The sequence below is a fragment of the Lolium perenne genome, chromosome 6, assembly GCF_019359855.2.
Source record: "Lolium perenne isolate Kyuss_39 chromosome 6, Kyuss_2.0, whole genome shotgun sequence".
Taxonomy (NCBI): Eukaryota; Viridiplantae; Streptophyta; class Magnoliopsida; order Poales; family Poaceae; genus Lolium; species Lolium perenne.
In genome coordinates, this window is record NC_067249.2 from 49,093,932 (window position 1) to 49,166,020 (window position 72,089).

The 72,089-nt window shown below is 43.8% G+C and overlaps 2 long non-coding RNA genes across 2 annotated transcripts; both read left to right on the forward strand.

The window, feature by feature from the left end:
• The first annotated feature begins 30,143 nt into the window (after window positions 1–30,143).
• LOC139831914 (uncharacterized) lies at window positions 30,144–33,976 on the forward strand. Its single transcript, XR_011746310.1, has 3 exons — window positions 30,144–30,716; window positions 32,419–32,480; window positions 33,574–33,976. It is a non-coding gene; the product is annotated as an uncharacterized lncRNA (long non-coding RNA).
• A 2,377-nt stretch (window positions 33,977–36,353) lies between these two features.
• Window positions 36,354–39,847, forward strand: LOC139832136 (uncharacterized). Its single transcript, XR_011746764.1, has 3 exons — window positions 36,354–36,694; window positions 38,397–38,458; window positions 39,549–39,847. It is a non-coding gene; the product is annotated as an uncharacterized lncRNA (long non-coding RNA).
• Window positions 39,848–72,089: the final 32,242 nt, after the last annotated feature.

The window sequence follows — 72,089 nt, forward strand, 5'->3', positions numbered from 1 at the left end:
TCTGTAGATCTAGCCATCATAACTTTATCTTGCTCAGTCGTTGTTACAAAAATTATGGCCTGCTACTATGTTGTTTGTGCCAATTTTTTACTCCATGAACATGTTGGCTTGCATTCCCTGTACTACAGGTGATGCCATTGTTTTGTATCTAGTTCATTGTAAGCTAACAAAGTAAGGACTTAGTTTGGCATGCTATCACTCTGCTATCTAGCTTGTAGTACAAATAAACTTGTCATACTACTAGATAATAATTTTGCGTGCCATCTTGTTCTTCAAAAGCTGCATTATTGACTTGTTTCTCTGACTTGGCATGACGCTCAAATATGGAAAGCTGAACATATTGGTTTGCATTCCCTCTTATACAAGTTCACGAGGTGATCCCACTATATTACGTATCTGGTCCATCCTAAGCTCCAGCATTAACTATCCTCTATGTGTTGCTCATTACAAGTTTATATCCCGAAACATCTTGATTTGCATCCCCTTCACTATAAGTTCAGGAGTATTATTTAGTTCACGGCCAAAATGAAGTAATTGCACTTGGCACATGTTGGTTCACATTCCCTCCTCTTTAGCTTTTGCCATCATAACTTCTATTTTTGGTTTACATTCCCTGCTCTGTAGATGTAGCCATCATAACTTCATCTTGCTCAGTCGTTGTTACAAAATTTATAGCCTGCTACTATGTTGTTCATGCCAATTTTGTACTCCCTGAACATGTTGGTTTGCATGGGACTCGACAGTAGTAAGTCTATTTGTTTCATTCTAACATGCTCTGTTATATTGGCTGTTGGTATGCGGCATGCACTCTTTGTTTGCTTATTGTGCGCATTACAATGATCTTGTTATAACGATGAAATGATGAGTTCCAAATTCTTTGGCAAACAATATTGCAGTGTCTTTGCGTTTCCATTGTTGCTGTCTTAACTTGTAATGTCTTTGTTTCAGATATAGGTGCTGCATGGACAACTTAAAAGATTGCCGGATCGCTTCATTGTATTGCTAGGTTTAATTACCATTCAATTTCTCTGGGTTCTGTAATATTTTTTCAAAGCCTTGCAGCTGATGTAATATTTAGTTAGTTTTTATAGTTCTTTCGCGCATTTTTTCTTTGGTGCTTGTGGTAAGTGAGGCTATCCGACAGAAATCAATGCTGCGTAAATATTCTCAGTATCTAAATCACGAATTCCTATCCCTTAGACGGCCCAATTAAGCGAAATCACATACGTGCCGGCCCGCAAAATCCTAAAGCGCCTTTTACGCCGGCATATAAACAGCAACTAAACGGGCTGGCCCACTTACTTATTGGGCCAGCCCACTTGATTCTTGTGGACCCCACACTTTTATTGGGCCGGCCCACTTGCTTTAAGGTGGACCCCACCCACTACTGGGCCGGCCCACTAACTAGTTGGGCCAGCCCAATTGCTTTTGTGGTGGTCCCCACATACTAAACGGGCCGGCCCTTTAAGACGAAAGTGGGACCCACCTGTGTTTTTGGCCCGGCCCACTAGCATGGTGGGCCGGCCCACTTGCTATATGGTGGACCCCACATACTAAATGGGCCGGAACCTTAACAGGAAAGTGGGACCCACCTGTGTTTTGGCCCGGCCCACTAGCATGTTGGGCCGGCCCACTTGCTATACGGTGGACCCCACATACTAAATGGGCCGGCCCTTTAACAGGAAAGTGGGACCCACCAGTGTTTTGGCCCGGCCCACTATCTTCTTGGGCCGGCCCACTTGCTATATGGTGGACCCCACATACTAAATGGGCCAGCCCTTTAACAGGAAAGTGGGACCCACCTGTGTTTTTGGCCCGGCCCACTATCTTGTTGGGCCGGCCCACTTGCTATATGGTGGACCCCACATACTAAATGGGCTGGCCCTTTAACAGGAAAGTGGGACCCACCGGTGCTTTTGGCCCAGCCCACTGGCTTGTTGGGCCAGCCCATTTGATCAAATGTGGACCCCACGTACTAAATGGGCCGGCCCGATAGCAGGAAAGTGGGACCCACATGCTAATTGGGCCGGCCCAATAACTTCTTGGGCCGGCCCAGTTGCCTTAATGTGGACCCCACTTTGTAAATGGGCCGGCCCGATACCAGGAAAGTGGGTCCCACATGTCTTGTGGGCCGGCCCTTTTGCCTGTTGACCGGTCAAACGAGTGCATTCGGCCCGGCCCACATGCTTAGTGGGCCGGCCCATTAAAGTTTTGACCAGTCAACTTTAGAGGTTAGGCCCGGCCCACGTAACTAATGGACCAGCCCAGCTATATAGTTGACCGGTCAAACTAAGTCAGCTGGCCCGGCCCGTAAACTTAATGGGCCGGCCCGCTTAAGACGTGGCAGGCCTCGTGTGGGCCTACCATCTACCACGGGGTTTCAGCCGGTTAGCCGTTAACTGCCAGTTAACGGCGTCTGCCACGTGTCAGTTTGCATGACGTCAGCAGTCAACGGGCTCCCGGAAACACTTGGGCAATGGTCTGATTTTCCGTGGCGGAAGGGCGCCCAAGCGCGACGGACCGAAAAAATCGTCGTAGGACTTTGCCTGACGCAGTTTCCACAACAGAACCCATATCGTCGGGTTAGGCCCATCGGCGACGAAAAATACCCCTTAGCGGACGATTTTGAGACGTTGTCTATCAGAACTTTTCTTGTAGTGGATGATTCGGGGTAATCCCGACAGATGAAATCAAATGTTGTGGCACAAGTGTGCAACCTCTGCAGAGTGTAAACCTATTCGAATAGCCGCGTCCACGGTTACGGACGGTTGGAAAGGCCATACAATTTCCGATGTCATATCTTTGAAAATGATGTTGAAAAGGATGATGGTGAATTGACTTGTGGTGAATTGAATTGAAATCACCACTTGAATGGTGGGAATGACACTAATGTTCCCACTTGAGTTAGTTAGCTCTTGAATAAGCTTTTTTCAAACTTTGTGAACTAAAACTAGCTTTATGCAAATAAACTAGAGCTTAGCAAACCATACTAGAATGTCTAGCACTTACATTAATATTAGTTTGCGAGTACTCAACGTACTCACGGCTTTGTCCCTGGCTATTCAAATGGCCAGAGTATGAAGATGACCAAGGAGATGACCAGCAGGGCGCCTACGACAACTAAGCGCCTTCCGACGTCAAGCGTTGGCCTGTGGACTAGAGAGTCCTTGTATCTTACGCTTCCGCTATGTTGAACTATGAACTTGTGTTTGTTCGTTGATCAATAGATCAACTATTCGTGTAATATGGATCATGTGATTCCAAATTTGTAAGACTTATGGTTTGTAATGAATGATGACTGTGATACTTAACTATTATGCCTCGCAACAACAATATTCCTGGGATTGCGATGTATGACATAATAGGCACTCGGACTTAAAAAGCCGGGTGTTGACAAGTTGGTATCAGAGCCATTGTTTGACCTTAGAAGACCTTAGTTAGAATGGGCGTTCTGAAAAACTTAACTTTGAAATCAAATGAAAGAAACTATTTGTGAAAATTTGCTACACTCTTGTCTTTGAGACTTTGCCAAAATTTGATGAATCATATTCTATCTTATTTGAATCAACTTAAAATTTTGCCACACTTTGCACTCTCTAACTTACTCATCCAATTCTCTTTCAGATGGAGCCGAATGAACCCATCAACACCAAGTTTTACCAGCTTGGGAACAGAGGAAGCTTGATCTTCGAGCACGACCTCAACGCCGTCTCTGACTTCCTTGGGCGCCCACACCCCGAGTTCCACGGGGTTCAGCTGGACGACACGCCCGGAGGAGAGTTGCAGTGGGTGATCACTGCCGACTTGAGGGGCAAGATGGAGCCTCCCACTTCGGAGAGGATTCTCTTCTCCTTCCGCGAGAGCAACTGGCTCGACGGACTCGCACGTGGCCTTCAGGAGGCACTTGCGTGCCTCTGTGGACAGAATGTGGTGCGCATCCTCGCCTCTCGCTACGCCCACCTTGTGAGGCGTGATGCCGCGGGAGTACCCATGGAGCTGCAGCCGCACCCGGAGTTGAGGCACCATGCTGAGCACCTGGACTTCATGCTCTACCAGACTCAGAGGGACCTCGACGCCACTCGCGCTTACGCGAACCAGACCCACGCTCACATCACCGAGCAGGGTGAGGCGATCAAGCTACTCAACAACGACCGCAAGAGCCTTCGCCAGCAGCGTGCCAAGAAGGACGCTACGATTCGTCGCCTTCGCGCCCGAATCGCGTCACTTGAGGCCACTGTCAAGGCCCAGGAGGATCAGATCCGCCAGCTGGAGGATGACGATGGAGGCATCGACATTCAAGGAGGAGACGCCTTCCTGAGCGACGACAACGACTTTGAGGAGGACGAGAACACCGAGGAGGAGGACTACGAGTTCCTGGAGGCAGGACCCGACGACTACGTCCCGATCGATGTCGATGATGAGGAGTAGTTGCACTAGTTCACTTATAGTAGGTGTGAGTTGTATCCCGTCCTTTGTATCGTAGCATGAGAATGGTTCCTAAAACCATTGAAGTATGTGTGTAGTTTGTACTATGTGTTGCATGAATGAATGAATGTTATGTTTGTCATGAAAGGATTACAAGTTTTCAAATTGTTTTCAAACTTAACCAAAATGAACCATAGAATGTTCCCTCTTATCTCATAATCTTCTACATCTTCAGATGGCCCCTCCAAATCGCACCAACGACGCGATGCTGCAACTGCTGCAAACCATGCTTGCAGACCGGGAAACCGAAAGAGCCAAACGCCAAGCCAACCTCATCGCCTTGCAGAACATCGCCAACCAAGGCCATGGAAATCATGACCACCCCGGATCCAAGCTCAAGAACTTCCAAAACACCAACCCTCCGGTGTTTAGCAAGACCGAGGAGCCCCTCGACGCCGACGATTGGCTCCAGACTATGGAGAACAATCTTGAGGTAGCCGGAGTGGAAGCCAACGAGAAAGTCCTGTTCGCCACTCACTATCTCGCTCGACCAGCCTGCGCTTGGTGGACAAGCACCCGTGCCATGAACGGAGGTCAATTCATGACTTGGGAGGATTTTAAACTCAAGTTCAGCAAGTACCATGTACCCCCGGGTCTTATCAAGAAGATGAGGGATGAATTCCGTGAGCTGAAACAAGGTCGCATGACGGTGGTTGAATACCGCGACAAGTTTCTCACTTTGTCGAGGTATGCCCCTGATGAGACCGACACCGTTGAGAAGAGGAAGGAGAGATTCCTGAACGGACTGCATGATGAGATGCAGACTGTCCTCGTCAACATCCCCTTCGCCGACCTCGAAGCCCTTGTTGACTCCGCCATCCAGATGGAGGGCAAGCTAAACCAAGCCAATGAGAACCGCAAGCGCCGCATGGCGAATCAGAGTGGATCAAGCCACCCCCAAAAGTTTCGCCCCAGCTCAAGCGGAGGTTTTACCCCGAGAAACAACAAGCCACAGATGCAGAACTCTCGCCCTGGTTATTAGAACCGGAGTGGAGGAAACTCCAAGCCAGGAGGCTACAACAACAACTACAACAACAACTACTACAACCGCGCTCCACCCCGAGCCCCTAACAACACCAACACCAACACCGCTCCCCGAACCGGAAGCAATGCCGTTCCCGTTGCGAACAAGCAGGACAAGACCACTATCACTTGTTATGAGTGTGGTGTAGTGGGGCACTACTCCAACGAGTGTCCCAAGCGTCTTGCCAAGCTCGCCGGCAACACCGCTGCACCTGCTCAGCAGCAACGCCGTGTCTCCACCGGCAAGAAGTTCGCCCCCAACAACCCCAACAACCGCAACGGCCGCCTCTACCACATGAACGCCGAAGAAGCCCAGGAAGCACCAGATGTCGTACTGGGTATGTTTTCTGTCAACCACATCCCTGCCAGAGTGTTGTTTGATTCCGGAGCATCTCATTCCTTTGTCACCGAAGACTTTGCATCAACAAGTAAAATTCAACCTCTCAGTTTGAAGCATGTTATGATAGTCCAAATCCCCGGATCAACCACCAAAGCTAGAAAATTTTGCAAAAATGTACCAATCAAAATCCATGATGTAGACTTCTATGCCAATCTCATCATACTTGGAACCAAAGGTTTGGAAGTTGTCCTAGGAATGGACTGGATGTCCAAGCACAACGGATTGATAGACTGTGCCAAGAAAGCCATAACCATGACTAGCAGCACCGGTATCGTAGTTGAACACGTCTCTGAAAAACTACCCAGAAAATTTACCTGCAACCAAAGTGTATCCAAGCCAACTCTGGATCAAATCAGGGTCATTTGTCGCTACCCTGATGTGTTTCCGGATGATCTACCCGGTATGCCCCCGGATCGGGATATCGAGTTTATCATCGAGTTAATCCCCGGAACTGGACCCATCGCCCAGAGAGCTTACAGCATGAACGCAACCGAGCTTGTGGAGCTGAAGAAGCAAATAGATGACATGTTAGCCAAAGGTTTGATTAGACCGAGTGCATCCCCCTGGAGATCCCCCATCTTGTTTGTCGACAAGAAAGATGGTGCAAATCGTTTATGCACGGACTATCGTAAGCTTAACGATGTCACCATCAAAAACAAATACCCCTTACCCAAGATCGAAGACTTGTTTGACCAACTCACCGGATCCAGAGTTTTCTCCAAGATAGATCTTAGAACTGGATACCACCAACTGAAGATTCGAGCCACCGACATTCCAAAAACTGCCTTTACCACCAGATATGGGTTGTATGAGTACAACGTCATGTCATTTGGACTGACCAATGCCCCCGCTTATTTCATGAATCTCATGAATAAGATCTTCATGAACTTTTTGGATAAGTTTGTCGTTGTTTTCATCGACGACATCCTCGTCTACTCCAAGTCCGAAGAGGAACATGAACAGCATTTGGAGATTGTCCTAGAAACCCTTAGACAGCACAAGTTATATGCCAAGTTTAGCAAGTGTGAGTTTTGGATGGAAGAAGTTGGATTCCTGGGACACATCTTGTCTGCAGGAGGAATTGCCGTAGATCCCGCAAAAATCAAAACTGTTATGGAATGGCAAGCCCCAACCACACAAACCGAGGTCCGCGCTTTTCTTGGATTAGCCGGATACTACCGCAGATTTGTAGAAGGTTTTTCGAGCATCGCTCGACCAATGACCCAACTGCTGAAAAAGGACAGAAAGTTTGAGTGGACCGACAAATGCGAAGAGAGCTTTCAACAGCTCAAGACTAGGTTGACAACAGCCCCAATCCTGATCATGCCGGATATCGCAAAGCCCTTTGACGTATATTGCGACGCCTCCAAGACTGGACTTGGAGGCGTGCTTATGCAAGAAGGCAAGGTTGTGTCCTACCTTTCAAGACAACTCAAGCAACATGAACAGAACTACCCAACCCATGACCTCGAGCTTGCCGCTGTGGTCTTAGCCTTGAAAGTCTGGCGTCATTACCTCATGGGTAATCGATGCGAGATCTACTCCGACCACAAAAGCCTCAAATACATATTCACCCAGAAGGAACTAAACATGAGACAACGCCGATGGATCGAATTGATCAAGGATTACGACATGGAGATCCACTACCACCCCGGCAAGGCCAATGTGGTAGCAGATACCTTGAGTCGACTGCCGTGTCAGTTGAACTCCATGCTCGCAACCGAACAGCCCAGCTTGCACCAAGAGTTTGAACAGTTCAGACTTGAACTTGTTAGTGAAGGATTCCTAGCCAGCATAGAATTGCAACCCACCTTGGTTAGTCAAATCAAGGAAGCCCAGAAGGACAACGCTAGCATTGACGGAATCAAGAAACAGATAGCCGCAGGAAAAGCCCCTGGATTCACCATAGACGAAGCCGGAGTGCTTTGGTACAAAGAACGTCTCTGCGTACCATCGGACTCTGACTTGAAACAAGTCATCCTGCAAGAAGCCCATGACACTCTTTACTCAATCCACGCCGGAGGTACCAAGATGTACCAGGACCTGAAGGAACAATTTTGGTGGCATGGCATGAAGAGAGAGATCGGTAGCTATATCGCTAAGTGTGACATCTGTCAGAGAGTCAAGGCAGAACACCAATGACCCGCCGGACTGTTACAACCCCTCCAGATTCCAGAATGGAAATGGGACTCCGTAGGAATGGCCTTTATCACCGGACTGCCCAAATCCAGCAAAGGCAATGATTCAATATGGGTAGTTGTCGATAGATTGACCAAAGTCGCCCATTTCATCGCCGTAAAAACCACCTATCAAGGTCCAAAGTTAGCTGAACTTTACATCTCCAGAATCGTCGCCCTGCACGGAACCCCCAAATCGATAGTATCAGATAGAGGATCATAGTTCACCTCAAGGTTCTGGCAGAAAGTGCATGAAGGACTAGGCACCCGCCTAAATTTCAGCACCGCCTATCACCCTCAGACCGATGGACAGACTGAGAGAGTAAACCAGATACTGGAAGACATGCTTAGAGCATGCGTACTGGAATACGGATCCAAGTGGGAAGACTGCCTACCTTACGCAGAATTCTCTTACAACAATAGTTACCAAGCCAGCCTACAGATGGCCCCCTTTGAAGCCTTGTACGGAAGGAAGTGCCGTACCCCCCTGAACTGGTCAGAAGTCGGAGAGAGCCAAGTTTTTGGCCCAGATGTTCTTCGTGAAGCCGAAGAGAAAGTCCACAAGATCCACGAGTATCTCAAAACGGCGCAATCCAGACAGAAGAGCTACGCCGACAAGAGACGTCGGGAGATGACCTTTGAGATCGGAGACTTCGTCTATCTCAAGGTATCCCCCTTGAAAGGAATGCAAAGGTTCCAACTGAAAGGAAAGCTTGCACCCCGCTATGATGGACCTTTCAAAGTCCTCAGCCGCCGAGGTGAAGTATCTTATCAACTGGAGTTGCCTGAAGAGATGTCGGCGGTGCACGACGTGTTTCACATCTCACTTCTCCGGAAGTGCCTTGAAGTCCCGGAGAAGACCGAAGTGTTCAAGAACATCGATCACCGATCGGTGGATATCAATAAGGATTTGACTTACCGCGAAGTGCCGATTCGCATCCTGGAAGAAGCTTACCGAACCACCCGCACCCGAAGCATCAAGTTTCTGAAGATACAATGGAGCAATCATACCGAGGATGAAGCCACATGGGAACGCGAAGACTTCATGAAGAAGGAGTACCCAGATCTCTTTAGTACCTAACTTTCTTTTCGATCTCGGGACGAGATCTTTTGTAAGGGGGAAGGGTTTGTAACACCCCAAATTTCAATAAAAAGAAAGTTAGAGAATTCCAGAAAAGCAAAATTTCAAACCAACAAAAACTTTTCTTTTTGCATATAGTACCATGCATAGGACTTGTGCATTTGAGTGATATGCCATGATGATTGTTATTACTTGTATTTGATATGCTCTAAAACCCTAGTGTGATCATATGAAGATCACCAACCAAATAAATCGAAGAGGAAGAAATTCCATAAAATGCAAAACCCTAAAAACCCTCACATATGCCCTATGGCATTTTTATAAATTTTGACCCTAGACCTATTTGGCCTTCACCATTAGTTGAATAATGTTATTAAACACTTATTACAGCTTTTGGAATCAAAGTTTCACAATTCAAATGGAATTCAAACACAATTCCCACTCACATATGATAATGGTCAATTTTGACAATTCTAGTCTGATCACCACTTTGAGCCCTTGCCATTCAATTTTCCCAAACCAACTCTTGCTAACTCTTTGCACCATTTCAAAGTCAACATCAAGGTGAACAACTTTGGTGAAGATCACCATGCCAAAATCATCTTTGATCATGAGCAAGGCTCATCCAAAGTCCCAACTTTTTAACATATGCAACATTCCCCACTTAGCCATTTTGGCAAATTTTTGAATTCTAAAAATTCCACCACCACCTCAAATCACCTCTGGTAATTTACAACTTATATCAACACTCACATTTCAAAAAGGTTCACCATTTGAATTAATTCAAATTTGGACAATTTTGTAAATTCCAAAATCGGGCACTATTTGCACACTATAGCAAATAGTGATCTAACCCAACAAATCTACTCTAACCTACACCATTTGGTCCCCTGGCCCCCTCTAACCCTAAGTGCTGCATAGAAACCCTAGGGAGAGAGAGAGAACAAGCAAAGACATGGCCATGCCGGCCCATGCCGGCCATGTTCTTCTCCCTCTTCTCTCCTTCATCTCCCCTGCTGGCCCTGGTGCCCAAGCTCACCACCGTGCCTCCCTACACCACCTAGCAACCGCCGTTGTCGAGGTAGACGCCGTAGCTCGCCGGAGATCGCGCGCCCAAAATCGCCCAGCATGCCGCTCGCGTCGCGACCATGCGCGCCATGGACGCGCACTGGCCACGCGCCACCCCGCCAGTACACGCAGCCCCTGGACCCGCTCGCAACACCTTGAGCCTCACCGTGACACCGCGACGCCGTTGGACACGCCCTCGACCACGACCCGCACCCGCCGTCGCCGGAGAGGCCAACCCTGCTCCGTCGCGGGCGCGACAGACACGGAAGCAAGACGACCAAACCAGGCCCTCCCCGACCACGTTGTCGCCACCATTAGCTTCGCCTGGACGAGGAGAACCCGACAGCATCGCCGCCTAGCTCGATGGACCGCCGGAGACGCCGCGCCCTTGTCGAGTTTGCCGCAGAGCCTCGGGCACTCGCTCGCCTATAAAAGGAGGCCTCGCCTCGTCGATTCCTTCACACCACCACTCCTCCCTCTCCTTCCTTGATCTCCCAGCCACCTCGCCGCTCCACATTGACCACCAGAGCCACCCAATTTCTACCTCACTGCCGCACGCCGCCGCGGAAGCTCGCCGACGATTGGAGCCACCTCAGGCGACGCCGCCAGTACCAGGAGAACCGCCGTCGTCCACATCTACCTCGCGCATATTGCCATCCCTTGCTGGAGCCGCCGTAAGCTCTCCCACCCCCTACTGCCGCCGCCGCATCGTCGGGTTCTCGTCGGTGACGACGATGAACCACGGCCGTTCGATTGGATTCTGATCCGACGCTCCCCTTTAAAACATACCGATTCGGGTTATAATAGTCGCTGACAGGCGGACCCCATCCTGTCAGGCAGCCCGCGCGTCTGTGGACCGTGGCTGGGCTGGACTGGGTTGGTTTGGGCCATTTTTAAATCTGGCAGCCCGTTTAGTTTTCCCGCCGGCCTGTTAATTCAAATCCCGTTTAAATAATAACAAATGAATTTCAATACTGCCCTCACTTTGAAATTCAATAGATTTAAATTGGCTAAACCAAATTTGATGAACTTTATATGGTTGGAAAGCTAGAGAAATTATCTAGCAAATGCCACTGGCCTCATGGCCAGATTCTTTGTAGAATAAATGTGATAAAAATAACAAGACAGGGACTTTTCCCTATTCAAATAATTATTAAAAATCAACCAAAATAGATATTAAGTTAATTCCAACTCTAATAGCTCACATTTGACTTACACTAATTGTTTATGCAATAAAATGGTGTGGTCACTTTGTATGATCATGCCATGGTTTAATGAATGGATATTACGGCTAGTTTAACTAGTGGATATTGTCCAAAACTATTAAAACAAATTATGTGAAGTCTTATACTTCATTTAAACTTGTCTCACATGAATTCATGGGATGTTTGGACCCCTGGTCCCAAACTCTCTTATATGAATTACTTGAGATTTAAATCATATGTAGTGATACTAAATGATATGAGGTGATCCACCTCATTTAAATCATTTTCCCAAATGATGATGATGAACATTTGACTTAGGTCAATATGAGTTCATCCATGATTGTTTGAGAAATTAAATCTTAAGAAGATTTCAATGAGAGGAAATTATTTCTCAAGAACCCTATGGAAACTATCATTTACATATAAAATACAAAGAAGTGAATTCTATTTAAACCGCACAACCCATGTACTCTAGTTAATTTATTTGTGTGCATAGAGTAGTTTGTGTGATATATGTGATGTATGGAATAACCATTGAATTAGTGAGTAATTATACTCGTATTCAAATTTAGACGGTAGCACCGGAGAGTACGCCGAAGAAGAAGGTTGCTACCAAGAGGAGGAGGAGGAACAGTTTGAGAACTACCAAGGCAAGCTAATATTCTTGCAAAGTGCAAAGCCCCTTGGGGCAAGGCACCATGTTTCTTATCTTTTCTTATATGACCCATCCCAAGTTTTTACTTTACAAGTTTTTACTTGTTTTCTAAATGAGTTACTTTTATAGTTAACTTTGGTCCAAGTACAAGTTGATGACTAGAGTAGTGAATTAGTCTTCCCCAAGCAAAGCAAGTTAGCACCCCTCATGAATTAGAGCTAGTGCTAATGAGTTAAAACTTGACTACTCTAGATGGGAACAATGTGAATTTGAAGTGATTTTGAAACCTTGGAACGAAGATGCATTCCATTGAATGATTTTTGAAGGTGAATGGGAACAAGAGAAGATGGTGATTTTTGATAAAACAATGATGTTGGTTTGAATGCGATACCTTTCCAATTATTAAGTACCCCCACAATACCTGATTATGGGTAGGGCTTAACTGGAAGTTTATGCGTCTTAGTATGGGTTCCCTCTAAACAAGCATCATCGGGGTTATGCCGAAAGCTGCCTCTACCACAAAAGAAATGATATGATATGATGCGAAATGAGGTGAATGTCCGGCCCAAACCCTGTGCAGTTCCCAGGTTGACAGTCGGTCTTCACTGGGAGGCCAAGCTCATGGGGAGAGGTGCTCATACTAGGATTTGTAAGTGAAAGGTTATGGTTGATGATCCGCGTACTGTGTTACGATGATTCGGGGTAATCCCGACGGATGAAATCAAATGTTGTGGCACAAGTGTGCAACCTCTGCAGAGTGTAAACCTATTCGAATAGCCGCGTCCACGGTTACGGACGGTTGGAAAGGCCATACAGTTTCCGATGTCATATCTTTGAAAATGATGTTGAAAAGGATGATGGTGAATTGACTTGTGGTGAATTGAATTGAAATCACCACTTGAATGGTGGGAATGACACTAATGTTCCCACTTGAGTTAGTTAGCTCTTGAATAAGCTTTTCTCAAACTTTGTGAACTAAAACTAGCTTTATGCAAATAAACTAGAGCTTAGCAAACCATACTAGAATGTCTAGCACTTACATTAATATTAGTTTGCGAGTACTCAACGTACTCACGGCTTTGTCCCTGGCTATTCAAATGGCCAGAGTATGAAGATGACCAAGGAGATGACCAGCAGGGCGCCTACGACAACTAAGCGCCTTCCGACGTCAAGCATTGGCCTGTGGACTAGAGAGTCCTTGTATCTTACGCTTCCGCTATGTTGAACTATGAACTTGTGTTTGTTCGTTGATCAATAGATCAACTATTCGTGTAATATGGATCATGTGATTCCAAATTTGTAAGACTTATGGTTTGTAATGAATGATGACTGTGATACTTAGCTATTATGCCTCGCAACAACAATATTCCTGGGATTGCGATGTATGACATAATAGGCACTCGGACTTAAAAAGCCGGGTGTTGACAGGGTTTCACGAGGAAGAGGAGAGGAAGTGAGGGCGACCGAGTGGGACGGACCAGGCCGAAGGGGTTGAGCCCAACCCACTCGGGTTCACCCTGACAGGTGGGCCCGAAGGCATTTTGGACATTTCCAAAATACCCATTTAAGTGAATCTTTCTAAGAATTTATAAAATGAATAAAAGCTCTAAAAAATAATTAAAAATATGAAATCTGCTCAGCATAAAATTCTCTATTAGAATAAAATACAAAAAGGAATTTTTGAATACAAATAAGAATAAGTCATATTTTGATGAATACTTAATTCATTAAAATAACCCACTCTATTTTTAATGATAAAATAAGTCCATAAATACTTTTGGACTTTAAAAAAACCCTTGACAACATTTCAAGGTAGTATTTTACCCTAAATAGAGTATCCCTAAATCATTCTTAGTATTCACCTCTTACATGAAATAATAAGCATCGGAAAAGGGGGGAACAAACCCTAAAAGTTGAATCATGTGTTGGGGGGATGAGCCCCGGTATGCCAAAGGCATGCCAAACCGGATGGTTTGGGCCATCAAGATACCGGTTTAATGTTTATGCCGGAGGACAAAGTTAAGTGTTTGGCTAAGTAGAGCTAAGCCGGTATCCCCAAGAGGGGTATGCCGGAACCGGATAAAGAAGACACCGGGCCACCGGTAAGAAGAGCTTGTCGGCAAGGCTGGTCAAAGATTCTCTCCAGAGCTAGAAGACAAGGATGAGCTAAGCAAAGTAGCTTTAAACGAAGCCCTGACACCAAAAGTGGAGGATGACGCCAAAAGCAGCCGGAGGATGTCAGCCTCCCTGATTAAAGATACCGGCGCCGCCGTTTATGATTAAAGTAGCGTTGTAAAAGTAGTTTGTCTAGTCAAAGATGCCATTAGGGTTCCTTGCTCTGTAAGCCACCTCTCCCCTATATAAGGAGAGTGGGTAGCCCATTACACGGGCATGTTATGTTACGCACGATGTGATGTTACGTGAGACCTTGTATCCAAAAACCTGTATCATGTTGAGATCAATAAAGAGAAAGATCTAGAGCAGAGTTCTTCCTTGTGTTCTTCTTCTTGTATCGCTACCTTTGGTTGTGTTCTTGAGGAAAGCATCCGGAAGTTCATCCAATCTAATCGAAAATCCTCCCCCGAATCCTCTAGCGCACATTCGGCCCCAACTTAAGCCATCCTATGGCATCTGTTCGTTCACCACGACGACAGTTGGCGCCCACCGTGGGGCCAGCATCTGCGCTTGCTGGAGTTCATATTCGGGCGGGCCTCCTCACCATCGACGGCGAGCGTGTCATCACAGCGCTCGTCGACCGCGTCCTCAACATGGACTTCATCAACGACAACACAGGCTACTTCGCCAGCGGCGGTAAGTACCCCAAGAAGAAGCACACCGTCGAGTTCGGGAGCTTCCGAGTCTACTACGGCACCGTCCCTGAGCGCCAGTACCTCTCGCCGGTGTTGGTGGCTCCGGATCCGCCAAGATCTGCGCTTCCCAGCGGCCGCGCCGCCGGCAGCGTCGAGGTGCTGGTCGTTGGAGCAGGCGATGCCGGCAAAGGAGCTGCGGCAGAGGGCGCTGGACCGACGAAGTCCACACGCACGGACAAGCCGCCGACCGAGCGTGACCAGGTGGTTGCGGGTGCCTCCGCAGCGCTACCGGAAACTCCACTTCAAGCGGCGATGAATGCCCTCGCCACACCCATCGCGCAGAACATCGACCTGGCAGCGGCTCAGGCGGAGCTGGAGGCAGAACGCCAGAGGCTGCTCGAGAACGGCAACGACATCATCCGGGCGCAGCGCGAGCTGAACCTAACCCTACGTGAGTATAACGCTGCCCATGACTTTGCTTCTGTTAGCGCTCATCCGGCTAGGCAACCGGAAAACCGGCTTAGAGCTCGCAATCTAGATCAGGATCTGCGGAAGGAAGTTCTTGCCGGTAAAAGTATCTCTGCATCTGTGAGCATCATAGAGAAACCTAAGTACAGTAGCCCGGATAAAACCATAAAAGCTGCTAAGGCTGCGGTAGAGCTGTGTGAATCACTTTCCGGGGACGCTCTGGCAAAACAGCAAGAGCGTGTCCGAGAACTGCTTGAAACTATAGAGCAGCAAAACGCTGAGCAGCTGGCTAAGCTGAACAAGGCTGTGGCCTCAAAATCCGCGCGTTCAACAAAGAATGCCGGAAGCAAGTCCCATGGGCAGGCATCGTCCCCCCATCCAGACAAAAGAAAATAAAAAGTGAATGCGCAGCAAATGACTGTGTACGATCCGGTACTTGCCGGAAAACAACAAGCCGGGCGGTACGAGGCCGGTAGAAAAAATCAAGGAGCAGCAGGTGCTCATGCCGGAAACGGTTACGCCGCGAAAGAAGAGCAAAGTGGGCAAAATTTTCGCGCTGCAAGAGCAGCGTACGTGGAAGAGGAAATGCCTCCGCCAAGGTACCGGCAGGCAAGAGCCGCGGTACCGGAAAGATATGAAGAGGTTGATTCAGGAGCTGAAAGAATTGCACCTTACCGGAATCCATTGGGAGACCGGTTAGGCGAAAGATGCCTACCAGACCGGGATGCGAGGCACAGGCTGGATAGGGTGTACTTGTCTAAAATAGTGGAGGTAGAAGGTCCTCCAGGCCCCAAATGTTTTGGCCCAAGAATCATGAGAGAGGAGCCACCGGTTCGCAATTTCACATTGTCCCGTGACACTAAAACTTATGACGGCACCACCAAGCCGGAAGACTGGCTCGCGGATTACGTGACCGCGGTATATGTTGTCGGTGGCGGAGGAACCGTCACTGGTGGAGGAAACCGGCGCTGGGCCGTGAGAATTGTACCATCTTTCCTGGTAGGACCAGCGCGCATCTGGCTAAACAATTTGCCGGCAGGAAGTATAAATGGCTGGCTGGACTTTGAGGAGGCTTTTGTAAGCAACTTCAGTAGCACCTACCGGAGGCCAAACAGGCCGCAGCAGCTCGCCTTGTGCGTGCAACGCTCCAATGAGACAGATCGGGATTACCTAACCCGGTGGAACTCCACAAGAAACTCCTGTGAAGGGGTAATCTAGGCACAAGTCATTGCTTGGTTTTGCAATGGGTGCAGAAGAGGTTCACCTTTGTGGCAAAAGCTACAGAGAAACATGCCGACAACGTTGGCAGAAATGATACGTGTGGCAGATAGCTACGCGTTGGGAGACCCAATGCAACCGGCAGTACAAGCTGAGCCGGAACAAACAAACCAGCCTCAGCAGCGCCAAGAACAATACCGGCAAAACAAACGAAGGGAAGAGTTTCCGGATCGAAGATATGGTCCACAGCAGGTAGCCGCGGTGCAGGAAAATTCCGGCGCCAGCCAAAGGCAGAAAACCGGATCGCAGCCATGGGTGGGTCCAAAGAAACAGTGGGTTGAAAAGAAGCCGCGGCAAAATAATGAGGAAAGGTACACCATGGAATCTGCTATGGATCATCCATGCCGGTGGCACACACCAAACCCCGGGAGGCCGGCAAACCACTTGACAAAAGATTGTACTTGGACCAGAAGGTTGATGGGCCAAGGCACAACAAAAGATGCCGGGAAACTACCACCACCACCACCGCTTACTGGACCAAATGCTATACCGGTACAGCCTCAGCAAAACCGGCCTCCACCACAACAAGTTAACCAGGTGGGAGATGGCAATGGCCAACCACCTCCACCGGCACCTTTGGGCCGGAATATTTACCATGATCCAGATATCTGCTGTGTTGTGTTCGTTACTGAGCCAACAGAAAAGCAAAGCCTGCGACGCCGTTCCATGGAAGTGAACGCGGTGATGCCGGCAGTTCCAAAGTACATGCTCTGGTCTGATCAAGAAATCAGCTGGTCGTTCAAGGATCACCCAACAAAAATGCCTAATCCGGGTGGTTACGCTCTGGTTGTGGACCCTATCATGCATGGGCCAACAACTCGAGTCAAATTCAGCAAGGTGCTGGTAGACAATGGGAGCAGCATAAACATCATGTACCGGCACACTATGCGCATGCTTGGGATAACTGAGAACATGCTGCAACCGACACACACGACTTTCCACGGAATTGTTCCGGGCTTGTCTTGCTCGCCCATGGGAAAAGTCCGGGTGGATGTCTCATTTGGTGGACGTGATAACTGCCGGGTGGAAAACCTTCTGTTCGAGGTAGTGGACCTGGAAAGCCCTTACCATGCACTGCTGGGGAGACCGGCACTGGCAGCCTTTATGGCATCAACTCATACAGCCTATCTTAAGATGAAGATGCCGGCACTTCGTGGACCCTTAACCGTGGTGGGAAACTACAAAGTCTCACTGGAAACCGCTTCCGCCGGCTCAAACCTGGCTGAATCACTGGTGATCGCAGAGGAAAAGAAAAGAATGGAAACTGCGGTTCCGCTGGCTCAATCCTCACAGTTGAGTTTAGCGGCAATGAGTGGAAACTTGGGCACACCGGCATTCAAGCCAACCAATGAAACAAAGGACATCGTGCTGGACCCGGCTCACCCTGAGCGTACCGTTCGTATCGGTGCCGGCCTCAGTGAGGCATAGGAAAGCGCGCTCGTCAGCTTCCTCCGTGAGAATCGGAATATCTTTGCCTGGTCTACTGATGACTTGGTAGGTGTTCCGAGGGAGCTAGCTGAGCACTCTCTAAACGTCCGGAAGGATGCTAAGCCGGTAAGGCAGCCGCTGCGCCGGTTTGCTGAAGACAGAAGAAAGATCATTGGAGAGGAGGTGACAAAGTTGTTGGTTGCCGGTTTCATCGTGGAAGTGCTGCATACTGAGTGGCTAGCAAATCCGGTGCTGGTCGAGAAGAAGAAAGAAGAGAACCTTGAAGCAAAAGCTCCAAAGGTATGGCGCATGTGCATCGACTACACCAACCTGAACAAGGCTTGCCCAAAAGATCCTTTCCCGCTACCCCGGATCGATCAAGTGATTGATTCCACTGCCGGTTGTGAACTGTTGTCTTTTCTGGATGCTTATTCCGGTTTCCACCAAATCCCCTTGAAAAAGGAAGATCAAATAAAAACTGCGTTTATCACCCCGCACGGGGCTTATTGCTATGTCACTATGCCTTTCGGTTTGCGCAACGCTGGTGCAACCTACCAGCGCTGTATGCAAAAGTGTTTGTATGATCAAATTCGTAAAAACGTGCAGGTCTACGTAGACGATGTTGTGATAAAAACTAAGGTCAAGGAAACCTTGACCGATGATTTGAGGCAAACATTTGATAACCTAAGAAGGTTCCGGATGAAACTCAATCCGGCAAAGTGCACCTTTGGTGTTCCTGCCGGCAAGTTGCTTGGCTTCCTCGTATCAAGCCGGGGCATAGAGGTAAATCCGGTAAAAATCCGGGCAATCGAAAGGATGAACATACCGCACGATCTCAAAGATGTGCAAAAGTTTACCGGAAGCTTGGCATCGCTAAGCCGGTTTATAAGCAGGTTGGGAGAAAAAGCTCTGCCCCTCTATGCTTTGATGAAAAAATCCGATACTTTCGTCTGGACCCCTCAGGCAGACGCGGCGTTCAAGGAACTAAAAACAATGCTAGCCACTGCGCCTATACTAGCTTCACCTTTGGAAAGGGAGCCCATGTTGTTGTACATAGCAGCAACAAACCGGGTTGTGAGTGTAGTGGTTGTAGTTGAAAGAGAAGAGGAAGGAAAGGCCGTGCAGCGACCGGTATACTACCTGAGCGAGGTGCTCTCCCTCTCGAAACAAAACTACCCTCACTTCCAAAAAATGACTTGTGGCATGTTCATGGCGGCCACAAAGCTCAAGCACTACTTTGAAGAACACCCCATGAAAGTGGTGAGTGAGGCTCCCATTTCAGATATCATGTGTAACAAAGATGCAAGTGGCAGAATTGCCAAGTGGGCGATTCAGATATCCCCATACGTACCGGAATACGAAAGAAGAGATGCCATAAAATCTCAAGCTTTAGCTGATTTCTTGGTTGATTGGACGGAAATGCAATATAAGCCACCGGAACAAAAGATAGAATACTGGAAGATGCACTTCGATGGATCCAAGCTCAAGGAAGGTCTAGGTGCCGGTGTGGTACTTACCTCACCAAAAGGAGACCATCTCCGGTATGTTCTACAGGTGCACTTCAGAGCATCAAACAATGTGGCTGAGTATGAGGCTCTGATCCATGGACTCAAAGTCGCAAAAGAAATCGGTGCGCACCGAATCATTTGCTATGGTGATTCAGATCTTGTGGTGCAGCAGTGTTCCGGAGATTGGGATGCAAAAGATGCCAACATGGCCTCATACCGGTTTCACGTGCAAAAGATTTCCGGCTTCTTCGAGGGCTGTGCGTTTCACCATGTGCCACGGGCAGAAAATGAAGCCGCGAATGCTTTGTCCAAGCTGGGCTCGTCCAGGCAAGAAATTCCTCCCGGAATAGCCTTGGCACACTTAAGAGTACCATCGATCAAGCCGAGCTCGGAATCGGAATCTATTTTTGTACCGGAAACGCATGTTGTACCAATGGATATTGATGAAGGAAACCCGGGGACTATTCCGGTAAACTCGGGGACTGTTCCAGCAAGATCGGGGACTGCTGCGTCCATACCGGAAGAAGCGATGCTGGTGGATAACATGGAGATAGACGCACCGGTGTTTCTGGTTCGAGAAGCACCATCTTGGGTTAAACCTATTAAGGAATTCCTGATCAACGGCACTTTGCTGGTTGACGAAAATGAATCAAGAAGAATCCAGAGAAGGTCCAAGGCTTACACCATCATCAATGGCGAGGTATACAAGAGAAGTGTCACCGGTATCCTCCAAAGATGTGTGGAACCGGAAGAGGGGAAAGAAATGCTTGTGGAAATTCACCAAGGGGAATGTGGGCACCACGCTTCATCAAGGGCATTGGTAGCAAAGGTATTCTGGCATGGGTTCTATTGGCCCACTGCTTTGGAGAATGCTGAGGATTTGGTACGAAAATGCAATGGGTGCCAGAGGTACGCCAAGCAAAACCATACCCCAGCATCCGGTTTAAAAAAAATACCGCTAACTTGGTCGTTTGCTGTTTGGTGCCTTGACATGGTTGGTCCGTTCAAAACCGCAAGAAGCAGCTTTACCCACATCCTAGTGATGGTGGACAAATTCACCAAATGGCTTGAAGTAAAACCTATCACAAAATGTGATGGGCATACGGCGGTAAAGTTCTTAAAGGATGTTATCTTGCGGTATGGATACCCGCATAGCATCATCACTGACAATGGCACAAACTTTGCTCAAGGTGAGTTCAAAAGATTTTGTGAGGATAACAATATCCGGTTGGATTTGTGCTCAGTCGCGCACCCGCAAGGCAATGGCCAAGTGGAAAGAACAAACGCTTTGGTACTTTCCGGTATCAAGCCCAGGCTCATTGAACCCCTTGAAAAGACACCGGGGTGTTGGCTCGATGAGCTACCATCAGTACTATGGAGCATAAGAACGACTCCAAACTGGTCTACCGGATACACTCCATTCTTCATGGTTTATGGGGCTGAAGCCGTGATTCCAACCGATATCATACATGACTCACCAAGAGTTCAGCAATATACCGAAGAAGAGGTAAAAGAGGCAAGAGAAAATGATGTGGACTTGCTAGAAGAAGCAAGAGAGCTAGCCTTGGCAAGAACAGCCATTTATCAGCAAAACATGAGACGCTATCATAACCGAAAGGTTAACCCGAGGGTATTCCGGGAAGGAGATCTGGTGTTGCGCCTAGTGCAGCGCACTGAAGGCCGGCATAAGCTATCACCCCCATGGGAGGGACCTTTCATTGTGAGCAAGGCTCTACACAATGACGCCTATTACTTGGTTGATGCACAGGAAGCAAAGAAAGGAAAGACGGACAGGTCAGGAGAGGAAACCAAGCGCCGATGGAACATAGCTCTTTTGCGTCCCTTTTATGCATGAAGTTGTACTGTAAGGAGTTCTTTTTTGTACCTTATATGCTATGAATAAAAGATGCCGGCACCTCGAATGAATCTCGGGGACTGCCTCTACCGAAATTGCATGTAATATGTTTAGTTTTTCAGTTTACCGGTTGGTTTCAGAACATATTTTCTTTCCGGTTTAGTAACGTGCTAAACCTACCGGAGTCTTCGACTCTGCTGCTGTCCGAAACCCGGCTTCATGGCAAGCAAGATAAACCGGTAGGAACTAAGCACGCGAACCACGAAAAGAGGAGATGGGAACAAACAATCCGGAAAATTTAACTAACCCCGGTTATACCGGTTTTTTGTGAAAAATTTCGAGTTATTTCTAAGTTCAAGAAAGTGCTTGCTTGGCAAAAGAACTTTGTGACTCATACGCCAAAAAACCCAGAGGGTAGGCAGAGCCAAAGCAAAAGAACCAAGTGTGCATCGGATTGAATGCCGAAACAATTTCGGAATCTTCACAGTGCAAGATAAAAAAGGCAAACCATGAGCAAAGTGCTAAGTTAGTAAGACAAACATAACTTAATAACATACCGGTATAACATACCGGCATAAATTGTTGTACCACATCCAAAAGCAAGGATAAGTTTTATGTTACATCATAAGACCTCGGCATACCGGGGTAGAATTTGATGAGCATTGTTTTGAGTGAAGCATGATAGGCAAACATATGATAGCAAGCACTTAGGCAGAAGGAGCCTTGGGAGGAACGGCGCCGGCTTCTGGAGTTTCCGGAGGCGCGTCGCCGGCTTCAGCGTCTTCAACTTCCTCGTCCTCTTCTTCATCGTCGCTGAGATAATCTTTGACGCTTGGAGTTGGGGGGATGAAGGTGCGGACGGAGGCGTACTCCGCAATCCGGTAGGCCCGATCCTGCCGCTTCGCGGTGAGGACCGGATCCGTATTGGTGGGAGCGTTTTCACGCACGCCAATGAGGGCATCCAAGTCCAAGTCCGGGTACCAGGAGCAGGCCACGCGCAGCGCTGAGTCCGCTCCGGCACGAGCAGCGGAGCACTGCCACTCCCGGATCCTCCGACTGGCACCTTTCAGGCGGTCGTTGGTGAGCGACAAGTTGTCGGGCACCACCTCCTCGGGCCACAGCACTTTGAAGAGCTGGATTGCCACCTCAGGGATATCGGCGAGGTTCCGGTCCACCGCACGCATGTGGGACGCGGGAAGACAACGCAACCAGATGATCATAGGGGTCCCAGGGCGCGTCCAGGTTCTTGTATGCTTGCGCGACCCGGCGCTCTGCTACCTTCTTCTGCGCGTATGCCTGAGAGTCCGGGAAGAGCCCTACAAGACAAAAGAAAAAGATAAGTACATGCTACCGGAAGAGATAAGCTTATAAGCAAAACCGGAAAAGAAAAAGAGAAACTTATTGAGGGTAAGCGTGTCGGTTTGCATGACCAAAAGGTCATACTCCTGCTGCTCCGCCTTCAAGCACGCGGTCTCATCCTCGGCTGCTTGCCGCGCCTTGGATCCCTCCTCCAGCTCGGCCTGCAGCACCACGGTGGAGTTGCTGGCATCCTCTAGTGCCTCGTTTAGCCTAGCTTCAGCGGCGGTTTGGGCGGCCTTCATCGCCTCGCTGTGCTTTAGCCCGAGCTGGATCAGCTGCTCCTTTAGCCCACTGGAGTAAGTCTTCTGGGCGTCCAGTGCCTCGCGGTGCTGCCGGATGAGCTGCTCTTTTTCACCTAGAGCCCGGAAAGAAAGTGTTAACAAAGTTGCAGTTGCTAAAATGAAGAAGAAGCAAGTTAACCGGAAAAGAAGTAGCGGTACCTTGGAGCGTGGCGAGCTGAGTTTTGAGGACTTCGATGGAAGCTTTCGGGATGGCTGTTGAGAAAAAAGTTGTGAGTACTAAGAAGGAAAACCTTCCGGTAAAAAGATGCCGGAGGCACAGAAGTTCACCTTGGCACTTTCTATGCGCTTCAGCAAGGTCCCGGTGCTCCCAAAGAAGCTCCTCAAAGAGGTGCTTCCGAGCGTCGGCAGTGCTCTGTTCAAGAAAAGATGTTAGAAAAAAGAAGCCGGTTTTTTGAGTTTCTACCTAAGTTTAGCGCTAAGAGCTGCGTTCTCAACCCGAAACTCGGGGACTGGGTATGCCGGTTTTTTGAGTTTCTACCTAAGTTTCGCGCTAAGAGCTGCGTTTTCAACCCGAAACTCGGGGACTGGGTATGCCGGTTTTTTGAGTTTCTACCTAAGTTTCGCGCTAAGAGCTACGTTCTCAACCCGAAACTCGGGGACTGGGTATGCCGGTTTTTTGAGTTTCTACCTAAGTTTCGCGCTAAGAGCTACGTTCTCAACCCGAAACTCGGGGACTGGGCATGCCGGTTTTTCGAGTTACTTAAGTTTTGCGCTAAGAGCTGCGCTCTCAACACAAAACTCGGGGACTGGGAAGATAGACAAGATCCGGAAAGAAAGAAACTGGCATGAATTGGAAAATTGTAAAATTGAAAAGAGTTTGGTAAAACTTACCACCATGTTGTTGGTGGCATCGTACCACGCGCTATCCAGCTCCTTCACCGCGCGCCGCAGCCGCGTGAAGTGCTCCTCCGTGCAGCGAGGGCCAGCGGGGTCCAGCGCCGGAAGCAGATCCTTCCCTAGGCCGCGGGTAGCTACGGACTCATCCGCAGCGTTCCACCTCTCAGCGTAGGGGAGCAAGTGCCCCAGGTCGCGGCCGTCGCGCTTCAGCTCAGTGATCCGGCCCAGGACGCCGGAAGGCTTTCCTCCGGCTGCGACAGCGGCGCGGCCGGCGTGCAGCGTCAGTTGCTGCGGATCGGCGGAGGAGGTACCGGAAGCTGTGGCCTGCTCCTTGGCGGTTTTGAGAGTTTCTGGCGGCGGCGTTGGCGTGGCCCCGGTTGGCTTGACGCTGGGGGCTTCCGGCGGTGGCATTGGCTTGGAGGGGGAAGACTCCGTTGTCTTCTTCTTCTTCTTCTTGGGGGCCGGAGGAACCAGAGGTTCCGCCCTCCCGCCAGCTTCTGAATCGGCGCCGGTGTGGCTGGCGCCGGTATCTTGTTTCTTAGGAGGGGAGGCGTGCTCCTCCTTCGCGCGGTGATCTGGAGGTGTAGGGGCCACGCGCCCCGAACTTGAGGTGCCTCCCAGAGGGGAGGCAGAAGCGTTGCCGGCACCAGACGGTGCCGGGCTTGGGTGAGAAGGAGATGAGGTCCTTACGGTTCCCTCAGAGCTCTCAGGCCTTGGGCCAAGCTTGAGCGCAGGGCTGAACAAGAAAAAGAGAAAGGTTGGAAAAGGCAACCGGAAGAGAAAGTTTGTAAAACAGAAAAACGAAGAGAAATGAAGGCTTACCCGGAAGCGACCGGCATCTGCTTGCCCTTGTAGCGCCTCTTGCCGGCTTCTTTCCCCGCAAGGACTTCTGTCCGGAAGCGTTTGGTGGGAGGGTTGTCGCTTGAGCCGGCGTCGGGTGCTGGGGCCTTGTTCTTCTTGAGCTGGGGAGCGAGCTTCTCCACGAACTCGTCGCCGGCCTCGGCCCGCAGGGGAGCAACGTGCTCGTGGACCTACGGTTGGGTGCTGGCTGAGGGGGCATCTACAGAGGAGGAATAACAATAAAGTATGAGAGACACGAAAAGAAAGCTACCTCAAGCACAGGGAGGTCGTCGGTGGAGCCGGGAGCCTCAGTCGAGGGGTTACCGGGGCGCGAGGTATGGGTCCTGCCCATCTTCAGATCGTTCCAATGAATGTAGGGATCTGGGTCCACCCGGTCCAGAGGGCGCTTCCAGCAAGGGCCTCGCCGATCCGCTTCGATGCGGGGGAAGCGGTCCTTGGCCTGAAAACGAATGAAAAACAAGTTAGTCACAACATTAAAGTTACCGGTACAAGAACCCGGGTTGCACAATCTCTTACTTCCTTAGTTGGAGGGTTGGTGGAGCTAAGAGGCAGGAAACCCCACTCCCAATCAAACGGCATGGCAGTCTGGCAGATCTGCCTAGCCTTGAGGACTACGTCCTTCTTGCTAAGAGGGAGGCCGGTGATCTTCGTAGGATCGCCAGGACCGTACATCTCGCTCATCTTGTGAGCCTGGCGCTTAAGAGGAAGCACCCGGCGTGAAATGAATGCGCGGATGATATCGTCAGAGCAGATGTTGGTCTCCTTCATCAGCTTCTCCATGAAGCGTACTACACGGTTCGTTTCAGTCAGATTCGTCCCGGGAGAGTAGCTCCAGTTGATCTTTTTGGGCGGCTCCGGATTGAAAGCCGGTAGATTGATAAGATCAGCGTCGCCGTCGTTCTTCACGTAGAAGAAGGTCTCTTGCCATAACCGGCATGACTCGAGACCAGCAAATTTAAAGAAAGGGCTCCCTTGGCGGGAGCCGATGATACAAGACCCGCATTGTACGGTGGGTTTGGGCTTGGGAATGTCCTTTCCCTGAACGGAATTAATCCGAAGAGAAAAGAAGCGAGCGAAAGTCTCGCGAGTGGGGCGGATGCCGATGTAAGCCTCCATGAAGGTGGCATAGCAAGAAAGATAGAAAACGGCGTTGCTGGGAAGGTGGTGAGGCTGAAGTCGGTAAAAATCCAGAAATTGGCGGAAGAAATCGGAGGCAGGAATGCCAAAGCCACGCTCAAAGTGAGCAAGGAACACGACGTACTCACCAGGTCTAAGTACCGGCTCGATCTCGTTGCTAGGAAGCCGGCAGGATACTCCTTCCGGTATCCTTCTCGACCGGTAGAGCCAGTCGATTTCGTGCTGCGTGACGTCGGAGCCTCTCTAGGCTCCGCGTGTGATACCGAAAAGATCTATTCCGGGGGCTTGGCTAGAGCTGCCGGCCTCTTGGTCTTTGCCGGTATCTGTCTCCATCTGGGCGAGCTCAGTGGTTAGCCCGTCGGAAGATTCGGTCTGTTCGCTACTGGAGGAGGACTCGGAAAGGTACTGTTCACTAGACATGCGAATCTAACCGGAAAACAGTTTTCCCCAGATCTACCCTTGCGCGAAGATCTACGAGTAAGAGAAAAAGAAAAAGAAAAGGGGAAGTAAATATCCTACCGGCCCAAGATCTGTAAAGCACATAAGAGAGGGGCAAACGCGAATCGGGCCTAACCTGAGGCAGCGGAGACGCTGACGGAGAAGGTCGCCGGCGAAGCGGTGAACTCGTGGTTGCTGGGGAAGCCTGGCGACGAAGGGGCGGAGAAGAGTTCGTCGGAACGCAAACGCGGCGGCCGCAACAGATGCGCTGCAGAGATTCTCCGCGCACCGAAGCTTGACGAGGTTCGGCGGAGCAGCGGTGCAAGTTCGCCGGACAGCGGAGCTCAGGCAATGGGCGGAAACGGCGAAGGGCGCAAGAGGGCTAGAGCTCTGTGTGCGCGAAGAACTTGAGAGTGCGGAGAAAAGAGGAAGAAGGAGCGACTCCCCCATTTATAGGAGGAAGAGTTAGTGGGCTGGAAATCGCTGGGCCGCGGCGGTTCGCTTCGTGGGCCGCACGTGGCGCAAGGATACACTCGCGAAAAATGAGAAGCCACAGGGTCGCCACACGGATCCGGAACGGCAGTCCGGATCCGGTGTGCCGCAGTTAATGCAGGCGCAGAAGCCGAAGGGAAGTGACCCCTGACACTGGCGCGTCAGGTACAGTGCGCATGTCTCTGACAGGCACTGTACCCGAGAAATTCTCGACTTCGCCGAGGAGAGATTTAATGTCTAAGATACCGGAGAATGAGATACTGGAGAATACCTTGCGAAGAAAGGAAGACGTGAGTCCGGCAAAGATGCCGGGATCTAAAGTGTCCACCGGAAAGATTAAACCGGTACCTTGAGAAATGGGAAACTGGCACGGTCTGTTGGATAGGATCCACCAGACTATACCAGCTTCGGGGACTAATGTTGGGGGGATGACCCCCGGTATGCCAAAGGCATGCCAAACCGGATGGTTTGGGCCATCAAGATACCGGTTTAATGTTTATGCCGGAGGACAAAGTTAAGTGTTTGGCTAAGTAGAGCTAAGCCGGTATCCCCAAGAGGGGTATGCCGAAACCGGATAAAGAAGACACCGGGCCACCGGTAAGAAGAGCTTGTCGGCAAGGCTGGTCAAAGATTCTCTCCAGAGCTAGAAGACAAGGATGAGCTAAGCAAAGTAGCTTTAAACGAAGCCCTGACGCCAAAAGTGGAGGATGACGCCAAAAACAGCCGGAGGACGTCAGCCTCCCTGATTAAAGATACCGGCGCCGCCGTTTATGATTAAAGTAGCTTTGTAAAAGTAGTTTGTCTAGTCAAAGATGCCATTAGGGTTCCTTGCTCTGTAAGCCACCTCTCCCCTATATAAGGAGAGGGGGTAGCCCATTACACGGGCATGTTATGTTACGCTTGATGTGATGTTTGATACGTCTCAAACGTATCTATAATTTCTTATGTTCCATGCTACTTTTATGATGATACTCACATGTTTTATACACATTATATGTCATTATTATGCATTTTCCGGCACTAACCTATTAACGAGATGCCGAAGAGCCAGTTGCTGTTTTCTGCTGTTTTTGGTTTCAGAAATCCTAGTAAGGAAATATTCTCGGAATTGGACGAAATCAAAGCCCAGGGTCCTATTTTTGCACGAAGCTTCCAGAAGACCGAGGGGGAAAGGAAGTGGGGCCACGAGGCGCCGCCACAACAGGGCGGCGCGGCCCAGGTCTTGGCCGCGCCGACCTGGCGTGTGGGGCCCTCGTGTGGCCCCCCGCGTTGCCCTTCCGCCTACTTAAAGCCTCCGTCGCGAAACCCCCAGTACCGAGAGCCACGATACGGAAAACTCCATCGAGACGCCGCCGCCGCCAATCCCATCTCGGGGGATTAAGGAGATCGCCTCCGGCACCCTGCCGGAGAGGGGATTCATCTCCCGGAGGACTCTACACCGCCATGGTCGCCTCCGGATTGATGAGTGAGTAGTTCACCCCTGGACTATGGGTCCATAGCAGTAGCTAGATGGTTGTCTTCTCCTCATGTGCTTCATTGTCGGATCTTGTGAGCTGCCTATCATGATCAAGATCATCTATCTGTAATGATATATGTTGTGTTTGTTGGGATCCGATGGATAGAGAATACTATGTTATGTTGATTATCAATCTATTACCTACGTGTTGTTTATGATCTTGCATGCTCTCCGTTGTTAGTAGAGGCTCTGGCCAAGTTTTTGCTAGTAACTCCAAGAGGGAGTATTTATGCTCGATAGTGGGTTCATGCCTCCATTAAATGCAGGACGGTGACAGAAAGTTCTAAGGTTGTGGATGTGCTGTTGCCACTAGGGATAAAACATTGATGCTATGTTCGAGGATATAGTTATTGATTACATTACGCACCATACTTAATGCAATTGTCTGTTGCTTGCAACTTAATACCGGAAGGGGTTCGGATGATAACCTGAAAGTGGACTTTTTAGGCATAGATGCATGCTGGATAGCGGTCTATGTACTTTGTCGTAATGCCCAATTGAATCTCACAATATTCATCATATCATGTATGTGCATTGTCATGCCCTCTCTATTTGTCAATTGCCCAACTGTAATTTGTTCACCCAACATGCTATTTATCTTATGGGAGAGACACCTCTAGTGAACTGTGGACCACGGTCCATTCTTTTACATCGAATACAATCTACTGCAATACTTGTTTTACTGTTCTCTGCAAACAATCATCATCCACACTATACATCTAATCCTTTGTTACAGCAAGCCGGTGAGATTGACAACCTCACTGTTTCGTTGGGACGAAGTACTTTGGTTGTGTTGTGCAGGTTCCACGTTGGCGCCGGAATCCCTGGTGTTGCGCCGCACTACACTCCGTCACCAACAACCTTCAACGTGCTTCTTGACTTGTAACATCCCAAAAAAAAATTCAAATTTTGGAATGTAAAAATAAATAAATTCAGTTGATTGAATTGTTTGTCTTTGTTGAAATTTCACAAGGAATTAAAATTTTGAGTTTTATTTAAAAGCTCTTTCCAAAAATAAGTTTTCACAAAGATTTATTTTCAAAGTATTTCTAAACCAAACCGATGTATATTTTATGGTTTTGAAATCATATAAGATTTTATTGTGAGACAAAAGGCCCAAACCTTATTTTGAAATATCAATACTCAAGTAGCCATATAAAATGTTATATGCATAATAGCATTTTTTGTAATTTAGTTTTTACCAAAATAAGTTCTATAAAAACATTTGAGTTATTGCGACTTCAATATCAAAATATATGTTTGAATTAAAACATGCGAAAGGTTCCAGGTTCAAAAAAAAAATATTTTAACGGTTTGATTTCATAAAATTTAAATTATGTTTCTAGTTTTACAAATAGACTTGTAGGACAAGGTATGCAAAGGGTCCAGTTTTAAAATGTTTCAAAAGCTTTTGTTCATAAACACTTGAATCCGATTTCAAATGCACAAAATCTATTCTTGTATTTTTGTTTGAGTAGCAAAATAGTCAGACAATGTCCTAAAACAGTATTTATGAACTTACAAATTTATTTATAATAATTTGGAGCCTAAATCAGAATCTAGATTTTAGAATAGAAAAAAAAAAAAGAATAGTGAAGCACCTTCGCGTGAAGCAACCAGGGAGCCAGCCCGCCAACCACCGCGCGCGACGCGCGCGTACGGCCGAGCTGTCCCAGTGCGTCCACGCGCATACCGAGCAAGCAACGCAGCAGCCCTGCAGATCTTCTTTTTTTCTCTACTGACACGCGGGGCCCGCCGTATCATCCCTAACCTCCAGCCTGAAGTCCACGCGCGACACGGAAACGACTTGGAAACAAGTTCCACAAAAATCTCACCAAAACCGTCAAAAATTCCCACGGATTTCTGCGCCTCTATATAGGCCAATATCTCCTCTGTTTTTGCCCCCTAAAAGCCCTAGATTTAGCGCCGCCAGGATGCTGATACTGCTCGCCGGAGTAGCTCGCCGTCGCCGTCGCCGCCGTCATTCGCCAATTCCAGCACATATCCGAGGCTAAAGACTCCGCTTCTATCTCCTACTTTTCTAATTATTTCGTCTGCTTCTTTTGACACTGTTTGGCCATCCTAAAACGCAGCGTAGTCGCCGCCATCAACGAACACCGAAGTTCACCGCCGGTCAACGCTTCCGTTCGTCCACAGCTACTACACGAGGAAGATGAAGACAGCACCAAGTATGTCACCGTGATCTCTGTGCCGCGATGCTTCTCGTCGTGCACCTCTCCTCTCCGAACACCGGCCCTTTCTCCGAACACCGGCAACCCGTCGCGCAAGTCGACCACCGAATCATCGTCACCAGCAACACACGATGAGCATTGGTAAATCCTTTCCCCAGCACCTAGGTAGGATGTAGCATGTGCGGTATCCCTGGACCAGCCTATGATTTTTAGACACGTATTTTCTTTTGTCACGCATGGACATAGATTGTTGTAGCTTTTTACTAGTTCACGCGCACGATCGATCTGTTCGTGTTATCGTGTATGTACTAGCTCACCTCTAACTCTAAAATTCTATATCAAATCATTCATAACTCGGTTTTAGATGATTTTTCTTGCATTGAGTTTATAACTAAATTCTCTACGAATTTCATGTAGAGAGTTTTTCCATCCGATAAACTTTTTCGGACAACTTTTCGTACAACATCAAAATTTAACCGCGACATGTTTAATCCTGTAATATTCATAACTAATGTTTGGAAACTCGGATTCTAACAAATAATATGTCGTTGAACTCACAAAAATGAGGAGAACACAGTGGTGCAATAAAATTTTACTTTTGAATTGTTTTTCGAATATTCAAATTTAAATATGTAATTTTGAGTATTTTCTGCATGGTTTAAATTCTACAAATTTAAATCAAATGATTCCTCTTGCAAATGGAACTTATTGATCTCCCCTGTCCATTAACATCAGTGCCTAAAACTTATAGAACTATTTGCAAGTATTCAAGTCTAAATATGAGAACTTGAGTAGTTTCGACATAACTTAAATTCTATAAATTATTTTAAATTGATTCCTTTTGCAAATGAATCACATTGGAACTATCCATCCAGTAGCTCACATGTTTAGTTTAGTTGATCATATTCACTTCCTATGATTTTAGATTTGAAGTAATATCCTTCTATGTGTCATACGACACAATCCATAAACCCTACTTGATCATATCTTTCTTTTGAATATGTGTTACTCATCAATATCCATCGGAACCATTATCATAATTAACTTTTGTAAACATTGAGGTTGAATATTAAACTCATAATTCCATTTTACCAAACAGAATCATATGATCATAACCATTTACCAAAATCATATATTTTCATCATGTCCAAGATCATACCTATCCCAATTATATTGCCTAGTTCACAATATTCAAATTGCACATGAATTATTTGAGTAAATTGTGACAAATCTTATTTATAGATTTTCCCTGTGCAAATGCTATGGAGACACTCTACACATGTGTTGAAACCTTGACATCCTTTAGAATCCTTGATCCACATCTTGAATATCATTCATGTCTATCCAATCTTATGCCATTCGATCATATTTATTAAGCTTGGGATATTCAAATTACAAATGAGTCATTTGAGTAAGTAAATATACCATTAGTTCATACCCAAATCTTTGTGTGAAGTTGTGCTAACTTGATAAGTGTTTTCACACTATGTCATGTTGCATTTTGAATTGCACTTGCAATACTTGTGAGAGTTTTTATAACACCAGTATCATTATAATTATCTATCCTTGAGTAGCAAACAACCATTGACCATAGGTTCTTATCAATCATTTTTCTTCTAAGCTCTTGACTTAGACAACCACTTTCTTTCCAAGTATTTGACAATTCATTCAGTATCTCAAATTCATATCTTGCAAGCCATACCTCTGCCATACCTTCAAAATTCTGAGTTAACCAAAAATTAAATGGAAACTAAAATACAATGCATAACAACTCTTTGTTTGTCTTGCTTGCTTTTGTTGTTGTTTGAATGTGTGTTTATGTTGTGTTACTTGTATGTTATAGTTGTACGGAGAGCTACGAGTTTTGATTGAGAGAAGTGCAGAATTCTTCAATTACCAAAAAAGGCAAGTGTCACACACCGTCTTGTCCTACTATTTTTCTATGCACCTTGTAGTTATTTCAGTAGCTACTCATGTGTAGGATTGTTTTAAATATATATATTGCTATGCCAATAAATCTATCTAGGATAGCCATATGTTTCCATGACATGATTCTTGTCGCCATCGTATTGTAGAATGCTTAGCCCTGCTATTTTAGATGCGTGGATTGGGAATCATGATGTGATATGTGGTATTGTGAAAGTATGATTTTATGTAATAAAACAACCTAAGATAATGAATCATCTGGGTGGTAAGTGGTAATGCTTGGTTTATGTTGAGTGGTTACACCGGAGTCATGTCTATGGCGGTCGTGTGTATCGCACTTGTGGTTGGCCACCCAGAAACAAAGAGATTTGACAGGTTTCTATTTTAGTAGCTTCCAGTATAACCACATGCTATATTGGCTCTGGCTAGATTGAGTAGGTTGCGAGAACTCGACCCAATGTACAGAGGGTGGTAGGTGTTGGTAGGACGGAGCGCGTCCATTTTGGTTGAGGTATTGCTTCTGAAAGGTCTTGTCCTAGTCGACATCTGTCCATTTGAGCAAAATGCGCATCATGGAAGAAGAACAGACTAGGTCATGTGGGGAATGTGTACAGCCTCTCGAGAGTGTCAAACTAAGTACTTAGCCGTGTCCCCGGTTATGGACATTATGAGCAACTAGAGTCTGGAACTGTTTGGAGGATCTCATCATTCCAATTTCATAATATATAAAACTTGATGGGACAAGCAATGGGTTTAGGAGCATGCAAAGCTAGGTTGTCTTGTGTTTACATGGGCCTATGCTAGCATGTCCGTAGATGTTTAGGAGCATATGAAGCTAACCGTCTTGCGACGGCATGGGTTATGCTAATATGTTCCTAGACGATGTTTCTGAAAAGTAAAAATTGTTTATAAAAGATAGGGAAACTATTGCTTTTCGCAAAAGATGCTAAACTCCACCTGCCAAATGAGCACGTAGTTGATAGGCGCCATTTATATATCCACCAAAAGTGACATTTGCCAATACAATTCCAAATGTATTGACCCTGCGTGGCTGCAACGTTTTATGTTGCAGATATTCCGATGAACGAGTGAGGTTCGATGGTTAGGGTTACGAGTCTATACTCGACATGCTCGCCTGTGGCACATGAAGACGAAGGACTCCATGCTGTGATGTTTCGTGGTAAACTCTGATATAATGCTAGCTTCGGGCTACGCAAATTGTAATGTTTACTTTGTAATTACTGGATCATGCGATGTAATAAAGACCTTTGTTTCTTGGTATTACATCTTAAACTGTGTGTGCTAGCGATTGATCCATGGACTAGCACTATTAAGCACAGAGATTCAACCCGTACCGGGTCGGATCGCTACAGATGGTATCAGAGCATTGTGTTGACTGTAGGTTCGTGACCCTAGGTTTGGATTAGAAATAGGAAGACCTTAGGATGAAAAATCTATCTAATCCAGTTTTTATTAAAAACGTGTTGCATTTTGAAATTCTTCTATTCTCATCTACTTCACCTTCAAAAGTATTTCCTCATACCTTAGATGGCCCAACTCTTGAAATCCATCAAAGAAGGACTGATGATGACCAAGTCTCTTAAGTGTGAAGACCGATGCTTCATATGTTATTGCTCGACTCAGCTTGATGCAACTTCATGGAAGGCCAACGAAGAACTTGGAGAAGACTTCGATGCATACTTGACAACTCCACAGATATATCGTAACAGCAGAAGTTGAAGCATTGAAGGCAAAAATAGAATATACCACCACTTATTACACCAACGATATTGCAATAACGATTATGATCATACTAACTTGTGGTATGACCATACTAGAATTTGTTTGTGTTTGAACTAGTTTGCCTGATGTGAGGAATGCTTGGTAGACTTTGTTTGTAAGATGAATTGCCTTGATCTGCTATTTTGAGGGTAGGGAATCTCTTTAGATCTTTTCCATCTAGTCTCGTCTATACCCAACCCCGAAATTGAAATCTCGGCAAATCGCCATGAAGATAACATTAGTGAAACCAACCTTGATATTCCCTATCAAGATGAAGAAGCATAGAGTGTGAGATATGTAAAACCCTAGTTAAGGATCGATATAAATATTTTCAAAACAATTCACTAATGGGAATTGAAACATTGATTCAATTTTCCATTGAAATTTTGTCAAACTGGCGAGGTTGACTAAGACTTAGAATGCGAGATGAACCAAACTAAATACAAGACAATGATTGGGTGCGACATGGATTGGCCCCCATGACGACTACTCAAATTGTTCACTCTTGTTATGAGAAATGGTAAGTCTAGAGAGACATACCTACCATAGAGATGACGTTGAGCCTGAACCTTACGATGCTAGAATAATATACCCTTACAGTAGGCAAGTGTTGTCAGACGTAGGACTACGATGAGTTCGAAGAAGCAACCGCTAGATGAAGAATAGTAGAAGACCTTCGATGACACCGACAAGTAAGAAGGTGAAGGATGCCTTGAAGTACTCTAATCTTGGTTTTCCCTTGACGAATACCCCTAATTGTCAAAATTAGTTTAACAACCAACTTTTATAGGTTAGAAGCCCCGCTATGAGGAAAGACCTACTCCGTCCATTTAGGAAGAAAGTAATTACTGGATGAGACACAAACCTATTAATTGGAAATGAAGTTAGAAGCTACATATGTTATAAAATATGACCCAATGTCAAACCATAACCTGTTTGACCCAAGACCTAGAATACCCACAAAAGTTTCTTTTAAGGGTGGTAGCCACCCCAACATATCCCAAACCCATCTTTCCTTCTAGCCTTTCTCGAATCTCGAGGACGAGATTTCTTTTAAGGGTGGTAGTATGTAACATCCCAAAAAAAAATCAAATTTTGGAATGTAAAAATAAATAAATTCAGTTGATTGAATTGTTTGTCTTTGTTGAAATTTCACAAGGAATTAAAATTTTGAGTTTTATTTAAAAGCTCTTTCCAAAAATAAGTTTTCACAAAGATTTATTTTCAAAGTATTTCTAAACCAAACCGATGTATATTTTATGGTTTTGAAATCATATAAGATTTTATTGTGAGACAAAAGGCCCAAACCTTATTTTGAAATATCAATACTCAAGTAGCCATATAAAATGTTATATGCATAATAGCATTTTTTGTAATTTAGTTTTTACCAAAATAAGTTCTATAAAAACATTTGAGTTATTGCGACTTCAATATCAAAATATATGTTTGAATTAAAACATGCGAAAGGTTCCAGGTTCAAAAAAAAAAAATTTAACGGTTTGATTTCATAAAATTTAAATTATGTTTCTAGTTTTACAAATAGACTTGTAGGACAAGGTATGCAAAGGGTCCAGTTTTAAAATGTTTCAAAAGCTTTTGTTCATAAACACTTGAATCCGATTTCAAATGCACAAAATCTATTCTTGTATTTTTGTTTGAGTAGCAAAATAGTCAGACAATGTCCTAAAACAGTATTTATGAACTTACAAATTTATTTATAATAATTTGGAGCGTAAATCAGAATCTAGATTTTAGAATAGAAAAAAAAAAAAGAATAGTGAAGCACCTTCGCGTGAAGCAACCAGGGAGCCAGCCCGCCAACCACCGCGCGCGACGCGCGCGTACGGCCGAGCTGTCCCAGTGCGTCCACGCGCATACCGAGCAAGCAACGCAGCAGCCCTGCAGATCTTCTTTTTTTCTCTTCTGACACGCGGGGCCCGCCGTATCATCCCTAACCTCCAGCCTGAAGTCCACGCGCGACACGGAAACGACTTGGAAACAAGTTCCACAAAAATCTCACCAAAACCGTCAAAAATTCCCACGGATTTCGTCGCCGCCGTCATTCGCCAATTCCAGCACATATCCGAGGCTAAAGACTCCGCTTCTATCTCCTACTTTTCTAATTATTTCGTCTGCTTCTTTTGACACTGTTTGGCCATCCTAAAACGCAGCGTAGTCGCCGCCATCAACGAACACCGAAGTTCACCGCCGGTCAACGCTTCCGTTCGTCCACAGCTACTACACGAGGAAGATGAAGACAGCACCAAGTATGTCACCGTGATCTCTGTGCCGCGATGCTTCTCGTCGTGCACCTCTCCTCTCCGAACACCGGCCCTTTCTCCGAACACCGGCAACCCGTCGCGCAAGTCGACCACCGAATCATCGTCACCAGCAACACACGATGAGCATTGGTAAATCCTTTCCCCAGCACCTAGGTAGGATGTAGCATGTGCGGTATCCCTGGACCAGCCTATGATTTTTAGACACGTATTTTCTTTTGTCACGCATGGACATAGATTGTTGTAGCTTTTTACTAGTTCACGCGCACGATCGATCTGTTCGTGTTATCGTGTATGTACTAGCTCACCTCTAACTCTAAAATTCTATATCAAATCATTCATAACTCGGTTTTAGATGATTTTTCTTGCATTGAGTTTATAACTAAATTCTCTACGAATTTCATGTAGAGAGTTTTTCCATCCGATAAATTTTTTCGGACAACTTTTCGTACAACATCAAAATTTAACCGCGACATGTTTAATCCTGTAATATTCATAACTAATGTTTGGAAACTCGGATTCTAACAAATAATATGTCGTTGAACTCACAAAAATGAGGAGAACACAGTGGTGCAATAAAATTTTACTTTTGAATTGTTTTTCGAATATTCAAATTTAAATATGTAATTTTGAGTATTTTCTGCATGGTTTAAATTCTACAAATTTAAATCAAATGATTCCTCTTGCAAATGGAACTTATTGATCTCCCCTGTCCATTAACATCAGTGCCTAAAATTTATAGAACTATTTGCAAGTATTCAAGTCTAAATATGAGAACTTGAGTAGTTTCGACATAACTTAAATTCTATAAATTATTTTAAATTGATTCCTTTTGCAAATGAATCACATTGGAACTATCCATCCAGTAGCTCACATGTTTAGTTTAGTTGATCATATTCACTTCCTATGATTTTAGATTTGAAGTAATATCCTTCTATGTGTCATACGACACAATCCATAAACCCTACTTGATCATATCTTTCTTTTGAATATGTGTTACTCATCAATATCCATCAGAACCATTATCATAATTAACTTTTGTAAACATTGAGGTTGAATATTAAACTCATAATTCCATTTTACCAAACAGAATCATATGATCATAACCATTTACCAAAATCATATATTTTCATCATGTCCAAGATCATATCTATCCCAATTATATTGCCTAGTTCACAATATTCAAATTGCACATGAATTATTTGAGTAAATTGTGACAAATCTTATTTATAGATTTTCCCTGTGCAAATGCTGTGGAGACACTCTACACATGTGTTGAAACCTTGACATCCTTTAGAATCCTTGATCCACATCTTGAATATCATTCATGTCTATCCAATCTTATGCCATTCGATCATATTTATTAAGCTTGGGATATTCAAATTACAAATGAGTCATTTGAGTAAGTAAATATACCATTAGTTCATACCCAAATCTTTGTGTGAAGTTGTGCTAACTTGATAAGTGTTTTCACACTATGTCATGTTGCATTTTGAATTGCACTTGCAATACTTGTGAGAGTTTTTATAACACCAGTATCATTATAATTATCTATCCTTGAGTAGCAAACAACCATTGACCATAGGTTCTTATCAATCATTTTTCTTCTAAGCTCTTGACTTAGACAACCACTTTCTTTCCAAGTATTTGACAATTCATTCAATATCTCAAATTCATATCTTGCAAGCCATACCTCTGCCATACCTTCAAAATTCTGAGTTAACCAAAAATTAAATGGAAACTAAAATACAATGCATAACAACTCTTTGTTTGTCTTGCTTGCTTTTGTTGTTGTTTGAATGTGTGTTTATGTTGTGTTACTTGTATGTTATAGTTGTACGGAGAGCTACGAGTTTTGATTGAGAGAAGTGCAGAATTCTTCAATTACCAAAAAAGGCAAGTGTCACACACCGTCTTGTCTTACTATTTTTCTATGCACCTTGTAGTTATTTTCAGTAGCTACTCATGTGTAGGATTGTTTTAAATATATATATTTCTATGCCAATAAATCTATCTAGGATAGCCATATGTTTCCATGACATGATTCTTGTCGCCATCGTATTGTAGAATGCTTAGCCCTGCTATTTTAGATGCGTGGATTGGGAATCATGATGTGATATGTGGTATTGTGAAAGTATGATTTTATGTAATAGAACAACCTAAGATAATGAATCATCTGGGTGGTAAGTGGTAATGCTTGGTTTATGTTGAGTGGTTACACCGGAGTCATGTCTATGGCGGTCGTGTGTATCGCACTTGTGGTTGGCCACCCAGAAACAAAGAGATTTGACAGGTTTCTATTTTAGTAGCTTCTAGTACAACCACATGCTATATGGGCTCTGGCTAGATTGAGTAGGTTGCGAGAACTCGACCCAATGTACAGAGGGTGGTAGGTGTTGGTAGGACGGAGCGCGTCCATTTTGGTTGAGGTATTGCTTCTGAAAGGTCTTGTCCTAGTCGACATCTGTCCATTTGAGCAAAATGCGCATCATGGAAGAAGAACAGACTAGGTCATGTGGGGAATGTGTACAGCCTCTCGAGAGTGTCAAACTAAGTACTTAGCCGTGTCCCCGGTTATGGACATTATGAGCAACTAGAGTCTGGAACTGTTTGGAGGATCTCATCATTCCAATTTCATAATAAAACTTGATGGGACAAGCAATGGGTTTAGGAGCATGCAAAGCTAGGTTGTCTTGTGTTTACATGGGCCTATGCTAGCATGTCCGTAGATGTTTAGGAGCATATGAAGCTAACCGTCTTGCGACGGCATGGGTTATGCTAATATGTTCCTAGACGATGTTTCTGAAAAGTAAAAATTGTTTATAAAAGATAGGGAAACTATTGCTTTTCGCAAAAGATGCTAAACTCCACCTGCCAAATGAGCACGTAGTTGATAGGCGCCATTTATATATCCACCAAAAGTGACATTTGCCAATACAATTCCAAATGTATTGACCCTGCGTGGCTGCAACGTTTTATGTTGCAGATATTCCGATGAACGAGTGAGGTTCGATGGTTAGGGTTACGAGTCTATACTCGACATGCTCGCCTGTGGCACATGAAGACGAAGGACTCCATGCTGTGATGTTTCGTGGTAAACTCTGATATAATGCTAGCTTCGGGCTACGCAAATTGTAATGTTTACTTTGTAATTACTGGATCATGCGATGTAATAAAGACCTTTGTTTCTTGGTATTACATCTTAAACTGTGTGTGCTAGCGATTGATCCAGGGACTAGCACTATTAAGCACAGAGATTCAACCCGTACCGGGTCGGATCGCTACATGACTCCTACTGGTTCGATAAACCTTGGTTTCTTACTGAGGGAAAACTTGCTGCTGTACACTTCCTCTTGGGGTTCCCAACGGACGAGTGCTTTACCATCACAAGGAAGCTACTACGCCTACGTCAACTGTACGCTAGCAGCATATTTTCTGGCGCCGTTGCCGGGAAGATCAAGACACGCTGCAAGGGGAGTCTCCACAATCCAATCTCTTTACTTTGTTTTTGTCTTGCTTTATTTTATTTACTACTTTGTTTGCTGCACTAAATCAAAACACAAAAAAAATAGTTGCTAGTTTTACTTTATTTACTATCTTGTTTGCTATATCAAAAACACAAAAAAATTAGTTACTTGCATCTGCTTTACTTATTTCATCATGTTTCTTTTTAATTTTACTGAAAAAGATATACCGGTAGGACAAGGGTCTATAATTGGGAGAGATAATATAGAAGAATTTTTCACCCATGTTAGTATGCATGAAGATCTTAAAGATATACCCCTTGCAAAAGCTGTCCCTACCTATGAAGATGCCTCTGTTTGTTTGGTACGCATGATGGAAGCTAGATTTATTAGTCTCAACCCCATGATACAACACATGTTTCTTACACTTTCTGATATGGAGAGGGGAGAGAAGAGAGATTTTGTTTTAAAAGTCCTAGTACGAGAATTTGAGGATGTAGCCAAAGAAGCTAGAAAAGTTTTTAGTAAGCATGATAGGCTTGGTATGATCACCGATTTTAAAAGAACACTTGAAAAGATGGATATGGATAGAATTAAGTACACTGATAATGTCAATGATGGTGGGGAGATTAAAGCACCAATACCATGTAAGCTCCTAGCGATGCATGAAGCTCTAGATGATAATTATGCTTGGCTCGTTCCTGAAAATTTGTTTGATGAGAGTAGAAAGCCCAAGACTAATGAAAAGGGAGCCGCTGAAACCTATGTATCCAAAATACTATGAATGGTTGAGAAAACTCCACACCCCGTTGTAGATGCTCCATCTTTCGATAATACTTGATACACACTTTCTGCGCCTAGCTGAAAGGCGTTAAAGAAAAGCGCTTATGGGAGACAACCCATGTTTTTTACTACAGTATTTTTGTTTTATATTTGAGTCTTGGAAGTTGTTTACTACTGTAGCAACCTCTCCTTATCTTAGTTTTATTGCATTGTTGTGCCAAGTAAAGTCTCTAATAGAAGGATGATACTAGATTTGGATTACTGCGCAGAAACAGTTTTCTTTGCTGTCACGAATCTGGGTAAAATTCTCTTTAGGTAACTCAGAAAATTATGCCAATTTACGTGCGTGATCCTCAGATATGTGCGCAACTTTCATTAGTTTTAAGCTTTCTCATCTGAGCAAGTCTGGTGCCTGTTTAAAATTCGTCTTTACGAACTGTTCTGTTTTGACAGATTCTGCCTTTTATTTTGCATTGCCTGTTTTGCTATGTTAGATGGATTTCTTTGTTCCATTGACTTTCAGTAGCTTTGTGCAATGTCCAGAAGTATAAAGAATGATTGTGTCACCTCTGAATATGTGAATTTTAATTATGCACTAATCCTCTAATGAGTTTGTTTTGAGTTTGGTGTGGAGGAAGTTTTCAAGGATCAAGAGAGGAGGATGATATACACTATGATCAAGGAGAGTGAAAGCTCTAAGCTTGGGGATGCCCCAGTGGTTCACCCCTGCATATATCAAGAAGACTCAAGCGTCTAAGCTTGGGGATGCCCAAGGCATCCCCTTCTTCATCGACAACATTATCAGGTTCCTCTAGTGAAACTATATTTTTATTCCATCACATCTTATGTACTTTGCTTGGAGCGTCGGTTTGTTTTTGTTTTTGTTTTGTTTGAATAAAGTTGGATCCTAGCATTCATTGTGTGGGAGAGAGACACGCTCCGCTGTTGCATATGGATAAATATGTCCTTAGGCTTTACTCATAGTATTCATGGCGAAAGTTTCTCTTCGTTAAATTGTTATACGGTTGGAATCGTAAAATGATATATGTGGTAATTGGTATAATATCTTGAATAATGTGATAATTGGCAATTGTTGTGCTCATGTTTAAGCTCTTGCATCATATACTTTGCACTTATTAATGAAGAAATACATAGAGCATGCTAAAATCTGATTTGCATGTTTGGTTTCTCTAAGGTCTAGATAATTTCTAGTATTGAGTTTGAACAACAAGGAAGACGGTATAGAGTCTTATAATGTTTACAATATGTCTTTTATGTGAGTTTTGCTGTACCGGTTCATCCTTGTGTTTGTTTCAAATAACCTTGCTAGCCTAAACCTTGTATCGAGAGGGAATACTTCTCATGCATCCAAAATCCTTGAGCCAACCACTATGCCATTTGTGTCCACCATACCTACCTACCACATGGTATTTCTCCGCCATTCCAAAGTAAATTGCTTGAGTGCTACCTTTAAAATTTCCATTCTTCATCTTTGCAATATATAGCTCATGGGACAAATAGCTTAAAAACTATTGTGGTATTGAATATGTACTTATGCACTTTATCTCTTATTAAGTTGCTTGTTGTGCGATAACCATGTTCCTGGGGACGCCATCAACTATTTCTTTGTTGAATATCATGTGAGTTGCTATGCATGTTCGTCTTGTCTGAAGTAAGGGCGATTTACCACTCATTTAATGGTTAGAGCATGCATATTGTTAGAGAAGAACATTGGGCCGCTAACTAAAGCCATGAATCATGGTGGAAGTTTCAGTTTTGGACATATATCCTCAATCTCATATGAGAACATTAATTGTTGCTACATGCTTATGCATAAAAGAGGAGTCCATTATCTGTTGTCTATGTTGTCCCGGTATGGATGTCTAAGTTGAGAATAACCAAAAGCGAGAAATCCAATGCGAGCCTTCTCCTTAGACCTTTGTACAGGCGGCATAGAGGTACCCATTTGTGACACTTGGTTAAAACATGTGTATTGCAATGATAATCCCGGTAATCCAAGCTAATTAGGACAAGGTGCGGGCACTATTAGTATACTATGCATGAGGCTTGCAACTTGTAAGATATAATTTACATAACTCATATGCCTTATTACTACCGTTGACAAAATTGTTTCTTGTTTTCAAAACCAAAGCTCTAGCACAAATATAGCAATCAATGCTTCCCTCTGTGAAGGGCCTTTCTTTTACTTTTATGTTGAGTCAGTTCACCTATTTCTCTCCACCTCAAGAAGCAAACACTTGTGTGAACTGTACATTGATTCCTACATACTTGCATATTGCACTTGTTATATTACTTTACATTGACAACTATCCATGAGATATACATGTTACAAGTTGAAAGCAACCGCTGAAACTTTATCTTCCTTTGTGTTGTTTCAATACCTTTACTTTGAATTATTGCTTTATGAGTTAACTCTTATGCAAGACTTATTGATGCTTGTCTTGAAGTACTATTCATGAAAAGTGTTTGCTTTATGATTCAATTGTTTACTCATGTCATTTACCATTGTTTCAAATCGCTGCATTCATTAGTATTGATCAAGATTATGTTGGTAGCATTGTCACTAAGAAATTATCTTTATTATCGTTTACCTACTCGGGACGAGTAGGAACTAAGCTTGGGGATGCTTGATACGTCTCAAACGTATCTATAATTTCTTATGTTCCATGCTACTTTTATGATGATACTCACATGTTTTATACACATTATATGTCATTATTATGCATTTTCCGGCACTAACCTATTAACGAGATGCCGAAGAGCCAGTTGCTGTTTTCTGCTATTTTTGGTTTCAGAAATCCTAGTAAGGAAATATTCTCGGAATTGGAAGAAATCAAAGCCCAGGGTCCTATTTTTGCACGAAGCTTCTAGAAGACCGAGGGGGAAAGGAAGTGGGGCCACGAGGCGCCGCCACAACAGGGCGGCGCGGCCCAGGTCTTGGCCGCGCCGACCTGGCGTGTGGGGCCCTCGTGTGCCCCCCCGCGTTGCCCTTCCGCCTACTTAAAGCCTCCGTCGCGAAACCCCCAGTACCGAGAGCCACGATACGGAAAACCTTACTGGGACGCCGCCGCCGCCAATCCCATCTCGGGGGATTCAGGAGATTGCCTCCGGCATCCTGCCGGAGAGGGGATTCATCTCCCGGAGGACTCTACACCGCCATGGTCGCCTCCGGATTGATGAGTGAGTAGTTCACCCCTGGACTATGGGTCCATAGCAGTAGCTAGATGGTTGTCTTCTCCTCATGTGCTTCATTGTCGGATCTTGTGAGCTGCCTATCATGATCAAGATCATCTATCTGTAATGCTATATGTTGTGTTTGTTGGGATCCGATGGATAGAGAATACTATGTTATGTTGATTATCAATCTATTACCTATGTGTTGTTTATGATCTTGCATGCTCTCCGTTGTTAGTAGAGGCTCTGGCAAAGTTTTTGCTAGTAACTCCAAGAGGGAGTATTTATGCTCGATAGTGGGTTCATGCCTCCATTAAATGCAGGACAAAGGATGAAAAGTTCTAAGGTTGTGGATGTGCTATTGCCACTAGGGATAAAACATTGATGCTATGTTCGAGGATATAGTTATTGATTACATTACACACCATACTTAATGCAATTGTCTGTTGCTTGCAACTTAATACCGGAAGGGGTTCGGATGATAACCTGAAAGTGGACTTTTTAGGCATAGATGCATGCTGGATAGCGGTCTATGTACTTTGTCGTAATGCCCAATTGAATCTCACAATATTCATCATATCATGTATGTGCATTGTCATGCCCTCTCTATTTGTCAATTGCCCAACTGTAATTTGTTCACCCAACATGCTATTTATCTTATGGGAGAGACACCTCTAGTGAACTGTGGACCACGGTCCATTCTTTTACATCGAATACAATCTACTGCAATACTTGTTTTACTGTTCTCTGCAAACAATCATCATCCACACTATACATCTAATCCTTTGTTACAGCAAGCCGGTGAGATTGACAACCTCACTGTTTCGTTGGGACGAAGTACTTTGGTTGTGTTGTGCAGGTTCCATGTTGGCGCCGGAATCCCTGGTGTTGCGCCGCACTACACTCCGTCACCAACAACCTTCAACGTGCTTCTTGACTCCTACTGGTTCGATAAACCTTGGTTTCTTACTGAGGGAAAACTTGCTGCTGTACACATCATACCTTCCTCTTGGGGTTCCCAACGGACGAGTGCTTTACCGTCACAAGGAAGCTACTACGCCTACGTCAACTGTACGCTAGCAATGTTACGTGAGACCTTGTATCCAAAAACCTGTATCCTGTTGAGATCAATAAAGAGAAAGATCTAGAGCAGAGTTCTTCCTTGTGTTCTTCTTCTTGTATCGCTACCTTTGGTTGTGTTCTTGAGGAAAGCATCCGGAAGTTCGTCCAATCTAATCGAAAACCCTCCCCCGAATCCTCTAGCGCACATTCGGCCCCAACTTAAGCCATCCTATGGCATCCGTTCGTTCACCACGACGACATCATGCATAATCGCTTGTTTAACCATTGCCCTTATCGGACAATGGTGCTATTTTTCAGCAACAGAGGACAAGGATCAGTCCACACCATCCAACTGCAACACTTTGCAGTGTTCAGGCAAGTTCATCGCTTGCTCATGTCATTTGAGTATTTTTACCAAATTACTTGCAAAGTACTGTACTTATCATTCCTGCATGAAAAGCAAAAGCACTACTTTCATAACTATGAATATGACTATGTGGTTGGCAATGGAACCATGGAATGTGCTGACATGGTGGAGGTTCCATTGCAATGGGTTTATATCCATCTAGGATTAAACAACAAATGTCGTCCAGTGATTCTTGTGCCGTAATACCCGTGTTAACCATAAGATCTGGAGTGGGACGGAATAGTCAAAAGTGTTTCCACCTCTCGTTCATCAACGGATGTGCTTACCGTAGCCGTTGTATCCTGCGAGAACAACCGGAGGGTGGGGATCTCATTCTAATTCCCCATGGTAATGCGGTCTATGATGGGTTGCAATGACCGGCGAAGGTATCAGGCCGTCGTGCCTGATAGTAGTCGAGGTCGGATGGTATCCTTGGATACGCTCGCCGGCGAGGACCCAAGGTCGGAATTGCAACAAAGGGTGGGTGTTCGAGGTAGCGGAGGAACATGATTGGCTAGACCTTATACCGGGCCTCACACCAAAGGAAGTGTGGACGGGAAAGCTGCCCGGTTGGCACCAAGGTTAAGATCTCTTATGGGTAAAGCAACACACCTCTGCAGAGTGTAATGAATCGTGACCTGTCACTCCCTGTTCCGGGATTTGGAACTGCGAACGCTGCCGGAAAGGAACTCCATGAAGTTCTAGTAAACCGGTGAAGGCTGACGGACATAGTTCTTCTGAATAAAAGCAACCTCTTGAAGAAATGATTATCAAAACCTGCATTGGTATTAGACTTTCTGGTCTGATATCGTAGCTAGTGCATTAAACACCTCTTTTCTATAATGAACTTGGTGATACGCTCGTACTCATACCACTCTTAAATCCCCTGCTTAGATTGTCTGAATCGTCTTGAGGAGGACAACGACGACCCCGAAGGAGCAGAACATATCTGCTATGAAGAACCAGACCTCTCCGGAGGTATAGAAGGAGTTGACTACCTCATCGTCTACGGAACTGGGGAGGGTTCCGGAGGATAACAAGCATAGACCTATCTAGTAGTAGTAGTATCCGAGCAGTGCGAACACTTAGCACTTAACTGCTCGGGGAGAATAAATGTATAACCTAGTAAGACTTCTATATTGTAAGTTAAGACGGGTTCACCTCGAACCCAGGAGTAGGCCTCTTAGGACTGATACGTCTCCGACGTATCGATAATTTCTTATGTTCCATGCCACATTATTGATGTTATCTACATGTTTTATGCACACTTTATGTCATATTCGTGCATTTTCTGGAACTAACCTATTAACAAGATGCCGAAGTGCCAGTTGCTGTTTTCTGCTGTTTTTGGTTTCAGAAATCCTAGTAACGAAATATTCTCGGAATTGGACGAAATCAACGCCCAGGGTCCTATTTTGCCACGAAGCTTCCAGAAGACCGAAGAGGAGACGAAGTGGGGCCACGAGGTGGCCACACCCTAGGGCGGCGCGGCCCCCCCCTTGGCCGCGCGGCCCTGTGGTGTGGGCCCCTCGTGCCGCCTCCTGACCTGCCCTTCCGCCTACTTAAAGCCTCCGTCGCGAAACCCCCAGTACCGAGAGCCACGATACGGAAAACCTTCCAGAGACGCCGCCGCCGCCAATCCCATCTCGGGGGATTCAGGAGATCGCCTCCGGCACCCTGCCGGAGAGGGGAATCATCTCCCGGAGGACTCTACGCCGCCATGGTCGCCTCCGGAGTGATGTGTGAGTAGTCTACCCCTGGACTATGGGTCCATAGCAGTAGCTAGATGGTTGTCTTCTCCCCATTGTGCTTCATTGTCGGATCTTGTGAGCTGCCTAACATGATCAAGATCATCTATCTGTAATTCTATATGTTGCGTTTGTTGGGATCCGATGAATAGAGAATACTTGTTATGTTGATTATCAAAGTTATGTCTATGTGTTGTTTATGATCTTGCATGCTCTCCGTTACTAGTAGATGCTCTGGCCAAGTAGATGCTTGTAACTCCAAGAGGGAGTATTTATGCTCGATAGTGGGTTCATGTCTCCGTGAATACGGGGGAGTGACAGAAACATCTAAGATTATGGATGTGTTGTTGCCACTAGGGATAAAACATTGGTGCTATGTTCAAGGATGTAGTCACTGATTACATTACGCGCAATACTTAATGCAATTGTCTGTTGTTAGCAACTTAATACTGGAGGGGGTTCGGATGATAACCTGAAGGTGGACTTTTTAGGCATAGATGCATGCTGGATAGCGGTCTATGTACTTTGTCGTAATGCCCAACTAAATCTCACTATACTCATCATAATATGTATGTGCATGGTCATGCCCTCTTTATTTGTCAATTGCCCAACTGTAATTTGTTCACCCAACATGCTGTTTATCTTATGGGAGAGACACCTCTAGTGAACTGTGGACCCCGGTCCAATTCTCTATACTGAAATACAATCTACTGCAATCTTGTTCTCTTGTTTTTCTGCAAACAATCATCATCCACACTATACATCTAATCCTTTGTTACAGCAAGCCGGTGAGATTGACAACCTCACTGTTTCGTTGGGGCAAAGTACTTTGGTTGTGTTGTGCAGGTTCCACGTTGGCGCCGGAATCTCTGGTGTTGCGCCGCACTACATCCCGCCGCCATCAACCTTCAACGTGCTTCTTGACTCCTACTGGTTCGATTAAACCTTGGTTTCTTACTGAGGGAAACTTGCCGCTGTGCGCATCACACCTTCCTCTTGGGGTTCCCAACGGACGTGTCAACCACACGCATCAAGCAAATTTCTGGCGCCGTTGCCGGGGAGATCAAGACACGCTGCAAGGGGAGTCTCCACATCCCAATCTCTTTACTTTGTTTTTGTCTTGCTTAGTTTTATTTACTACTTTGTTTGCTGCATGATACGTCCAATTTGCATCACTATTTTATATCATAATTTGCTGTTATTCATTGATATATTTCATATTGGGACACAATACTTATGTTATTTCATCTATTTTGCATGTTTCATCATTATTGGAGGATCAAGCACCGGAGCCAGGATTCTGCTGGAAAAAGCACCGTCAGAACGCAATATTTCGGAAGATCAACTGTGGAAGGAAATTATACCAAAAATCCTATTTTTCAAGATGACGAAGGAAGCCGAAGGAGGAGCCAGTGGGACCTGTGGTGGGCCCACAGCATAGGGCGGCGCGGCCCATGGCCTGGCCGCGCCACCATGTGGTGTAGGGGGCCCACAGCCCCTTTCGCCTCCTTTTCTTCGCGAAATCCTTCGTCCCGAAAACCTAAGCCATAGAGGGTACCTCGGGAAGAGTTACAGCCGCCTCTGCGGGGCGGAGAACACCAGAGAGCAAAGAGCTCTCCGGCGGGCAGGAATCCACCGGGGAAATTCCCTCCGGGAGGGGGAAATCGACGCCATCGTCACCGTCATCGAGCTGGACATCATCTCCATCACCATCATCATCATCTCCACCATCATCACCGCCGTCTCCACCGCTGGACACCGTCACCGCCGTAGCAATTTGGGTTTGATCTTGATTGTTTGATAAGGGAAACTCTCCCGGTATCGATCTCTACTTGTTGTTGATGCTATTGAGTGAAACCATTGAACCAAGTTTATGTTCAGATTGTTATTCATCATCATATCACCTCTGATCATGTTCCATATGATGTCTCGTGAGTAGTTCATTTAGTTCTTGAGGACATGGGTGAAGTCTAAATGTTAGTAGTGAACTATGGTTGAGTAATATTCAATGGTATGATATTTAAGTTGTGGTGTTATTCTTCTAGTGGTGTCATGTGAACGTCGACTACATGACACTTCACCATTTATGGGCCTAGGGGAATGCATCTTGTATTCGTTTGCCAATTGCGGGGTTGCCGGAGTGACAGAAACCTAAACCCCCGTTGGTATATCGATGCAGGAGGGATCGCAGGATCTCAGAGTTTAAGGCTGTGGTTAGATTTATCTTAATTACTTTCTTGTAGTTGCGGATGCTTGCAAGGGGTATAATCACAAGTATGTATTAGTCCTAGGAAGGGCGGTACATTAGCATAGGTTCACCCACACAACACTTATCATAACAATGAAGATTATTTAGCCGTATGTAGCGAAAGCACTAGACTAAAATCCCGTGTGTCCTCGAGAACGTTTGGTCATTATAAGTAAACAAACCGGCTTGTCCTTTGTGCTAAAAAGGATTGGGCCACTCGCTGCAATTGTTACTCTCGCACTTTACTTACTCGTACTTTATTCAACTGTTACATCTAAACCCCCTGAATACTTGTCTGTGAGCATTTACAGTGAATCCTTCATCGAAACTGCTTGTCAACACCTTCTGCTCCTCGTTGGGATCGACATTCTTACTTATCGAAAATACTACGATACACCCCCTATACTTGTGGGTCATCAAGACTATTTTCTGGCGCCGTTGCCGGGGAGTGAAGCGCTATTGGTAAGTGGAATTGGTAAGGAAAACCTTTACTTGTTTGTGCTGATTTTATTTCTGCTGCTATAAGTCATTATGGAGAGATCTTCTCTTCAATTTTTATTTGGGAAATCTACTACTACTGCAACGGTAGTGGATGAGGCGCTAGGTGAGGAAGTGATACCATATAAAATACCTATGAAAATTATTGAACGTGTTATGGATAACCGCTATGAAGGGGATGGAACTGTCCACCCTGGAGATCATTTATTGTTCTTGCATGAATTATGTGGTTTATTCAAGTGTGCAGGTATTGCTATGGATGAAGTGAGGAAGAAACTATTCTCTTTATCGCTGTCTGGTAAAGCGGCGCATTGGTATAAATTACTGGATAATGGGGATTCTCTTGAATGGAATGATATTGTGCCCCGGTTTTATTCTAAGTTCTATCCTCCAAGTGAAATTCACAAGGATCGGAATCGCATATATAATTTTTGGCCTCATGATGGAGAGAGTATTGCCCAAGCTTGGGGGAGATTGAAGTCTTTAATGCTCAAATGCCCCATTCATGAGCTTCCTGGTAATGTTATTATTGATAATTTCTATGCAAGACTTTCTTTTCAAGACAAGACCTTGCTGGATACTTCTTGTTACGGATCATTTACACGCAACAAAGAAGAGTTTAAAAGGGACCTTCTTGATCGGATCCAAGAAAATACTGAAGGTTGGGAGAACGACAAGGATAGAGAATCAGGTATAATTTATGATTATAAATGCGTTGAAGCTTTTATGGATACTGATAAATTTCGTAATATGAGTGCTACATATGGTCTTGATTCTCAAGTTGCTGCAAATCTTTATAAAGCTTTTGCCTCTTATTATGAATTGCCAAAGAAGAATTTTGATAAGTATCATGAACCTTATAAAGATAAAATTGATTCATCTATTAATAAATGCGTTGTAGTTGAAACTGCTGATCATGTTATTCCTGAAGCTTATATTGAAAAAACTCCTTTCCCTGCTAAAATGAAGGAGTACTCTGTTATAAATAGTGCGGTTCATAAAAGTGAAAAGAAACCTGTAGAACCTGAAGAACAAATAAAAGTTGAACCTGCTGTTGCAATAATTAAAGATCTTGTGACTAAAAATGTGGAGGATGGTCATATTATTTTCTGTGAAGATGCTTCTAATATTGTTTCACATCCTAATAAACCCAAACAAGCTAGTGTTCCTATGCTATCTGTTAGAATTGGTGATCATTGCTATTATGGATTATGTGATATTGGTGCAAGTGTTAGTGCTATTCCTTATGAGCTTTACACGGAGATTATGCACGAAATTGATTCTTGTGAGCTTGAAGATATTGATGTGGTTATTCAGCTGGCTAATAGAGAAACTATTTCTCCAATTGGTATTGTTCGAGATGTGGAAGTTTTATGCGGTAAGATTAAATATCCTGCTGACTTTTTGGTACTTGGTTCTGCTGCTAGTGATTATTGTCCTATTATTTTTGGTAGACCTTTTCTAAATACTTGTGGAGCTATTATAGATTGCAAGAAAGAGAAAATTTTGACTAAATTTGCTGGTGAATCTTATGAGTTTAACTTCTCTAAATTTACCAAAACTCCTTATAAAGCTGATTTGCCTAGTGATGATTTTAAAATGGAACAATGTGCATCTATTGTTCTTGTTCCTAACAATCCTTTGCAGCAACATTTGGAGGATAGCGAGAGTGAAGTTTTTAGGAAAGAAAGAGATGAGCTTGAGGAAATTTTTCTTCGCCAACCTATTCTCAAGCATGATTTACCGGTGGAAGATTTGGGTACAACACCGCCACCAAAGGAAGATCCTGTTTTTGATTTAAAGCCTTTGCCTGATAATCTTAAATATGCTCATATTGATGATAAGAAAATATATCTTGTTATTATTAGTTCTAAGCTTTCAGAGATTGAGGAAGAAAGGTTATTGGAAATATTGAAGAAGCACCGAGGAGCTATTGGCTACACTCTTGATGATTTGAAAGGGATTTCTCCTTCTATATTCCAACATGCTATTAATATGGAAGATGATGCAAAGCCTGTTGTTGAACATCAGCGTCGTCTAATTCCGAAGATGAAGGAAGTGGTAAGGAATGAGGTATTAAGACTTCTTGAAGCTGGTATTATATATCCTATTGCTGATAGTAGATGGGTTAGTCCTGTGCATTGCGTTCCCAAGAAAGGAGGAATGACTATTGTGCCTAATGATAATGATGAGCTCATCCCTCAAAGAGTAGTTGTAGGGTATAGAATGTGCATTGATTTTCGAAAAGTTAATAAAGTTACTAAGAAAGATCATTACCCTTTACCATTTATTGATCAAATGCTAGAAAGATTGTCTAAAAATACTCATTTTTGGTTTCTTGATGGTTATTCTGGGTTTTCACAAATTGCTGTTAAAGCTAAAGATCAAGAGAAAACCACTTTCACTTGTCCCTATGGAACTTATGCTTATAGACGCATGCCTTTTGGTTTATGTAATGCTCCTGCTACTTTTCAAAGATGCATGTCTGCTATTTTTCATGGTTTTTGTGAGAGTATTGTAGAGGTATTCATGGATGATTTTTCTGTCTATGGGAATTCTTTTGATAGTTGCTTGAGAAACCTTGATAAAGTTTTGCAGAGATGTGAAGAAACTAACCTTGTTCTTAATTGGGAGAAATGCCACTTTATGGTTAATGAAGGAATTGTATTGGGACATAAAATTTCTAAGAGAGGTATTGAAGTTGATAGAGCCAAAGTTGAAGCAATTGAGAAGATGCCCTATCCGAGGGATGTTAAAGGTATTCGTAGTGTTCTTGGTCATGCTGGGTTTTATAGGAGATTTATTAAAGATTTCTCCAAGATTTCAAAACCTCTTACTAATCTTCTTCAAAAAGATGTACCATTTGTTTTTGATGACGATTGTAAGGAAGCTTTTGAAACTCTAAAGAAAGCTTTAACAACTGCTCCTATAGTTGAACCTCCTGATTGGAATTTACCCTTTGAGATTATGTGTGATGCTAGTGATTTTGCTGTAGGCGCTGTTCTTGGACAGCGAGTAGATAAAAAACTGAATGTTATTCATTATGCTAGTAAAAATCTTGATGCTGCTCAAAGAAATTATGCTACAACTGAAAAAGAATTATTAGCTGTAGTCTTTGCTTGTGATAAATTTAGATCTTATATTGTCGATTCAAAGGTTACGATTCATACTGATCATGCTGCAATTAGATACCTTATGACAAAGAAAGATGCTAAGCCGAGGCTTATTAGATGGGTACTTCTTTTGCAAGAATTTGATTTACATATTGTAGATAGGAAAGGTGCTGATAATCCTGCCGATAATTTGTCTAGATTGGAAAATATTGCTTATGATCCTGTTCCTGTTAATGATAGTTTTCCAAATGAACAATTGGCTGTAATAAAGGTGAGCTCGCGAGACAGTCCTTGGTATGCTGATTATGCTAACTTTATTGTTTCCAAGTACTTGCCTCCAACCTTTTCAGCTCAGCAAAGGAGGAAATTCTTTTATGACTTGAGGCATTATTTCTGGGATGACCCACACTTATATAAAGAAGGAGTGGATGGTATTATGGGAAGATGTGTTCCCGAATATGAACAACAAGAGATATTGAGTAAATGTCATGGTAGTGCTTATGGAGGACATCACGCCGGAGAAAGAACCGCGCAAAAGGTTCTACAATCAGGTTTTTATTGGCCAACTCTCTTCAAGGATGCGAGAAAGTTTATTTTATCTTGTGATGAATGCCAAAGGGTTGGTAATATCTCCAGACGTAATGAAATGCCTATGAATTATACTCTTGTTATTGAACCGTTTGATTGTTGGGGATTTGACTTCATGGGACCTTTTCCGTCTTCAGAAGGTAACACTCACATACTTGTTGCTGTTGATTATGTTACTAAATGGGTGGAAGCCATACCTACAAAAAGTGCTGATGGTGAGACCTCTTTAAGAATGCTTTTAGATATTATTTTTCCTAGATTTGGAGTGCCTAGATATATTATGACTGATGGAGGTTCTCATTTTATTCATGGAGGTTTTAGAAAAACTCTTGCTAAGTATGGTATTAATCATAGAATTGCTTCCGCTTATCATCCTCAAACTAGTGGTCAAGTAGAATTATCAAATAGAGAGATTAAATCTATTTTGGGAAAGACCGTTAATAAAACTAGAAAGAATTGGGCTAGTAAATTGAAGGATGCACTATGGGCTTATAGAACTGCTTATAAAAATCCCATGGGAATGTCACCTTATAAAATGGTTTATGGGAAGGCTTGTCATTTACCTTTAGAACTAGAGCACAAAGCTTATTGGGCTGTTAGAGAATTAAATAAAGATCCTAAACTTGCCGGTGATAAGAGGTTGTTGCAATTAAGTTCTCTAGATGAATGGAGAAATGAAACTTATGAAAATGCTAAACTCTTTAAAGAGAAAGTTAAAAAATGGCATGATAGAAGGATTATCAAAAGAGAATTTAATATTGGGGATAAAGTCCTATTGTATCGGTCTCGCCTCAGATTCTTTGCAGGGAAATTACTCTCGAAATGGGAAGGACCATATGTTGTCGAGGAGGTGTATCGTTCAGGAGCAATCAAAATTAGCTCTCTCCAAGGCAATGCTACGCAGGTGGTGAATGGACAAAGACTCAAGCATTATATCTCAGGTGATTCCTATAATGTTGATGTTGATATTATTCAAGTGGAAACACCGGAGGCTTTCATCAAAGGGCAAATTGACAGTCCGCCAGAACTCGACTTTGAATAGGTAACGATCGGTAATGAAAAGTACGCAATTTACTTTCCGAACAATATTTTTGCTGTTTTTGGAAAATATGAAAAATTACGAGTTCGAAACGGAGTGGAAAGGACGCACGAGGGGGTGCCACCATAGGGCGGCGCGGCCTGGCCTGGGCCCGCGCCGACCTATGGTTTGGCCGCCTCGTCGCCCCTTTCCGACTCTGGTTCGATCTGGTACTTTCCTTTTGTCGTGAAAATTTTTGCTATATATAATCCCCCGGACCCCTGGAGGTCCGTATATCGTTTTCTCGACGTGTTTTGTTTTGAACTGTTTCTGCCAGGATCTGTTTTCGGTCTAGAAGCACCATGGCCTCCAACAACAAGGGCAAGGGGCTTTCGGAGGAAGAAGTGAAGAAGGTGCCATCAAGACAAGAGCAGCAAGCCGGTGGGAGCAAGCAAATCTTTGTGGGATCTGTTGACACTCGACGTTCTTTTTCTCATAACCTGCAGGGACCTTTACCACCCGCTCTTAGCCTCGACTCCTTCCCTATGTTGGAAGAAGTTCTACGGACTACCGATGAGTTTTGTGATCAATATCGGGCTCTAATAAGAGAAGTGGAGATACTCCAGGAGGAGAATTGCCGTCTCCGAAGAATGCTGGAATACCACTCGATTCGCATCACAAGGAGTTCTGTAAGAAGCGCGGGAGGAGTTCATCACCATCATCGCCAAAGGAGTAATTCACCATCGGAATTGGCATCCCCTTGGTTTGTTCCAAGCTTGGGGGAGTGCCGCGGTATCACATCATCACTACCTTTTACTTTTATTGTCAAGTAGTGTCATATCATGAGTAGGGAAGTTATCATATAAGATGGGTTGCAGTTGGAAGTATCTCTCCTTTAGTTGGTTGTCTATGTATCCCTTGGTGTGAGTTATCGTTATAGAATATTAATGAGAAGTCTTATCATTTACATATTGCACATCTTATTTTAGTTTGCAATCTCTATTATATGATTTACCTTGTCATTAGTATTGGTATCACTTTGGGAGCATTGAATAAATCTATTTGGTTTTGGCAAACTTAGCATTGGTCAATAGCAACAACACTTTGAGGTTTAAGTAGAAAAGAGAAATACATGTAGATGTTTCAATTTCTTTCTTTCTTGTTAGCTCATAGCTTATTATTCTGAAGTTAAAATTGTTTGTGCTTACAAGGAAGATGCATGATTGTTTCTATCACAAGTATATTTGTTTGTTTCCCTCGACTCTTATGCTTGCTAATTAGCCTTGCTAGCCAAAGACCTGTACTGAGAGGGAATACTTCTCGTGCATCCAAACCTTAGCCCAAACCTATGTCATTTGTGTCCACCATACCTACCTACTACATGGTATTTTCCGCCATTCCAAGTAAATACTTCATGTGCTACCTTTAAACAATTCAAAACTTAGTATCTCTTATTTGTGTCAATGTTTCATAGCTCATGAGGAAGTATGTGGTGTTTATCTTTCAATCTTGTTGGGCAACTTTCACCAATGGACTAGTGGCTTCATCCGCTTATCCAATAATTTTGCAAAAAGAGCTGGCAATGGGATTCCCAGTCCCAAATTAATTAAACTAAATAGACACTCCTCCATGGTATGTGATTGATGGACGGCACCCGAAGGATTCGGTTAGCCATGGCTTGTGTAAGCAAAGGTTGGGGGGAGTGTCATCATCATAATAAAACTAAAATAAAAAGGCGCTCCTTCACGGTATGAGATTGTTGGCAGGCACCCGAGGATTCGGTTAGCCATGGTTTGTGAAAGAAAGGTTGGAAGGAGTGCCACACAAAATAAAAATAATATGGGAGCCGCTCTTTGGAGGTTGTCTGGCAAGGGGGTTAGAGTACCCGCTACCAGTCGTTGACAACAACAAACACCTCTCAAAATGTTACTTTTATTCTCTTTATATGATTGCAAAAATGAAAAAGCTCTAGCACATGATTTAATCCCTGCTTCCCTCTGCGAAGGGCCTGTCTTTTACTTTATGTTGAGTCAGTAAACCTATTTCCCTCCATCTCAAGCAAGCATTTGAGTAGTTGTGATCAAACCATTATATTGTGATTTGCTTCGTCATGTCTTTTATTCTTCCTTGTTTAGTACAAGTTTTATCTGAATGAATATAGCTTTGCAAGTTATCAATGATCATGAAGAGACTATTATGATTGAGTATGCAAGTTGTGCCTTATAAACTTTAACATGAGAGCGCTGCTCAATGAGATAAGTATAATCTGTTAATTGTTCTCTGACCCAAGAACGAAGTTTGCCATCACCAACTATGATTTCTTATGCACCTTTATTTGTGATTACTTTATACTTGTTTCAAGTTGAGTTATATGAAGAAGTTGTTTACTAGAATGTCTTGTGTGAATGAATATGATGCTTCTTGTCCGTATTTTATTTATCGACTCTTCACTCCATAAACATGTGGTCCTGTTTACTGAGTTCAGTTTCGCTTGGGGACAAGCGAAGTCTAAGCTTGGGGGGAGTTGATACGTCCAATTTGCATCACTATTTTATATCATAATTTGCTGTTATTCATTGATATATTTCATATTGGGACACAATACTTATGTTATTTCATCTATTTTGCATGTTTCATCATTATTGGAGGATCAAGCACCGGAGCTAGGATTCTGCTGGAAAAAGCACCGTCAGAACGCAATATTTCGGAAGATCAACTGTGGAAGGAAATTATACCAAAAATCCTATTTTTCAAGATGACGAAGGAAGCCAGAAGGAGGAGCCAGGTGGACCCAGGGTGGGCCCACACCATAGGGCGGCGCGGCCCATGGCCTGGCCGCGCCACCATGTGGTGTGGGGGGCCCACAGCCCCTTTCGCCTCCTTTTCTTCGCGAAATCCTTCGTCCCGAAAACCTAAGCCACAGAGGGTACCTCGGGAAGAGTTACAGCCGCCTCTGCGGGGCGGAGAACACCAGAGAGCAAAGAGCTCTCCGGCGGGCAGGAATCCGCCGGGGAAATTCCCTCCGGGAGGGGGAAATCGACGCCATCGTCACCGTCATCGAGCTGGACATCATCTCCATCACCATCATCATCATCTCCACCATCATCACCGCCGTCTCCACCGCTGGACACCGTCACCGCCGTAGCAATTTGGGTTTGATCTTGATTGTTTGATAGGGGAAACTCTCCCGGTATCGATCTCTACTTGTTGTTGATGCTATTGAGTGAAACCATTGAACCAAGTTTATGTTCAGATTGTTATTCATCATCATATCACCTCTGATCATGTTCCATATGATGTCTCGTGAGTAGTTCATTTAGTTCTTGAGGACATGGGTGAAGTCTAAATGTTAGTAGTGAACTATGGTTGAGTAATATTCAATGGTATGATATTTAAGTTGTGGTGTTATTCTTCTAGTGGTGTCATGTGAACGTCGACCACATGACACTTCACCATTTATGGGCCTAGGGGAATGCATCTTGTATTCGTTTGCCAATTGCGGGGTTGCCGGAGTGACAGAAACCTAAACCCCCGTTGGTATATCGATGCAGGAGGGATCGCAGGATCTCAGAGTTTAAGGCTGTGGTTAGATTTATCTTAATTACTTTCTTGTAGTTGCGGATGCTTGCAAGGGGTATAATCACAAGTATGTATTAGTCCTAGGAAGGGCGGTACATTAGCATAGGTTCACCCACACAACACTTATCATAACAATGAAGATTATTTAGCCGTATGTAGCGAAAGCACTAGACTAAAATCCCGTGTGTCCTCGAGAACGTTTGGTCATTATAAGTAAACAAACCGGCTTGTCCTTTGTGCTAAAAAGGATTGGGCCACTCGCTGCAATTGTTACTCTCGCACTTTACTTACTCGTACTTTATTCAACTGTTACATCTAAACCCCCTGAATACTTGTCTGTGAGCATTTACAGTGAATCCTTCATCGAAACTGCTTGTCAACACCTTCTGCTCCTCGTTGGGATCGACATTCTTACTTATCGAAAATACTACGATACACCCCCTATACTTGTGGGTCATCACTGCACTAAATCAAAATACAAAAAAATTAGTTGCTAGTTTTACTTTATTTGCTATCTTGTTTACTATATCAAAAACACAAAAAATTAGTTACTCGCATTTACTTTATCTAGTTTGCTTTATTTACTACTGCTAAAATGAGTAATCCTGAAGTTGAAGTTCGTACGTTTAAGCAACGAGGGGAGAATGTTTAAGAGATGCTTGGTATAGAATTAGTGATGCCCATAATAGGTGCACTAAGAAACACTCCACCACTATCCTACTCAGGAATTTTTATGTTGGTATCTCTAGCTGGAATAGGTATGTTCTTGATAGTCTCGCAAAAGGTAACTTCCTAAGCACTCCTGCATTAGAAGCTAGTTGCATTATTGAGAGTCTAGTTGGGGTACCCCCTGTTGATGAAGTTAAAACTGAAATCTCTCTCGAAGATGTTATGAAAAAATTGGAAACCATAGAGAAATTTTTTCTAAGTGTTGCAACTAAATTGGAAATGTTACTTGATAAAACTGATGAACTTGATAAATCCTTAGGGGGAATTGATGAAAGAATTAGTGTCCTAGGAACTTGTGCTGTCCATGATGATCAAATCAATAGGATTGACGAACTTGAAAAGGCTATGGGAACCTTGGGTTCAACATTTTCTTCTCTTAAATATAAGGAGAAAGCTTATGTGGGTAAGGAGCAAAAGTTTATGTATGTCTCTAAAGTGCCTAAACCAAAGAAGTATTATTATTATAGGCCTAAAATTGACAAAGCCCTTAGTACCACTACGGATGGGGGAGCTCATGATAACGATGCACCATCTCTTGATAATACTTGATACACACTTTCTGCGCCTAGCTGAAAGGCGTTAAAGAAAAGCGCTTATGGGAGACAACCCATGGTTTTTACTACAGTACTTTGTTTTTATTTTGTGTCTTGGAAGTTGTTTACTACTGTAGCAACCTCTTCTTATCTTAGTTTAGTGTTTTTTTGTGCCAAGTAAAGTCGTTGATAGTAAAGTTCATACTAGATTTGGATTACTGCGCAGAAACAGATTTCTTTGCTGTCAAGAATCTGGGCTGTTTTCTCTGTAGGTAACTCAGAAAATTATGCCAATTTACGTGAGTGATCCTCAGATATGTACGCAACTTTCATTAAATTTGAGAATTTTCATTTGAGCAAGTCTGGTGCCTCGATAAAATTCGTCAATACGAACTGTTCTGTTTTGACAGATTCTGCCTTTTTATTTCGCATTGCCTCTTTTGCTATGTTGGATGAATTTCTTTGATCCATCAAATGTCCAGTAGCTTTATGCAATGTCCAGAAGTGTTAAGAATGATTATGTCACCTCTGAACATGTTAATTTTTATTGTCACTAACCCTCTAATGAGTTGTTCTAAGTTTGATGTGGAGGAAGTTTTCAAGGATCAAGAGAGGAGTATGATGCAACATGATCAAGGAGAGTGAAAGATCTAAGCTTGGGGATGCCCCGGTGGTTCACCCCTGCATATTCTAAGAAGACTCAAGCGTCTAAGCTTGGGGATGCCCAAGGCATCCCCTTCTTCATCGACAACATTATCAGGTTCCTCCCCTGAAACTATATTTTTATTCCATCACATCTTATGTGCTTTTCTTGGAGCGTCGGTTTGTTTTTGTTTTTGTTTTGTTTGAATAAAATGGATCCTAGCATTCACTGTATGGGAGAGAGACACGCTCCGCTGTAGCATATGGACAAGTATGTCCTTAGGCTCTACTCATAGTATTCATGGCGAAGTTTCTTCTTCGTTAAATTGTTATATGGTTGGAATTGGAAAGTGATACATGTAATAATTGCTATAAATGTCTTGGGTAATGTGATACTTGGCAATTGTTGTGCTCATGTTTAAGCTCTTGCATCATATACTTTGCACCCATTAATGAAGAAATACATAGAGCATGCTAAAATTTGGTTTGCATATTTGGTCTCTCTAAGGTCTAGATAATTTCTAGTATTGAGTTTGAACAACAAGGAAGACGGTGTAGAGTCTTATAATGTTTTCAATATGTCTTTTATGTGAGTTTTGCTACACCGCTTCATCCTTGTGTTTGTTTCAAATAACCTTGCTAGCCTAAACCTTGTATCGAGAGGGAATACTTCTCATGTATCCAAAATCCTTGAGCCAACCACTATGCCATTTGTGTCCACCATACCTACCTACTACATGGTATTTCTCCGCCATTCCAAAGTAAATTGCTTGAGTGCTACCTTTAAAATTCCATCATTCACCTTTACAATATATAGCTCATGGGACAAATAGCTTAAAAACTATTGTGGCATTGAATATGTACTTATGCACTTTATCTCTTATTAAGTTGCTTGTTGTGCGATAACCATGTTCACTGGGGACGCCATCAACAACTCTTTGTTGAATTTCATGTGAGTTGCTATGCATGTTCGTCTTGTCTGAAGTAAGAGAGATCTACCACCTTATGGTTAAGCATGCATATTGTTAGAGAAGAACATTGGGCCGCTAACTAAAGCCATGATCCATGGTGGAAGTTTCAGTTTTGGACATATATCCTCAATCTCATATGAGAAAATTATTAATTGTTGCCACATGCTTATGCATAAAAGAGGAGTCCATTATCTGTTGTCTATGTTGTCCCGGTATGGATGTCTAAGTTGAGAATAATCAATAGCGAGAAATCCAATGCGAGCTTTCTCCTTAGACCTTTGTACAGGCGGCATAGAGGTACCCCTTTGTGACACTTGGTTAAAACATGTGCATTGTGATGATCCGGTAGTCCAAGCTAATTAGGACAAGGTGCGGGCACTATTAGTATACTATGCATGAGGCTTGCAACTTGTAAGATATAATTTACATGATACATATGCTTTATTACTACCGTTGACAAAATTGTTTCATGTTTTCAAAATCAAAGCTCTAGCACAAATATAGCAATCGATGCTTTTCCTCTATGGAGGACCATTCTTTTACTTTCATTGTTGAGTCAGTTCACCTATTTCTCTCCACCTCAAGAAGCAAACACTTGTGTGAACTGTGCATTGATTCCTACATACTTGCATATTGCACTTATTATATTACTTTATGTTGACAATATCCATGAGATATACATGTTACAAGTTGAAAGCAACCGCTGAAACTTAATCTTCCTTTGTGTTGCTTCAGTGCTTTTACTTTGAATTATTGCTTTATGAGTTAACTCTTATGCAAGACTTATTGATGCTTGTCTTGAAGTACTATTCATGAAAAGTCTTTGCTATATGATTCACTTGTTTACTCATGTCATATACATTGTTTTGATCGCTGCATTCACTACATATGCTTTACAAATAGTATGATCAAGGTTATGATGGCATGTCACTCCAGAAATTATCTTTGTTATCGTTTTACCTGCTCGGGACGAGCAGAACTAAGCTTGGGGATGCTGATACGTCTCCGACGTATCGATAATTTCTTATGTTCCATGCCACATTATTGATGTTATCTACATGTTTTATGCACACTTTATGTCATATTCGTGCATTTTCTGGAACTAACCTATTAACAAGATGCCGAAGTGCCAGTTGCTGTTTTCTGCTGTTTTTGGTTTCAGAAATCCTAGTAACGAAATATTCTCGGAATTGGATGAAATCAACGCCCAGGGTCCTATTTTTCCACGAAGCTTCCAGAAGACCGAAGAGGAGATGAAGTGGGGCCACGAGGTGGCCACACCCTAGGGCGGCGCGGCCCCCCCCTTGGCCGCGCGGCCCTGTGGTGTGGGCCCCTCATGCCGCCTCCTGACCTGCCCTTCCGCCTACTTAAAGCCCTCCGCCGCGAAACCCCCAGGACGAGAGCCACGATACGGAAAACCTTCCAGAGACGCCGCCGCCGCCAATCCCATCTCGGGGGATTCAGGAGATCGCCTCCGGCACCCTGCCGGAGAGGGGAATCATCTCCCGGAGGACTCTACGCCGCCATGGTCGCCTCCGGAGTGATGTGTGAGTAGTCTACCCCTGGACTATGGGTCCATAGCAGTAGCTAGATGGTTGTCTTCTCCCCATTGTGCTTCATTGTCGGATCTTGTGAGCTGCCTAACATGATCAAGATCATCTATCTGTAATTCTATATGTTGCGTTTGTTGGGATCCGATGAATAGAGAATACTTGTTATGTTGATTATCAAAGTTATGTCTATGTGTTGTTTATGATCTTGCATGCTCTCCGTTACTAGTAGATGCTCTGGCCAAGTAGATGCTTGTAACTCCAAGAGGGAGTATTTATGCTCGATAGTGGGTTCATGTCTCCGTGAATCTGGGGGAGTGACAGAAACCTCTAAGATTATGGATGTGCTGTTGCCACTAGGGATAAAACATTGGTGCTATGTTCAAGGATGTAGTCACTGATTACATTACGCGCAATACTTAATGCAATTGTCTGTTGTTAGCAACTTAATACTGGAGGGGGTTCGGATGATAACCTGAAGGTGGACTTTTTAGGCATAGATGCATGCTGGATAGCGGTCTATGTACTTTGTCGTAATGCCCAACTAAATCTCACTATACTCATCATAATATGTATGTGCATGGTCATGCCCTCTTTATTTGTCAATTGCCCAACTGTAATTTGTTCACCCAACATGCTGTTTATCTTATGGGAGAGACACCTCTAGTGAACTGTGGACCCCGGTCCAATTCTCTATACTGAAATACAATCTACTGCAATACTGTTCTACTGTTTTTCTGCAAACAATCATCATCCACACTATACATCTAATCCTTTGTTACAGCAAGCCGGTGAGATTGACAACCTCACTGTTTCGTTGGGGAAAAGTACTTTGGTTGTGTTGTGCAGGTTCCACGTTGGCGCTGGAATCTCTGGTGTTGCGCCGCACTACATCCCGCCGCCATCAACCTTCAACGTGCTTCTTGACTCCTACTGGTTCGATTAAACCTTGGTTTCTTACTGAGGGAAACTTGCCGCTGTGCGCATCACACCTTCCTCTTGGGGTTCCCAACGGACGTGTCAACCACACGCATCAAGGACCCAAGAGGAACTCCGAGATGACATGTATATGTTGCTTGTAATAATAAATGAATGAGTTATGGACCTGCTATGTTCTGTTGTACTACTCTGAGGGATGTAATATTTGCGGATTGGTACTTCGTGAATGTTATATCAACGACTGGCATACTACAACATGTAGTGGTATGCAGGGTCACCACAGTTGATATCAGAGCAAAATCTTTGACCTTAGGTTGGAACCTAGTAAATGGGACAGAACGTTAGGAGTCAAATAGGATTAGTAAAGAATTCTCTAAAAATATGGTGTATATTCATTTGAGAATAAAACATCATATCTTTTAGTGCGATAATTCTTTATTATCTCTATTATGATGCATTATTACTAATATTATATTCTTTCTTATCTACAGCCAACTATGGCAAGTTCACGTTCGGGACGTAACGTGAAAGTGAAGGAATCAACCTTGAGTGACTATGACGGAGGACTCGCGGATATCCTTCGTGCTATGTTATTAGAATTTGGGTGCGATTCCCAAATCCGAGTAATGAAATACATGTACTACGACGGTACAGTATTGGCGAAGTGTAGGGTAGGATTACAACTCCCAGAATCCCTAGGAATGAGTGTAGTGATGCCAGCAGGTGAGGCTAGAACCATTAGAATAGCCTACCACATAGCCATAATGAAATCCATCACTGATATTCGGGAACATAAGACGAAGGAGCTTATTGGTTCCGAATTCGCACACATTCCACATATGGAGGAGGAAGATGACCCTATGCTAAACCACTTCAAGTTTGCAAAGCGCAAACCAGCAGAAGCCACTAAGTACATGGACAACTGCCGCAACCTACTGACATTGTTCTTTCAGTTGAACCGACATCTGTCTGGGGCAATTGATACAATGTTGGAAGAATTCACTGAGCCCAAGGAGGAGACGAAGGGAAAGGAACCAATGGAGGGTGAGGTTCGCACACCAGTTTATTCAGCTGGTGACTTTATCAGTATTGACCATCCAGAACAACAAACCACACCCATTACACCTAGGTATTTTCCTAGTAGTTCCCAAGGAGGATATGAGGGTGGAGAGGAATCCGGAAACCATCAGCGTTCCGAGACTCCTATAGAGAACTCCACAGGTTGGCGTTGGGGATCCTACATGGGAACCTATAGCGATCCAGTCAGATGTAATTCTGAGATGGATGAGGATGCCACAACCCAGTTCCAGAATCATCAGTATAGTAGGGGAGACTATGAGGAGTTGATGACGCGTGAAGCACACGTTCGTTGGGAACCCCAAGTGGAAGGTGTGATGCGTACAACAGCAAGTTTCCCTCAGTAAGAAACCAAGGTTATCGAACCAGTAGGAGATGAAGGCCACGTGAAGGTTGTTGGTGGAGGAGTGTAGTGCGGCGCAACACCAGGGATTCCGGCGCCAACGTGGAACCTGCACAACACAATCAAAATACTTTGCCCCAACTTAACAGTGAGGTTGTCAATCTCACCGGCTTGCTGTAAACAAAGGATTAAACGTATGGTGTGGAGAATGATGTTTGTTTGCAAAGAACAGTAGAGAATAATGATTGCAGTAGATTGTATTCAGATGTAAAAGAATAGACCGGGGTCCACAGTTCACTAGTGGTGTCTCTCCAATAAGAAATAGCATGTTGGGTGAACAAATTACAGTTGGGCAATTGACAAATAGAGAGGGCATAACAATGCACATACATATCATGATGACTAATATGAGATTTACTTAGGGCATTACGACAAATAACATAGACCGCTATCCAGCATGCATCTATGCCTAAAAAATCCACCTTCGGGTTAGCATCCGCACCCCTTCCAGTATTAAGTTGCAAACAACACACAATTGCATTAAGTATGATGCGTAATGTAATCAACACAAATATCCTTAGACAAAGCATTGATGTTTTATCCCTAGTGGCAACAGCACATCCACAACCTTAGAACTTTCTATCACTGTCCCAGATTCAATGGAGGCATGAACCCACTATCGAGCATAAATACTCCCTCTTGGAGTCACAAGTATCAACTTGGCCAGAGCCTCTACTAGCAACGGAGAGCATGCAAGATCATAAACAACACATATATGATAGATTGATAATCAACTTGACATAGTATTCCATATTCATCGGAACTCAACAAATACAACATGTAGCGTTACAAATAGATGATCTTGATCATGATAGGCAGCTCACAATATCTAACATGATAGCACAAGAGGAGAAGACAACCATCTAGCTACTGCTATGTACCCATAGTCCAAGGATGAACTACTCACGCATCAGTCCGGAGGCGATCATGGTGTTGTAGAGTCCTCTGGGTGATGATTCCCCTCTCCGGCAGGGTGCCGGAGGCGATCTCCTGAATCCCCCGAGATGGGATTGGCGGCGGCGGCGTCTCTGGAACTTTTCTCGTATCGTGGCTCTCGGTCATAGGGTTTTCACGATGGAGGGAATAAATAGGCGGAAGGGCAGAGTCGAGAGAGGCACGAGGGCCCTGATGACACGTAAAGCACATGCCCGTTGGGAACCCCAAGAGGAAGGTGTGATGCGTGCAGCGGCAAGTTTCCCCTCAGTAAGAAACCAAGGTTATCGAACCAGTAGGAGTCAAGAAGCACGTGAAGGTTGTTGGTGACGGAGTGTAGTGCGGCGCAACACCAGGGATTCCGGCGCCAACGTGGAACCTGCACAACACAATCCAAATACTTTGCCCCAACTTAACAGTGAGGTTGTCAATCTCACCGGCTTGCTGTAACAAAGGATTAAATGTATGGTGTGGAATATGATGTTTGTATGCGAAGAACAGTAAAGAACAATGTTTGCAGTAGATTGTATTCGATGTAAAGAATTGGACCGGGGTCCATAGTTCACTAGTGGTGTCTCTCCAATAAGATAAATAGCATGTTGAGTGAACAAATTACAGTTGGGCAATTGGCAAATAGAGAGGGCATAACAATGCACATACATATCATGATGAGTAAAGTGAGTTTCAATCGGGCATTACGACAAAGTACATAGACCGCTATCCAGCATGCATCTATGCATAAAAAGTCCACCTTCGGGTTCGCATCCGCACCCCTTCCAGTATTAAGTTGCAAACAACAGACAATTGCATTAAGTATGGTGCGTAATGTAATCAACACAAATATCCTTAGACAAAGCATTGATGTTTTATCCCTACTGGCAACAGCACATCCACAACCTTAGAACTTTCTGTCACTGTCCCAGATTTAATAGAGGCATGAACCCACTATCGAGCATAAGTACTCCCTCTTGGAGTTACAAGTATCAACTTGGCCAGAGCCACTACTAGTAAAGGAGAGCATGCAAGATCATAAACAACACATATATGATAGATTGGTAATCAACTTGACATAGTATTCCATATTCATCGGATCCCAACAAACACAACATGTAGCATTACAAATAGATTATCTTGATCATGATAGGCAGCTCACAAGATCTAACATCATAGCACAAGAGGAGAAGACAACCATCTAGCTACAACTATGGACCCATAGTCCAGGGGTGAACTACTCACACATCAATCCGGAGGCGATCATGGTGATGAAGAGTCCTCCGGGAGATGATTCCCCTCTCCAGCACATGAGCTGAGATCAAATTATTCAAAGAAAATATCTATAATTGATATAAGAGATGATAATGCAAGAGTTAAACAAGCTAAAAGTTTTCATGAACTATTGCTTTAAAGACATGAAACCGTACAAAGCTCATTAGAGATGTTTTAAGTATCCAGCGTAGAAGTTCTATCCTTCATTCCAAGCATCAAGTAAATTTTCACAACAAAGAAGGATTCAGTCAAGTAAAAATAAACATGAACATCATGAATCAACTGTTTTGAAGCTTACTCAACCGTTGAGCGCAAGCATTTGGTATTGGCACCAGGATGTTATGGCATAAAGAACGTTAATGGGGGTTTGGAAGGCCAATGAAAGAAAGTCTCACAAAGCTATAAGTGATCATTAGACAAGAGGAAGTCTTATAATCGAAGCTATGCAAGGAGTAGTGATTGCCATGCAACGGATGCACATAGAGCTATATGTGTATGAAAGCTCTCCAATGGAACTAGTGGGGGTGCATCCAACTTGGTTGCTTACGAAGACCTAGAGCACTTTTGAGGAAGCTCGTCACTGGAATATACAACCGAAGTTCTATAGTGTAAATTCCCCACATAGTTATACTAGTAAAACATGAAAACTCTCTCATATGGAGTATAGGTGCTAAACATGAGCACAAATGATGACTATGAATACTATAGGTGCTAAGACATGAGCACAAGTGTGGATAAAAGATAGTAATGCTGCCCCCTTTTTTTCTTTTTCTCTTTTTTTATTTATTTTTCTTTTCTATTTTTTATTTCTTTTCTTTTTCTCTTTTTGATGGCCTCCATGGCTCTTTTCACTTTTAGGGGCAACATCCTAATATGAGAACACACTTTTTGGTACAAATAACTCATAATGAAACATGATGTATAAAACTGTATGTCTCTGCCAGTGTAGCAGGATGTGCAATGATCTAGCGTAACATGGGTAAACCACACATCAGCTGTATAGAATCATGCAAAGCAATATATAAATAATAAATAACAACAAGTCATGTAATGTAAAATGGAAGTTGCATGGCAATATATCTCGGAACAGCTATGGAAATGTTGTGGTAGGTAGGTATAGTGGATGTTTTGAGGAAGATGTATGGCTTATGTGTAGGAGAACAAGAGAAAGTCCTCTCACGGGTTTGGATGTACTGGCGAAGTATGCACAATTCTCAATGTGAGCAAAAGGCAATGCACAGTACCGAAGAGGCTAGCAAATTTGGATGGTGGAAGTGCCAAAGACCGTAGCTTAACATTAGTCAAAAAGAACTCACAAGCTTATTGCAAACATCTAGCAGGTTCAACATTAAGAGCATGATTAAAATTTACTCCAAGGAGGGCCGTTCACGGTGGCACAAGTACCCCGCTAGCTCCCTCGACCTTCAGCACAACTTAGTTATTACGATGAACTCTTAGACATGGAAAGCTCTCAAGTCCAACTACACCTTCAACTATTTAAGTAGAGTTTGTAGTACGGCACAAGCTTAAAGACAACAATCCACTACCGATTTTAACTTACTTAAACAACAAACCTTACCATCTAAATACCTCAAAACGTTTGCAAAGAATCACATTATCAAAGCTCAATGATCTACAAGTATTTCATTATACCACTACCACATGCAGCATTTTCTGTTTCCAACCATATAACAATTAACGAAGCAGTTTCAACCTTCGCCATGAACATTAAGAATAAAGCTAAGAACATATGTGTTCATATGCAATAGCGGAGCGTGTCTCTCTCCCACATAAAGAATGCTAGGATTCGATTTTATTCAAACAAAAACAAAAACAAAAACATACGGACGCTCCAAGTAAAGCACATAAGATGTGACGGAATAAAAATATAGTTTCACTAGAGGTGACCTGATAAGTTGTCGATGAAGAAGGGGATGCCCAAGGCATCCCCAAGCTTAGATGCTTGAGTCTTCTTGAAATATGCAGGGATGAACCAAGGGGGCATCCCCAAGCTTAGAGTTTTCACTCTCCTTGATCATATTGTATCATCCTCCTCTCTAGATCCTTGAAAACTTCCTCCACACCAAACTCAAAACAAACTCATTAGAGGGTTAGTGCATAATCAAAAATTCACATGTTCAGAGGTGACATAATCATTCTTAATACTTCTGGACATTGCACAAGGCTACTGAAAGTTAATGGAACAAAGAAATCCATCAAACATAGCAAAATAGGCAATGCGAAATAAAAGGCCGAATCTGTCAAAACAGAACAGTACGTAAAGATGAATTTTTCTGGGGCACTTAACTTGCTCAGATGAAAATTCTCAAATTTAATGAAAGTTGCGTACATATCTGAGGATCACGCACGTATATTGGCAGATTTTTCTAAGTTACCTACAGATGGGGCTACTCAATTTCGTGATAGTAAGAATTCTGTTTCTATGCAGTAATCCGAATCTAGTATCATCTTTACTATCAAAGAATTTACTTGGCACAACAATGCAATAAAATAAAGATAAGGAGAGGTTGCTACAGTAGTAACAACTTCCAAGACTCAAATATAAAACAAAAGTGATGTAGTAAAATAAAGACATGGGTTATCTCCCAAGAAGTGCTTTCTTTATAGCCATTAAGATGGGCTCAGTAATTTAAATGATGCTCACATAAGGATGCGAGTTGAAGCAAAGAGAGCATCAAAAAGCAAGTATGAAACAAATTTAAGCCTAACCCACTTCCTATGCATAGAAATCTTGTACACAAATAAATTCATGAAGATCACAGTGACAAGCATTGGAAGATAAAACACGAGTAACTTCAAAATTTTCAGCATGTAGAGAGGTGTTTTAGTAATATGAAAATTTCTACAACCATATTTTCCTCTCTCATAATAATTTCCAGTAGCATCATGAACAAACTCAACAATATAACTATCACATAAAGCATTCTTATCATGAGTCTCATGCATAAAACAATTACTACTCCCCACATAAGCATAGTCATTCTTATTAATTGTAGTGGGAGCAAATTCAACAAAGTAGCTATCATTATTATTCTCATCACCATAATCATCAAATATAGGAGGCATATTGTAATCATAATTAATTTTCTCCTCAATAGTAGGTGGACTGAAAATATGATAGTCATCATTGCAATCATCATATATAGGAGGTAAAGTATCATCAAAGTAAATTTTCTCCTCCATGCTAGGGGGACTAAAAATATCATGCTCATCAAAACCAGCTTCCCCAAGCTTAGAATTTTCCATAGCATTAGCAACAATGGTGTTCAAAGCGTTCATACTAATATCATTGCTACTAGCATGCAAATAAGGTTCCATAGGTTTTTTAATTTTCGCATCAAACAATCCATCTCTTAACTCAGGAAATAGATTAAAAAGCTCACTGTTATTTTCCATTATGCCTAACTAGTGAAAAACAAGAAACAAAAAGATGCAATTGCAGGATTGCTCATTTTAGCAATAATAAATAAAGAAAACTAAATAAAGTAAATGCAAGTAACTAATTTTTTGTGTGTTTTTGATATAGAGCAAACAAAGCAGTAAATAAAATAAAGTAAAGCAAGACAAAAAAAAAAGTAAAGAGATTGGAAGTGGGAGACTCCCCTTGCAGCGTGTCTTGATCTCCCCGGCAACGGCGCCAGAAAACTGTCTTGATGACGTGTAAAGCACACGCCCGTTGGGAACCCCAAGAGGAAGGTGTGATGCATGCAGCGGCAAGTTTTCCCTCAGTAAGAAACCAAGGTTATCGAACCAGTAGGAGTCAAGAAGCACGTGAAGGTTGTTGGTGACGGAGTGTAGTGCGGCGCAACACCAGGGATTCCGGCGCCAACATGGAACCTGCACAACACAATCCAAATACTTTGCCCCAACTTAACAGTGAGGTTGTCAATCTCACCGGCTTGCTGTAACAAAGGATTAAATGTATGGTGTGGAAGATGATGTTTGTATGCGAAGAACGGTAAAGAACAATATTTGCAGTAGATTGTATTCGATGTAAAGAATTGGACCGAGGTCCACAGTTCACTAGTGGTGTCTCTCCAATAAGATAAATAGCATGTTGGGTGAACAAATTACAGTTGGGCAATTGACAAATAGAGAGGCAATAACAATGCACATACATATCATGATGAGTAAAGTGAGATTCAATCGGGCATTACGACAAAGTACATAGACCGCTATCCAGCATGCATCTATGCCTAAAAAGTCCACCTTCGGGTTAGCATCCGCACCCCTTCCAGTATTAAGTTGCAAACAACAGACAATTGCATTAAGTATGGTGCGTAATGTAATCAACACAAATATCCTTAGACAAAGCATTGATGTTTTATTCCTAGTGGCAACAACACATCCACAACCTTAGAACTTTCTGTCACTGTCCCAGATTTAATGGAGGCATGAACCCACTATCGAGCATAAGTACTCCCTCTTGGAGTTACAAGTATCAACTTGGCCAGAGCCTCTACTAGTAACGGAGAGCATGCAAGATCATAAACAACACATATATGATAGATTGATAATCAACTTGACATAGTATTCCATATTCATCGGATCCCAACAAACACAACATGTAGCATTACAAATAGATGATCTTGATCATGATAGGCAGCTCACAAGATCTAACATGATAGCACAAGAGGAGAAGACAACCATCTAGCTACTGCTATGGACCCATAGTCCAGGGGTGAACTACTCACACATCAATCCGGAGGCGATCATGGCGATGAAGAGTCCTCCGGGAGATGATTCCCCTCTCCGGCAGGG